General features: G+C 34.0%; 1 protein-coding gene and 1 non-coding gene across 2 annotated transcripts; one reads left to right on the top strand and one right to left on the bottom strand.

The window, feature by feature from the left end:
• Positions 1–22,089: 22,089 nt before the first annotated feature.
• On the bottom strand, positions 22,090–70,331 carry LOC117020635 (elongation factor 1-alpha 1-like). Its single transcript, XM_033103292.1, has 2 exons — positions 70,258–70,331; positions 22,090–22,837 (listed from the first exon to the last, which is right to left on the bottom strand). The coding sequence occupies exons 1-2, from the start codon at positions 70,329–70,331 to the stop codon at positions 22,090–22,092; spliced, it is 822 nt and encodes a 273-aa protein (XP_032959183.1).
• TRNAM-CAU (transfer RNA methionine (anticodon CAU)) lies at positions 65,457–65,530 on the top strand. Its single transcript has one exon. It is a non-coding gene; the product is annotated as a tRNA-Met (tRNA).
• Positions 70,332–72,089: the final 1,758 nt, after the last annotated feature.

The raw sequence follows: 72,089 nt of genomic DNA, 5'->3' as shown, positions 1-72,089 counted from the left end.
TGTTACTTAGCAAGACCTTGTAGAAAAGAAAAAGAAGAAAACAGACCCTAGAGCCCAATGGGACAACAACATTTAAGAAGCGAGTGATTGAACTTAAAACAGTGAAAGAAACAAGTAGTAAAAGATTGGAATAGGATGTCATGGAAACTAGCAGATAATTGAACTTTAAGGAAAGATTGATCGATTCCATCACATCTCAAAAAGAAGTCAGGATTTAAAAGAGTCTTGACTTTTGTAATCATTAGATTCAGTTATTTTATTAGAGCAAGTTAAACTAAGAATTACAGATGAAAGTTGTCATGGATCGAGGAATAAGTGGAAAGTTAAAAATGAAAGCAATGCGTACAAATTGCTTTAATGCTGACGGGAAACAGCATATAGGGTATTAGGTAGGGGAATGAGGTCATTCTCTTTAGAAATGAAAGACATGACTACCCGAGGTGCCAAAAAAATGTACACATTTTAAAAGATGTTATCCGTGTATTACTTTTCGAAGTTGAATTACAGTAGCAATGTGTAGTATGACTTTTGCTCAAAAGATGGCAGTAATCAAATGAATGCTAGTATCATTCATTGTATTACAATTTTAATAGTTTTTTTTTTTTTTCCTTTCTTAAAATGTGTATACATTTTTTTTGGCATCCTCTGTATATGCGATGTTAGTGAATGTTGAAAGATTGGTGGCCTAACTTTAAAAAATATTACCAGCATAGCCTCCTGTGAGCCCCAGGGACTGAAATCAAGGTGGGCACAAAGAAGACATCCACTGGAGTATAAAAGATTGATGACAGTTGGGTACATTAAAGCATGAAGATATTAAAGCGTACTTCCTATGTCAGTAAAATAATGATTCCCAAATTTGTTTTAAATTTTTATACACAGTTAATTAAAAGATCCATTAATTTAACATTTAAATATTATATGTGTGCTTTTAGAATAATAATAATTTTAAAATAGCTAAAAAGCTGAGAATGAAGATATTGTTACTGATCAGGTCTATTTCTTTGAGTCTAAATTTTATATAAATTCTGAAACCTAAAATACAGTCTAAAGGGAGAAGAAAGATCTTCTTTGAGTTAAGTAAAGTTAAATTTGATTTAGACTATAATAGCTTGAAATCCAATTTTGGATAAATCCCTGACACGAGGCACTTACTATAATTTAATTGTGTTTTGCTTTTACCATCTTTCTCTCACTCTTTCATTTTTTTCCTGTTTGTTCTTCCTTAACCCACAAAAGACTATTTTACTATTTTATTAAAAGCATATCCATGAATTTACTAATTAATATTTGAAAACTCAAAATGCAGTGCTTTACAAATGCCAGAATATTTCTAAATGGGGCATAATTTCAGGGGGAAAAAAGGTGTATCATTTATGAAAACCTTGTTTACATTATTTTATCACAAAAGGAGCATGTTTATACATTCTCAGCTATGTATATATACAAAGTTGAAAATTTTAATGTGTAATTTTTTAGACTCACAGACACATAAAGAATAGATATCGAGTATAGAAATAAATACAGGTATAGGTATTCACCTCACTTCATGTTATGGTACTCAGTTCTTTTTGCCAAAAATATTTTAGTTTTTTTCTCTTTGCCAGGCATATGGTATGATCTTACTTCTGTTTAGGTGAGCAGCATCAATATTTTTGGCTAATGAATTTGGCTGAAAATTATGTGTCCCTTTGGGGGAAGATATTAAATGCTCATGTAAAACTTTGCAGAGCTCACTTCTTTTGCTAATATGGTTATTGGCGATGCACCAACTTGGGACCAGAGTGAAGGCAGTGATGGAGGAGCACAGCCCTGATGGACCTCGCTTGACTTTTCTCATCAGCAAGAAATAAGCCTCCTGTGATGTAGATATTATTTCTTCAAGCATCATAATTTAGCCTGTCATGACTAATTCACTTATCAACCCTCTGAAAATTTATTAACTGACCAATTAATGGTGTTGCCACACGAAGTGATATTTAATCAAAGACTTCTTCACTTAGACTTTTCTGTGACTTAATGGGAATGAAAACTGAGAAATTCTTCTTTAGTAGTGATGGTATATTTCATAATTATGTAGATTTTTGTTTTGTTTTGTGTTACAAATATGTATAATTACTACTCAATTTTTAGTGCATTTTTAGCAAGATAACTTTAGTAATTTTAGGGAGGCTAGTTGTATTATTTCTTTGGAAAAAAATCATCAAATTTTTATGTTTTAATTGACTCTTTTAAAAATTAAAAAAAATCTCCTTCTGAGTAGAGCTATTTTTCTCACCTGCATGTCCACATTTGCCTAGTAGTGGTGTGTTTAGATGAAACATCTGCTCCTATCAGAAAATTTCTAGTACAGTTATTCTCAGAACATAAAAGGGATATAGAGTTTGTAATATGAGCCACAGACTCATTGAAATTATACTTTTAAAAAGTATAAGTAGTTTTCCAATTCAAAATACATGAATAAGTGTGAAATATTTTATTCAACTCATTAGTAAGAGAACCTGGAAGATGTTAGACTGGTTTATGGAGCATTTGAAGAGTGAGGTATTTGAGGGTGGCTTAACAAAGCGATGTAAGAACAATACTGTGGTACTCGATATAAATGTGGTCACTGTCCTACAGACCAATAAATGATAACCTTCAAAGTTATTTGTTTCCACTGAACAGAAATTATTTGTATCTCTACTGTATGAAAATCTCCAAACCAAATGAGTCTGTAAATTGTAATTAACAGTCTTAACTAATACAAGTAATTTTAGCTCACTGTACCCGACGCTGCCAGTGTCCCAATCACATCGCTATGGTTTTACCATTTCAACTTGCCGTAATCGTTTTCCAGCTGTGTAGATGTGTATCTGTGATCCTGAGGGCTTTCAAAACCTGCCTTTCTACCAGGCAGACCAGAAATTCTGGGGGATTAGCCCTCTTGCCCCTCATTAGCATATCCCCAAACCAGGATGCAGGTCATGAGAACTGATGGGAGTTGGGTGTCAATACCTTAGCTTTTTTACCTTAGTAGGTGACATCATTCTGAAGTGTGTTTTTCATGGTTGACCAGAGTTTCCCCAAAGGAATAAGCTCCATTCACCCACTTTAACAATTGACTTAATGCAAACTTCCTACATTCTCTCCCCTCCACCAATTGACTCAACTTAAAGATTTTTCTACATGTCCCCAAAAACCACTTCCACTGAAACTCTTTGCTCAGGGTCTGTTTCTGGAGAATCCTAACTGAAATACCCAAGTCCTGGAAATATTTTCAAAATCTAGCACATCTACTATAAACAAGTCAAATCTGTAGGGGTAGTTGACTAAATACCTTGGTGAACCTGAGTGAAGCCTGTTTTTCCAGGATAACTGTCTCTCTACTCTCAAAAGAATCCCCATCCCTATAGGGAAGGCTTTCTCCCCACCTCCCCACCACCCAACAAACAAGGTCTTATCTCCCATTAGACACCTTTGTAGAACATGGTAGCATTTATTGTTTTGTGTGGTTCTTGTTTTTCTCTTCCTATTTTACTATGATCTCTGCAAGTATCGTACCTGTTTTGCTCATCATTGTAGAGAACCTAGTACAGTGTCTCATATAATAAGCAATAGACAAATATTACTTGAATATTGTTCAGTAAATAAAAGAGAGGGGATAGAAACAAACAAATGTGGTGGTTTCAACTTGTCAAAGAGCTAAAGAAAACCATAGGCAACTTTTCATCACATATATTTCCTGACAAAATAAAAGTGAACATTCTGTTAATTATTATTATTTAAGTGTCAACATTCATAGAACAGTTAAGAAACAATGTTGTGCCCAATTTCACAATCCATTATTTATTTTCGTTTCCATGTATAAATTTATTATACTAATTATAAATGATATTATCATATACAGAGGGTGCCAAAAAATGTATACACATTTTAAGAAAGGGAAAAAAACTATTAAAATCATAATACTGAATATATACCAATAACAAAAGATGAATACAAGTCACATTTCACTTCTTCAATTACAAGAGGTGCTCACAGTGGTTACCATCAGTGTCCAAACACCTCTGATTATGGTGACCTTCTGCTTGAGCAACATTGACCAAAGTTTCCACTGGTATACATTTTTTTGGCATCCCTGTATATGTTTAAATAAAATAGCCAACTGACAGAGAACTGTAAAAAGCCAGTTAATTTAACCATTACTCTCTTTTTCCCTTTCTCTTTCTTTCTTTCCTTCCTTCCTTCCTTCCTTCCTTCCTTCCTTCCTTCCTTCCTTCCTTCCTTCCTTCCTTCCTTCTTTCCTTTCGTTTAAGTTGTGAAAAACACAACAGCTATTCACAGGATACTATGGGATGGTGAACTTATATTTCTAGATTCTGAGCACCTCTGTACAAAGGATGTCTCTTGATATCAGTTGCATTATCTAGATATTTTCAGGGTGTGGAGTCCTTAAATATTCATTTTTACTGTGTGGTTAAATTTTATACAGAGACAACAGTTATTTATATGTTATCTTCTAAACACAAAATGAAACATACAAGAAGCAAAGTAAAGTTTATATCTAAATGTATCTATGTCCTGATAAGTTGGAAATTGAAGAGCAAGTTACTTATTTCTAATAATTGCTTATCCACAGCTTGCTGTCCTATATACAGATGGTGCCAAAAATGTATACACATTTTATTGTATACACATTTTAAGAAAGGAAAAAAAACTGTATTAGTGGTAATCCTCAATATATAGTGATAACAAAAGATGAATACAAGTCACATTTGACTTCTATAATTACAGGAGGTGCTCACAGTGGTTGCCATCAGTGTCCAGACACTTCTGATTATGGCAAACTACTGCTCGAGCATAGATAACATCTCTTAAAATGTGTATTCATCTTTTTGGTACCCCCAGTACATAGTAAAATTATGAAAGATATGAGGCATATATGTTTTCTCACAAGTTATGCAATGCACTTTATTAACCCAAGTTATGTTTGACAGAATTTTGTTGGTGACCATTTTCTTTATTGATATGTCTGTTTTATATTTTTCTAATTATTACCAGTTTAAAGAATCATATGTTTTTATATTGTTGTCATGGCTGTTCCACAATATAAAATTAAAATGGTAGATTTTAATAAATTTAAATTCATAATGTCATGGACTAGATATTATAAATAAGATGTTATTAGTAAATTTAGATTTTTGGGGCACCATAGATTAATGTCCCAGTGATATTTTTAGAGCGTGAGCAGAAAAAGATTCAAATGTGTATTTTTTAAAGTATGAAACATACTTATTTTATCAACATAAAAAAATACCATAGGAATATCAATTATCTGTCTTAATGTGTTTGAGCAAGGTCATTTCTCGTAGGTATTAATGTAACATAAAGGCAGTTAGTTCAGAAAAATTCTGGCAGTTTTTAAAGATGCTTAAATTTTATAGCTACCCTTGCTCACATTTTAGAGGGAGGGGAAGAGGAGGAGAAAACTGCAGGTGAGCATTGATTAAATGAATGATAAGGTCTTTGATGGATTGTTTTTTTTTTTTTTTTTTCACGTTTTTAATTTAGAAGGTAGAACTTTCTATCACAGTTTAAGCTGAAAATTATGGCCAAGATAATTGAGGTCTGATTCTAGTGCAAGTTAAAGAGGAAAAAGTTGCTGTTCAAATGTCAAGACATCTTGTGGTCCAAGATGATTAAAACTAAACTGTTTGCTGTATGAATCCCAAGGTGCAGCTATATCTCAGCATTGGTGACATTTAGCCAGTGACTTTTTATAGCTTGTTAATAATGTATAGCTGTCCCTATATAAATTTGCAGTGACAGAAGTGGCCATTTGGAGTGGAGCAGTTAATGAGATTGATTCTTGACAGAAAATGCAGATTTGAAAAGTATTTCTAAAAAAAACAAGATTAATGTCAAAAGAAGTCATGTATTTAACAGACAATGGTGTCATAACCATTCTTTGGGTGTTTTAACGGAGATCCCAGTACTATGTCCAGTGATAAATGTTATATTTTTAATCAGCATTCTATACAGCCCAAACCCCAGCCTTCTCTGCACTAGTTTCTACTTATCCTGCATAAATCAGAAGACTTCACCTTACTAATCACTTCCTCCGGGGGCATTTTCTCACTTTTCACTTGGTTAGTTCCACATAATTCATGTAAATTTTCCATCATAAAACTACTCATATATTTTTATAATCACTTGTTTGATGCCTGTCTTTCCCAGTAGACACCACTATCATGTTTCATAGCAAAGTTTTAGCTTTCACTGAATCCTCAAATGATTATCAAATTTTTGAATCTACATTAGCAGATATGAATATTCTTTTCAACAGTGAGAGCTATCATTAATTTATTAGATAACGAAGTTTTATAAGAAAACTTCCATGCATATTCTGACTATTCAATATTAATTTCTCATTAATTATTTTCTCCAGAAGACTGCTGTTTTCAGTCATGTCTGTATCTAATATTTCAAGTTGAAACCTGACATACATGCAAATAATGCATAAACTGAAATGTCACAAGGTAGATATGAGAAGACCAAATGCAGGAAAAGGAATATAAGAAAAGAAATGACTTTACAAGTTGATTATTTTTATTTAACATCTATAAGAGTATAAATAACCCCCAAATTTTGCTAATTTGAAGGGGGTTATTAATTTTTACAATTATTATTAAATTTATTTAGCTATGAAAGTAATAGATCCTTAATATGAAAACTTCAGAAATTGAGTATACACAATATAAAACAAATTAAAAGGTGGAAGCATGCAAAATTGCCACATTAATAGATCAGATGTGATCAAACACTAACAACTTCATTTTCAGAACCCATCTACATAAATCCCCACCTACCAAGATAAACTTTTAAATTTTGTTGCAGTTCCATCAACATGAGCATGTAAGTGTGTGTATTAGTTTTCTTGCAATCAAACAAAATACCTCACACTGGGTGAGTTAAACAACAGACATTACAGAAGTTTGTTGTCTCATAGTTTGGGAGGCTAAAAGCCCAAAAGCAGGTATTTGTAAGGTTGGTTCCTGCTAAGAACTGTCAGAGTAAGTTTCCATTCCTCTCCATAGCTTTTTGTAGCCTCAGGCATTCCTTGGCTTGTAAACGGTGGTCTTCCTGTGTCTTCATATGATCTTCCCTCCTTGCATGTCTGTCTCAGAGTCCAAATTTTCCCATTTTATAAGGACACCAGTCATATTGGAATAGGGCCTGCTCTGATGACCTCGTTTTAGTTTGAATATCCCTGCCAAAGACCCTATTTCTAAATAAGGTTACATTTTGGGGTACTGAGGTTTCGGTCTTCAATATCTCTTTTGAGAGGCACAATTCAACCCATGACAATATACAATATGAAAATATATGATTATGTAAAAAATACACATGCACACACAGAATTTTATACACAGATCTCACATAGACTGTATATAGGCTTTGCACACATGAGAATTAAATACTGTATAGTGCTATGTCATATTTCGCTTATGCTCACCTGGTCTTTATTGCTAACATACCAGTTAGTTGGTGTTAAAATAATACTGGTCCTTTAGTTTTTGTCTGGGGGTTGGGGTCCTCTTCCAACCTCACTAGTTGTTGGAAGAATTCACTTCCTTGTGCTTGTAAGATTGAGGTCCCATTTTCCTTTCAGCCATGGAACACTTTTAGCTCCTAAATGCCACCCTTAGGTTCTTGCCTCATGGTCTCAGTGTTTACAACATGGATGTTTGCTTTCTCCTGGGCCACTCAGTGGGAGTCTCTCTGCCTCTTCTTTGACCAGAAAGAAACTCTGCTTTTAAAGAGCTCACTGGATTGGGTTAGGCTCCCTCCAGAAAATCTTCCTACTGTCATATAACTTACCATAATCACAGAGTAATAGTTCATCATAAACACAGGTTTCACCCACATTCAAGAGAAGACTATACATGATTGTGGGTCATCTTAGAATTTTGCCTACTACGAATATTCTCATTAGTTCATCTTTGGCTTTTTGATGATTACTTTCCTAGAATAAATTCCTGGCAGGAAAGTTGCTAACTCAGAATAAATGCAAATTTGTAAGCTTTTAAAACATACCACTAAAGTCTAATTTTCACTCCCACCAGTACACTCAGAGTACCTGTATATCAGTTCATCCCAGTAACAGAATATGTCTCAACATGAAAAACAAAACACAGAAACATGTACTTACACAGTTTTCCCTGAACCGTCTGAAGAAATTTGCAAACATGTAATGTTTTACACCTAAATACCTCTATATGCCAAAGATCAAGAATATTCAATTGTATAATCACAGTCAATTATTAAAATTGGATGTTAAACGCCATATAATACTTTTATCTAATATATATATACTGACTTTATTCAAATTTTATCAGTTATCTCAACAAAATCATTTTTAGCAATTAATTCAGTCCCCTGTCCTCTTCAGTATGTGTTCCTGGAAGATTTAGTTATGTGTTCTGGAATTGTTTATCAGCCTTTCTTTGTCTTTTATAACTTATTTTCTTTTTAAATACAAACCATTTACTTTGGACAATTTCCCTCAATTTTAGATTATCTGACACACGCATACACACACACACACACACACACACACACACACACATATGCACACACAATTTGATTTAGATTTTGCCCTCTTAGCAGTAATACTGTGTTGATTATGCTGTGTCCTCCAGGAGGTACATGAAGTTGGTTCATCCCATTACTGACATGAACTTTAATCACTTTGCATCAGATTTCTCCATTGAAAAGTATTATTACCTCCTTTTAACTAGTTAAATGGGAAATACTTTGAAACTACGTACATATCCTGTTGCTCATCAAATGTTTACGCCTAGTGTTAGCATTCTTTGAAGGATGCCCTGCAACTCTGTCCATTCACAAAACAAAGTAAATTCTCTCTGGGTATATACACATATATCCTCACGCCAGCACACATACTCATAAAATTATAAATTTGTTTGTAATTTTTAAATGTTTTGTACTAAAATAATTCTTAGACTACCTAGTTCTTCCTGTTTCTACAAACAAGTATCTTTTTAAATTGTTTTTAAACCACACTGTATATGAGTGTAATATCAGCAAAATATTTTCTTGAAGATCTTCAATTCCGTTTTACTTTTAAAACTATAAAAATATATCCTTATTCATGCCTTTTGTAATCAATAACTTGTAATTTTGTCCTACTCTTTTGATCCCCAAATTTTCATTACTTCATAGAATAGTTTTCAATATTACTGTGTAAATTATTTTAACTATAACACTAGATAGTATATTCTTGTGATGGTTAAAGAATGCCAAGAAGTTTCTTTTAGAGAATTTAAGCACATGGAGATAGAAATGTAACTTATTCATCTTAACATCATGCCTTTTTCAGATAATAATATAAGTAACAACAATCACAACAATAAGAAAGCACTAAAAAAAAAATCACTAGCACTTAAAAAGTATCCTGTTTATAATATTCTAATAAATACACACTTACAATTATTTTATTATTACATTTACTATTTAAATCCATCCTCAAAATGGACTAATGATTTTAGTTCTAATATAATCCTGAAATTATAGATGAAAAAAACTTATGAATATTTATAATTGTAAAACTTAAGGCTTTTAGCAAGATCACACAGCTGGTGATTGCCAGGGAGCTTACACTGAGCCATCTCTATGTCAAGAATTCCAAAGCCTTCGTTCTTACTATTGCATATCCTGAATATCACACACTCTGTTTCTGTTAAATTAAAAAATTGTCTTCTGGAGAGTTCCCCATGGAGTCAACATGATTACATATAAGACTGATGTTCTCAGAACGAACCCAATATTATAATTTGTCTAAAAAAGTTCTACTTTAAGTTGTTGAAACACATCATTGAAATTTTAACTATTCTGTTTTACTTGTTGATTCAAACATGTGAGTGCTCTGGTGTCTGGTTTTCCATGTTTTGTTGCTCAAATAATGATGTGTTCATTAAAATCTCTTAATCACTTAGTGTTCAGCCTGGGTTTTAGCTCTGAAATAGACCTAAAAGTTCTATTAAGCAGTGGAGAGAAATGATAAACAGTATTTATTCTCTAAAGATATTCAGCTATCTCATAAAGTCTTAGTTGATGTAAAATAATAATGTTCTGATGAATGGAGTCCTAAATGATTATTTCAAGTTATTTGCTCACTAAATATGATTAGGGATTTTTTTTTTTTTAAAAAAAGCATTACATAAAAAAGAATTACCACTAAGAGTTCAGGGAGCTAACATGCTGAAGCTACATTCTGTAGGCTTATATAGAGATTTCTCCAATCCACCCATCCAGTAAATATACATTCTTTTTACTTAGAGCTATTTAGCACAGGTAAATAATTATCCTAAACTTGAGAATATGCCATGAACTATAAGTAACAATTGCACAGAAGTAGAGCTCAGACCACCATATTTACCACATTCAAATATATACTTAGATCAATTCAGGTAGGCTGAAATCAGGAATTGTTTAGAAAATATGTTTCCCTAAGTATAATTTCCCTCCTCATCATGTTTTTATAATAACATGTTATAATATTCTAACACTTCTTTGGATATTAGTATTTAAAATGGTTAATGAAAAGTATAAATCTTGAGAATGTAGTAGCTTTGTAATAATTCTTATAAATATACTTTCTGTCTCCAAACTGTGCATTCCTAAAAGGCATTTTGAACATTAAAAAAAAAAAACCTATCATCTATCTATCTATTTACCTATCTACCTACCTATCATCTGTCATCTAGCTAGCTAGCTAGGCATATATATATATATATATATATATATATATTATATATATGTATATTTATATTTATATTTATATACACGTATATATATGTACACATATATATACATATATTTTTTTTCATATGATTCTGCCCTACAATAGATATAAAGATTTTTCTGTCTTGATTTATCTTATTCACTTGGTTCTCACCCACTCCTCTCCATCCTGATTCTTCTAAATCATAAGATGACAAAAATACTTTATAAGACTCAGTCAGCTTCAATTAAGAAAACACACACACACACACACACAAACAACTAAACCAACTCAATTAAAAGAAGATATAGAATTTTTATATCTAAAAGAAGATATGAGAATTTTTATAACTCATAAAACACGGAAGATAATTTATGAAGTTAATTTCAGATATAGCTGGATCTAGGGATGACTCAGTCCGGAAACTACGTCTCTGTCTTTTGACTCTACTCCCCAGTGTATTTTGGCTTTACTCAGTTTCCGAGCGTTGGGCCCCACAGCCATTCATCTAATTCATCTAATATAATCACTGAATGTGCTCAGGGATTACAAAGAACAAGAGGAAAGATTCAAGTGCTATATTTATTTTGTCTAATGTATGAATTATGATAACACCTATTTTTCTACCCCTTGCATGAGTTGAAAACTTCAGTGTAGGGACTTCCCATGTAATGTCTTTTCAGCAAATTCATGCATAGGGCTTTTTAATCTATGGTATATTCATTTTATAACAAACATCTATCCGACCTTTAAGGTTTATGTAATAAAAATAGGAAAAAAAATATTAGTATAGTCTTAATAATGAACCATAATTTTAAAAAGCCACAGTGTTTACCAAGAAAGAGATTTATATTTACATATAATATTAGTGTTTGAAAATGGAAACTTCTGTGAAGGTTCTGAAAATGTGTTTGGTCACTTTCTAAGACCTGTCTTAAAGTTTGGTTGACATACTTTAATATCTAGCTTTATTTCAAAACTCATGCCATGGCTTTTCTTTCATGTGAGTGTATCCCTAGCATTTTTCTTTTGGCTGTTGTCCAGAGATAGACCTCTTTTTGTTTATACATAAGAGGGGGTGCTTTGAATTGTGTCCTCCCCCAAAATTCATATGTTAAAGTCCTAACTCCCAGAGTGTGACAGCATTTGGAGACAGGGCATTTAAAGAATTACTTAAGGTAAAATGATGTTGTATCAGTGGGACTTAATCCAGTATGACTAATGTCTACCTAAGAAGGGGAGATGAGGACATAGGCAGAGGGAAGATCATAGGAAGACACCAGAAGCAGGCAAACTGCTACAAACCAGTGAGTGGCATTCAGAAGAAACCAACTCTGTTGCACCTTGATTTGGTCATCTAGCTTCCAGAAATGTGAGAAAATAAATGTCTGTTATTTAAGCCACCTAGTCTATGTTACTTTGTAATGTTATCCTAGCAAACTAACACAGGGGACAAGGAAATAAACAAGAAAGAAAATACCTGAAGCAACCAAGGCACTACTAAAAATATAAAATGGTTAAAAAAAAAATTGGTAGATTGAATATGTTGGTAAGACGGTGACATTAAAGTGGCATTTGATAGGGAACTAGGAACACCTGTATCATATTCTTAACACCCTAAAAAAATCCCTGATGGAAAGATATGGTTGGGGAAAATTGCTTGAAAATAAGCACACTTTGTTACTTCAAGGCTATGGCTTTAACCCTCCCAAGACAAAAAATTTTGTGATAAATGTGTCAGGAAGGATTCTTTTGACCCAAGTTGAAGATGGTCTAAAAAAAAATATGCTATCTAGATGGCCAGGAATCTCCCCAAACATGAAATAAATGTGAATATTAAAAATTCCAAAAACATGAAAAATGGAGAAAATTTGCCTGAGCCCAGACAGGAGCTTTTACTTGTAGAGGTAGAGTGACCAGTTGCGTGACATTTAACAGATCTTAATAATTATAATTAAAACAGTATAAATTTATTGATTTTAATAAATATTTGTTAATTTCTGTATTTAATTATAAACACAGTTGACAATCTATTTTGCATGTAATAGAGAATTTTGTCATAGCTCTTCAGGGAAGCAACATATAGCTATCTATAACTAAACACCATTTCAAAAAGAAGTAGTCTTTTAAAAGTTTATTCCTGTGTGTATCCATACATTAAAGTTTGAAAAGCACTTACACAGATCATGTACTATGAACAAAATGTACTTACATTATAAATCAAAAATGAAAATATTTTATAACATATTTATTTCAAAGCTCTGAGTTTCATAGAGTTCATGAAATATTTCTCACTACCCATATTTTGGATAAACGTGACTCTACTGTGTAAATCAATCTCTATAATTTGAGCTTGGATTTTACTGTCCTCCACTCGGTTTTCTAAAAACAAAATTGAAAATTAGAAAGGATGTTCCTTAGGAAACATACAGTTTGGTAAATAGGTAGAGGTCAGAATAGTTAATCAGCATTTTAATAAGCCCAATCGAAGCCATAGGTGTCTTGAGAGAAATAAATACCCAAGGCATTTCTTAAAGTTCGGTTTATGCAGTGACTTATTATTAATAATTATGAACTGATTTAGGCTGAGGAGTGGCCATTCTGATTTTTAAATAACTTCTATTATTTCCTGGAAAATTGTAGAAGGCATACATGTTTGATGTTGGAGAATTCCTCACCATGTTGACTATGTTAGCAAAATTGTTACCCCCAACTAAAAAGTATTTCTGAAATTTCTGACTCCATACTGAAATCAAATATATATTCCAGCTTTAGTTTAAAATTAAACTCCAGAAAGAGCAGAAATAGCAGTTACCTAAAAAGAAGTATACTTTATACATTTCCATTTCTCTTCTATGCCTTATGGTAAGATGGAAAAAGGTAACACCCTAATTCAGAATTTTTATTTTTGTATAGTCATATATCTAAAAAAAAAGGAAACTAGAGAAGTATAATAATTTTTAAAATACATGTTATATTGTTAAGGACAAGGGATCTGTTTTCTCCCTGAGTATTTGTTACTTAGTGCTAATTTTCTTAATCCTGTTGCTGTAGAATTGCATAGGTAATAAAATACTTGCATTTTTAATATTAATCCGAACTCAAACATGCCTCTTAAGTAGTACCTACTCATTGAAGAATCTGGCAATTGTCCTTTGATAACTACCAGAAAATGCAATGTAAATAAAAAGGAAATCAATTTAGGAATAAAATTTAAAATCTTGCAAAAGATACAGGATCTTCTGAAATTGAGAGAGGTTCTGTTGGAGAATTCCTTTAATCATACACCATGCTGGTGGAGATTGCAGTGTTGAAGTAGTTAAAACTGAAGGAGAGAAAATCAATAAAAATTATTACTTGAGAAGCCAAGATAATAATTTTTATGTTAAAGATCAAGAGAGACATTTTGGACATCTGAGGAAGGCTGAAAAAAATTTCATTAAAATGTCGTTAGTTAGCCATTCTGACTGATAGGACGTGGTGTCTCATTGTGGTTTTAATTTGCATTTCACTGATGATTAGTGATATTGAGTATTTTTTCACGTGTCTTGGACTTCTGTATGTCTTCTTTGAAGAAATGTCTTTTCATGCCCTATGCCCATTTTTCAATTGCATTGTTTTTTGTTTTTTTGTTTTTTGTTTTAAATTATTAAGTTGTATGAGTTTCCTATGTATTTTGGATATCAACCCCTTATTGGATATATCATTTGTGAATATATTTTTTTCATTCAGTAGGTTGCTTTTTTGTTTTGTTAAAGGTTTCCTTAATTATGCAGAACCCTTTTATTTTGATATCATTCCATTTGTTTATTTTTGCTTTGTTTCCCTTGTTCAGGGGGAACAGTTCCAAAAAGAGATTACCGTATTCTGCCGTGTATAATGCGCACCTTTTTGCCCAAATTTGTGAGGGAAAAATAAGGATGCACATCATACCTGGATAGTACTAATTATGGAAATATATAAATGTTTTTAATTCTTTTATTTATGCTTATGAGTTAAAAGTGTAACTCTAGAAATCAATATGATGCCCGCATGCAAAATAATACCCTGGAATATGATAATGGGTTTTGTTGAACTTACAGCAAACTTGCAGTGGTGACAAAGAATTCTTGGCCTTCTAACATGTGTAAATATTGTAAATTTGTTACCAGTACATAAGATTTCTTTGACCTCGTAGGTGTTTTTGTGTTTTATAATTATTTGTTACATCAAATTCCTTGTATGTTAAAAAAAATAAATGCTAAAGTTTCTTTTTAATAAAAAAAAACAAGTACCTAAATGTAAACAAATAAAAATATGAATTAAAAAATTAAAAGTTTTTTTTTCCCCCCCTAAAAGTTTGGGCCAAAAACGTGAGTGCACATTATACATGGCAAAATACAATAGTTAGACTGATGTTGAATAATTTACTTCTTATGTTTTCTTCTAGGAGTTTTATGGTTTCAGGCCTTACATTTAAGTCTTTACCCATTTTGAGTTTATTTTTTGTGTATGGTGTAAGAGAATGATCTAGTCTCATTGTTTTGCATGTCTCTGTCCAGTTTTCCCAACACCATTTGTTGAAAAGAATGTCATTACTCCAGTGTATATTCTTACCTTCTTTGTCATAGATCAATTGACCACATAAGCGAGGGTTTATTTCTGGGCTATCTATTCTGTTCTATGATCTATGTGTTTGTTTTTGTGTAAGTACCATAGTGTTTTGATTATTATAGCTCTGTAGTGTAGTTTGGGATCATGGAGCCTGATACCTCCAACTTTTTTCTTATTTCTCAGGACTGGTTTGGCCACTTGAGGTCTTTTCTGTCTGGCTCCATATACATTTTAGGATTATTTGTTCTAGTTCTGTGAAAAATGTCATTGGTATTTTGATAGAAATTGCATTGAATCTACAGATTTCTTTGGGATTGTGGACATTTTAACAATTTTAATCCTTTCAATCCATCAGCACAGTATATCCCTCAATTTATGTGTGTCTTCTTCAATTTCTTTCTTTAGTGTCTTATGGTTTTCAGAGTACAGGTCTTTTACCTCCTTGGTTAAATTTATTCTGGTATTTTATTCTTGTTGATATAGTTGTGAATGGGATTCTTTTCTTCATCATCAAAAAGTGAACAGATAACATATTGGCAAGAATGTGGAGAAAAGGGAACCCTTTTGAACTGTTGTTCGGACTACTGGTATACCCACATGGAAAACAGTATGGAGATTCCTCAGAAAACTAAAAATAGACATACCATATAACCCAGCAATTCCACCCTGGGTATTTATCCAATGAAAACCCTAATTTGAAAAGATATATACATCCCTATGTTAATTACAGCATTGCTTACAATACCCAAGATACGGAGGCAACCTAGGTGTTCGTTGATAGATGGATAAAGAAGGTGTGGTATATATATAGACAATGGAATATTATGCAGCAATAAAAAAGAATTAGATCTTGCCATTTGAGACATGTATCGATCTAGAGAGTAATCATAAATGAAATAGGTCAGGCAGAGAAACGCAAATACCATGTGATTTCACTTATATGTGGGAACTAAAAACAAAACAAACAAAACAAAAATAGATTCATAGAAACAGAGACCTAAGGAAGGGTTACCAGAAGGGAGGGTGTAGAGGGATAGGTGAAAAGGGGAAGGAGAATATAGTTAATAATATTGTGATAAGTTTATACAGTGAAATGTGACTATTAGAATTAGTGGGGTGATCACATTGTAAGGTATAAAAATTGTCAAATCCCTATATTGTACAACTGAAAGCTAGTATAACCGATATAAGATTGTATACCAACTATACTTAAACAAACAAAAAAAAAAGAATGAAAAAAAGTTAAAAAAAATTAAAGTAGAAGTAAAAGATTGTACTTTCATGAAACCTCAGATAAACTTTGAAAATGTATATATTTTAATGTTTTTTAAATTTAAAAATCAAACTTTTTTTTACCATTTAATGTGATATTCTTGTCCCCTTTTAAAGGTTTTTTGTTGTTCTTTTTTTTCCACCTTATGATCCCATGATAGCCTCCAACATTACTCACATGATTACTGTAAATTCACACACACACTCACACACACACACACACACACACACACACACATGAAAGGTATTAAACCTATTTCTCTATGAAAAGAACCTTAATGTCTCTAGCAACAAACTTGTATGTATCCACATACATAGATAAATACCCACAAAGAATACAATACGTATTAAATGAAATACTGGGGTGGAAGATAGAAGGGAAATCTGTTTGTTGGAAGAAACCTTAATTTTAAAGATGTGTATTCATGGTAGAGATCTAAAAACTATGCTTTATAAGGAATGGATTGAGAAAGTTTGGGAATTTCCCATGGAAATAGGAAGAATGCTTATGGATTCCTGCAGTTAATAGAATGTGACCCAGTGGGTGGAAGAATAAGAAAAGGATATTTAATATCATTGTCATAATAGTATAGCAAAATGCTGGACACGTCACAAGTTTAAAAACAAAAATAATGGTGATTCAACTTCATTTATTTCAATAGAGCTGTTAAAAAATCAAATGTGAAAATCAGGCTTGTGAAATCAAATGTGAAATTTCAGCCTTGTGAAATCAGGTGATCTTAAACATTAGAAGGTCCTGAAGAGTCTAACTACTTTTTAAAATATGTTATTTAGGCAATTCCAGCACTACAGATTTTGGACTTTTAAATAAAACAAAATTAAAAAAAAATATTTTATTAGATACCTTTTCCGTTCCTGGTACATGAGTGGGTCAGGATTTGGGCTGACTTTTGCCATGGGGAACACTGTTTCCAATGAAATCTTCTAAAATTGTGCTTGCCAAGTGGATTCTTTTTAATTTAAATGCAGGACATATAAAGGGCTCCAATTACTGGTACCCTGAAAATATTATCTGTCTTAGATTGTGTTTTGTGGAGTGACAAATGTATGTAGATGACCTTGCAAAGTGTCTAGTACAAAGGTAGAAAATTTAGCTGCTGTTAACTAATATTAGTTTGCTAAGTGGAAAATAGCATACACTGTAAATGTCCAATCTTTCTTAATAATCGAGCATTTTGTCATGAGAAAATTCATTCTGATCACAATAATGTAGACATAGTGATAAAAGTTATAATAGATTGAAGTACATTTCATTGTCCAGGTTGGTTCTGGTTATTTTCTTATTACCTCTTATAAATCCCCCAAAATAAGAGTCTACTTTCTTTTATGTTAAGTGAATTATTGTTAAAAAAAAGAATGTTAAAGAAAAAAAATTCCTCTTAATATAGCATTTCAGTGTAGTTTAAGTGTGTTAAATTCCTTTCTTTATTTTTATTCTTGAGAAGTTATTTAATGTACAAAGTAGTTTGAAGCTCTCCGTGTGTTGTATTAGTTTGGTGCAAGTGTAATTGTGGTTTTTGCAATTTTCAACCTGTTAAAGAGCATTTACTTTTGCACCAACCTAACATATAGCTGTTGTTCACCCCTTCCCAGCTATGTTGGACGGGTCCTAATCACACTGACTAAATCCCATTTTAACAACCTCTACTGTTATATCCTCATCTTTTTGGGAAGCTGAGGGATCTTTCTTACTGAGTTTGCACCCAGGCCACTTGTAAATCAGCCCAGAAGTGTGGATATGTTAATGACCTGGGGGGCAACCCATGATTAATGGGCACAAGAGTCAGTAGACAGTTGCTCCATTTTTCAATCATTCTAGGGAAAACTCCTGATGTGCCTTCTCCACAGATCTTCAGAAGGTTCTCATTGAATGCATAGTTATCTATTTCTGTATAACAAATTACCTTCAAAATCTAACGGCTGAAAACAACATGCATTCACAGATGCTCCTCGGCTTACAATGGGGTTACGTCCTGATAAACCCATTAAGTTAAAAATATGTCAAAAATGCATTCAATATCCTATTGAACATCACCATAGCTTAGCCTTGCCTACCTTAAGTGTGCTCAGAGCACTTACATGAACCTACGTTTGGGCATTTACGTACCTGATTTCATCTAACTGCCTTCCTCCTCGTCTCACCAGAAGCAGGAGACACAGGCCTTTTGTAGACATGATGGGATGAGAAAATAGAACACAATATCCAAAAAATGCTGGCAACACTGTGTACTATAGAGCATTGATTGTTTATCCTCGGGATAGTGTGGCTTATCTGGGTGATTCTGGCTCAGAATCTTTCATCAGGTTTCAGTCAAGACGTCAGCTGGGGTACAATCATGTGAAGACTTGCACAGGGCAAAAAGATCCTCTCCCAAGCTCACTCATGTGGCTGTTGGCCAGAGGCTTCAATTTTCCACACAGCCCTCTCCATAGGTTACTTGAATGTCATCATGACAAAGCAGCTGGCTTGTCAGAGAAAACAAGCAAGTCACACTTTGAGCATATTCTACACATTAGCAATGAATCACTAGGAATAGTCTATACTCGATGAGAGAACAATTAGGCTCTATGTTTTTAAAGAAAAGTATGAAAGAATTTTAAAACCGCTACAGTGGGACTGAACCCCCTTTGCAATAGTGGCAAATGGCTAAATAATGCATTCCTAATTGACTTATTTTTTGTCCCTGTCTCATTCTCCTCACTCCTTCACCTTTGCTTATTTGTATGACATCCCAAATAACCTGCATTCAAGTCTTTGTCTCAATTTCTGCATATGGAACATTCCAAGCCAAAACAACTAGGCACTGTTAAATTTAAATAAATACTCTCAAAATCAAAATTTAAATTATTTTTTATTGAAAACATAAAGTATCATAAAATAATATCTATAAAAATAAATTCATTTCGCAATCACTGAGTCAGTTATCATCGCTTATTATCTAAACTATTTTTCTTGTCCATAAATATTCTCCACAGCTATTTAGACAGCATTCTGATTTGTAAAGTAGCCTCAAGAAACTTAGATTTCTGTTACAGTAATTGCCTTCTGAGAATATTCCTCTCTTAATTCATATGCAAAATTAAAGTAATAGAATTAGGATAAAAGTAAAAATGTTAAAAATGTCCTTTAAGATTCCTAATTTAGGCAATACTAATAAAAGTACTTATTTTACATATTAATGAGGATTCTACTTTATGCAATTTACTTAAGGGTGTAATAAAATTTAATTACACATTTGAAAATACCTATAATAATTTAGATTCCAATCTGTCACCATTTCTTCAACAAATCAAACAAATGGGTTTAAAATACCTGCATTTTTAAAGATTTAGAAGATATAATGAGCTCAATTGAATAGCACAGAAAATAGTGAGACGAGTAACATAATGTGATATCTTTAGAACAAATAATCAAGACCATCCTGGTCAGATCATTGGTTCTGCCTACCTACTAGGATGTCTCTGACTACAACCTGGTGTTCCTGTTGTGTTTCCTGGGGAACTGGTAGTTTACAATATCAAAGTATCTACAGAAACAAAAGAAAAAAGTCAATGTTGTGAATCCATGGTCATTCACATGAATATAAATTAAGCAAAAATGTTTGGATTCCATGACCTAGATCAAGTATATGGCCGTGTCAGTTCCAGTTTGATTATGTGATGTATCATCCACAACAAGGAAGAGATCAGAGCACAGTGATAAGAGAGGTATACAATAATTTTATTTTGTTTTGCTTATGGCTATTCTCCAGAACTGTGGTCACTTACATGAAAATAAGCCAAAATTCCAGAAGGTGCAAATTTTTCGACTAAAATATAAGCAACTAAAATTAAGCAGAAGTTATGTTTAGGATATGTGGATTCCTAATTGGGAACTCCCTATTCAGAACTAACTGGGATCAGGTATCAGTAAACGGTACGTCTGTTATTCACAGGGATAAACACTTCCCATTTTGGTATATTCTAGAGCAAATGAATTTATGTATAGTTGTAGTCACTAATTATTAAAAAGAAAGAAGATAAATCACAAAAAAGATCTGTGAGGATTCTGAAACTGTATGAAGTGACTTACTTATTTGATACTTTTTAGTTATTAATATCATAATTTGAGAATTATTGGCTTCAGCAAAGATCCTAATAAAGAATGAACACTTCAACTTCTCAGCATTTAAAGTTGATATTTTTAATGTTGATGTTTTGCAGTTGAGAAACAATAAGTTGTAATGTGGTTCCTTCCTTAATTATTAAATTATATCCCATTAATCCTGCTATCAAATTTGAGCAAATGGATTATTACAGATTGCAACTAAATTTCTTTTTAAACTGGAAAGTAAATGTTTCAAAGTCAAATAAAAGTTTGGTGAATGTGTATATATTGACTTAGGGCTCATTTAAATTCACTGTAACACATCAACTAAAAAGAAAAAGATTTATGAATAGAATTGATTGTGTGGGATGGAAATCCAGTTTTTAAAATGATTATTCTTTCTCACCACAATTGTATTATACCAGGCACTATTTTATCTGTTTAATAAGCTCTCTGTAGGCTTTCTTTGTTATGTGCCTCATAATTTAACATGATAAATATCCCACATAGTGGTTTTGGTGCAGTGGAATCCATAGAGCTTCTCATGGACAAGACCAGTAAGTGACATAGATTATACTTTACTACCTTTAAGCAAGATGAACAATTAAAGAAGATAATGGAAAAGAAATAGCATAATGTTGATCTTAGTAAATTTAAATAAAAGTGACCATATCAAAGGAATAACAATAGCAACAACAGAGGAGATCTACAGGAGTACTTACAGGAAGAGCTAGTGGAAGAGTGGTGACCAGCAGGGTGGTTACAGAAAAGCATGCAAGCAAGGTTGTTACCATAATAATTACAAACTCTACGAAGTGATTCTATTTGCAACTTATCCCCAACAGATGATAAAGCAGTATTTTCCAATTTGAATAATCATTTGAGGGTGGCTCCTACCACCTGCTAACAGTAGTTCAAACTAACTTTTTGGTATCAAGTACTCAAATGGAGGTATTATACTGGGGCTCTCAGAAGTTCTATTGAGTTGCAATGAAAAGAGATTTGCTTTGCTTTAAATGTTTCATTTTTAATTGTTTTACATCAGATTCAATCTGTGTTTCATGTCTTCCCTCCAGTATTGTAGATCAAATCCTTTGTTAAAAGTTCAATCTGAGAGTTTCATGATTTAGTAGTATCTTATTTTTATTTAAGACATATGTATATATATAATGAGAAAAAAAAGTTATCAAGTTATGAAAATAGGTGGAGAAAAGTTAAATGCACATTAACTTTTCCCAGAATGGTGATCAATCTTCTTCAGCTCATCAAATTTGCAAGAAATATGAGCTGTGTGACAGTCAAGCACAGATGTGTATCTGGCACTGATTTAGCCTGGATGGTTCAGGGTAGTCACCTGAGCTGTGAAGCCAGCTACTTCCATTGGTGGCTCATTTTTGCTGTCACCAGCCACATTGCCAAGATGAACATCTTTGACAGACACGTTTGACATTGAAGCCCACACGACCCCAAGAAGAGCTTCACTCATAGCTTCCTGGTGCATTTCAACAGGCTTTACTTCAGTTGTAATGTTGACTGAAGCAAAAGTGACCATCATGCCGGGTCTGAGAGCAGCAGTCTCCCCTCGGCCCACAGGGACAGGACCAATACCACCAATTTTGTAGACATCCTGGAGGGGCAGACGCAGAGGCTTGTCAGTTGGATGAGTTGGTGGAAGTATGCAATCCAGAGCTTCAAGCAGTGTGGTTCCGCTGGCACTACCATCTTTGCCAATGACTTTCCATCCCTTGAACCAAGGCATGTTAGCACTTGGCTCCCGCATGTTGTCACCATTCCAACCAGAAGTTGTCGGAAATGCTACTGTGTCAGGGTTGTAGCCAATTTCCTTAATGTAGGTGCTGCCTTCCTTAACAATTTCCTCGTATCTCTTCTGGCTGTAAGGCGGCTCAGTGGATTCCATTTTGTTAACACCCACAATTAGTTGTTTCGCACACAGTGAGTAAGCCAGCAGGGCATGCTCACGGGTCTGCCCATTCTTGGAGACACCTGCTTCGAATTCACCAACACCAGCAGCAATGATCAGGACAGCACAGTCAGCCTGAGATATATCTGTAATCCTGTTTTTAATAAAGTCTCAGTGTTCTGGTGCATCAATGATGGTCACATAATACTTGCCGGTCTCGAATTTCCACAGAGAGATACATATAGTGATCCCACGCTCAGGTTCAGCCTTTAGTTTATCTAAGACCCAGGCAGACTTGAAGAAGTCCTTTCCCATCTCAGCAGCCTCCTCAGATTTTTTAATGGCTCCTTTGTCAGTCCACCACATTTGTAATCAGGTGACCAAAAGTAGTAGACTTGCCAGAATCTATGTGTCTAATGATGATGATGTCGATATGACTTTTTTCCTTGTGCATTTTGGGTTAAATTTAGCAGTGGTTTTCCCTACACTTGTGTTCTAGGGGGAAACCCATTGCGGAAAAGCAATAACTCATTTATTTTCAGCATGGAATAATACATTATTGTTGTAAGTAGGCCGTTAGTAATGTGGTAATAAAAAGTAGGAGAGAAAATAAGGACAGGAAGGAATCTCTTGCGCAGATGCACACATTAATGTCATTTCTTGTGTTAGTTTCCTAGAGTTAACATAAAAAATCCCCACAAACTCGGTGGCTTAATGTGGCCACATAGCAGCCTACCCGTCTGTCTCCTTGTACCTGCCCTCAGAAAAAGGAGAGTCTGTGAGACGGATCCTTTCAGGGACTTTGCTTCACCTTTGTGTTTGCACCTTATGTCTCCCTGTTTGGTCCCAAAAAGATGGCTGGTCAGCCAATGACGAGTAAGATTCCCCACGGGACGGGGGTGTGGGGGACAACTCAAACCAGGTGCAGTTGAGTGGGGACCAACACGATAATCCACGGGATTCATAGAAGTGGGCACAGCCCATCATCTTCCCCAGGCTAAGGAAAGCCTCTGCCTCTGTGGCTGCATTCCTTCCCAAAACCTGCAAGGGAAGAGATTCAATGATGTGCTCTCCATCTATTCATATGCATATAGGTTGTGTCTCTTGAGGAAGTACATACATCCTGAGACTTGGGGTTCTGCTGTCTACAGGCAAGGGTGATTGGCTTGGATTAGTTTCCTATTATGATGTATGGGATTCACAGATCTTGAGATTGATAAGCTTTATCTTCTTTGCTTCCCCACCTAACTAATAAAAGCTAATGCGTAGGCCCAATTAGGCACCCCAGCCCAGTCCTTGAGGCTGCCGGTCCCTTGGCCCCACTTAAACTCTATATTCATGGCTACTGTCTTTTCTTAACCTTGCACCGCCCTCCTTGCTCCCTACAACCCTCACCGTGTGGTATGCGACAGCTTAACACAACAATTTTTTTTGATCACAGAGAACAGAAATCTAAAATCAAGGTGTCAGCAAAGCCACACTCTTTCTGAAGATGCTGAGGGAGAATCCCCCTTTCCTCTTCCAGCTTCTAGAAACTTCAGGTGTTCCTTGACTTAGGGCTGCATGACACCAGTTTCTGCCTTCTTTACGTGGCTTTCTCCCCTATGTGTCTCCTCTTCTTATAAGGACACTTGTCCTTGGATTTAGGGTCCATACAGTTAATTCAGGGTGATATCATCTCAAGATCCTTAATCACACCAGCAAGGACCTTTTCTCCAAACAAGGTCACCCTCACTGGTACTGAGTGTTAGGACTTGACTTACTGTTTTAGGCCCACAGTTCAACCTTTTGTAAAATCTCAAAGCAAGTTCTCAGCTACATCAATATGTTGGGTCTCTCAAAACACATTTGAATGAGAGAATTCCAAGGTGAAAGGTGACACTACTATTAAACCAAGAATAAACAGAACCAATATTTTAAATGTCATATCACCTTCTGTATTGGTTTCAATTATATGATAAATTTAAAATTACATTATAAATTTAAATGTGGTCAGGACTTGGGCTAAACGAGGTTACTAAGGAATCAATTTATAATTAAATATATGTGAGACATTTTATATAATTATCAAACTTGTCACTATTTTAAGTTTGCTGACTATCTTGTAATCAGCTTTAGTCAATGGCATAGATGCTTTAATAATAATACCTGTACGCATGCATGCATTTATACCGAGCTACATAGGTTTAACATAACATGAAGGAGCAAAATCTATAATGAGTGATCTTTATAATGTCTGGGTCTTTTCCCTCTTCCTTTTGGTTGTGATTGCTTTTAGATCAGGGGGTCTTAATTTCATTTAAAAACTGGTGAATATCAACTCAATTATCTCTCAAGTACTTCATGTGCTTAATTTTAATCTTAATTTGGCAAAGACAGACTCTACAATATAGATTTATATGTATTATATATACAGTTATATCTTTCACGTTTCTCTCTTAGATGTCTGCTTGAATTTTCTGGTCAATTTTGTGAAATTAACATAAATGAATGCTTTTCATCACCATGTCTATATGGTACAAGCTGTGAAGATCACATCTATGGATATATTTGCAAATGTCAACAAGGTAGTTGTTGAAAAAATAATCATTCATACTGTATATGTATACTTATAAAATGTATATGTTTATATGTGTATGTGTATGTATAATACAATTTTGATGGTCAACTACACCTGTAATGTTGTTGACTATCAATCAAGTTCTAAGCACTGACTACACTTGATAAACTTGAAATAGATATTCTGTGAACGGGTAAGCAATCGTTTAGACTATCAGCATGAAATCCTAGTATTTAGCGTGTAATATCTCACTGGGTATTTTCTAAATTTATGTAAACTTCAGATTCCTGATTTTTATTAATAACAATTGTGCTTGGAACATAACAGTCTTTTATAAAGGTTAGCTCTTATTAATATTGACAGTATTATTACATCCAATGATTGTTAATACAGGTATCGACAGGGTGAATAAGCTGATTTTATTCAAGACATAATTTTTCATTAATAACTTGTCTTTTGGGCCATTTCTGCCTTTGGTCATATTCTCTTTAACTACATATTGATATAAAGAAGTTGTGTTTATGCATCTTTTTTTTCCTCTAGTATTCTTAACTTTTCAGCTTTGTTTCTTTCTTCCTCTCTCTTCTGTCACTCATCTTCAACATTCAGTTGTATCCACTCAAAAGGAATCTTGAATGCCTGTATTTCCTTGAGCAGAATACTCTCTGAGGAATATATGTAGAGGGTATTATTGGTCACTAAGAAAGAATTCTCACTATTGACAGACCCCACAGACGACTTGAGGCAGCTTCTGGATACCCCAGGGTTCTATGCTTCTAGTTATTTGGATCCCCTGAGGAAATAACAGCTAGGCAGGGTGGCAGTGCAAAAAACAAAACTTTCCTTCCATCTTTTATCTTCTTTTGGCTGGGCAATAATCAAATTAGCAGAGACAGATTAACAGGAAAAATGTCTGAGATTTATAATTATGGAAATACATGCTGGGGGTGTCATAAGATATGAGACCTGCAATGCATTGGACATTTGAGGCATATATACCTTCTGAACAAAGGAGAAGAGCGGCAGGGGCCTGGGATTCCCAAGTGGGGATATGTAATTCACAAGTATGAGCAAGAGCAGGCAAATGGTAAACAAATTCCTGCTGGGCTATCCAGAAACAATGGGACAGAGAGAAACAGACTTTGCTAGATTTCTTCCAGTCTGCCACATGTGTACTATTTCTTATGTGCTAAGATGCTTATTATGAGGTTCCCTTCCTGAAGTAGGTTTTTCCCATCTGAATTATTTTAGGCAGGGAAGGGGGAGGTTCTTTTTGACTTTTTTTTGTTGTTGTTTCTTAATAACCAGTTTAAAATCTACCCCAAAAGGCACATTTTGGGGTGGCAAATTGTCATGCCCTTCAGCAGCCGTGTGAGTATTAGGGCTCCTATTGTTTATGTGATGTCGTGCTAATTATCAGTTGCGTACAGCAATATACTGCTTACAAGCTCAACACTCAGTGTTTTTCTCTGTTTTGGCACACTCAGTATTGATGTTAGGTTTTACTTGGTCAGACAGAATATCTAGACACATTTGCACCTGCATTTTGAAATAGGTATCTATAAATAAGACCGTAACTCTTGAAGGTAAAAAAAAGTAGAATAAAGATCACAGTTCTCTGATATAATAAATGCCATTTCAAAACTTTTACCTTTTTCAAACAAAAATGTCTTTATTGAAGTCTGAACATTTAAAACATTATGAAAGCTACCATAAGTAATGAATGTAGTTTTACAAAAACAATTAAGAAAACAGGTACGTAAAAAATTTTTACCATATCAATACATATAAGTGCTGGCTTAACTTTTTGTCCATATATTTAGCACTGCTGGATTAGTTTTGATACTCTAGGTTAAGATTTCACTTATTTTACATTCACTGGGAAGCATGGAACCATTTTGAGGCAATTGCAGCTTTCAAATGAAGTCCCATTCTGAATGAATCCCGCTCATTGGTCCATAGCAAAATAGAAAGGTTCAAAAATGATACCCATCTGTGTTGTTAAGTGTTAGAACTTGCTGGTACTTTTGACTTAACACTTAGATTCTTCACGACTTAGTCAAAGAGCAAAACCAAGTAAGCAACAGACCAAACAAATTTTTGGCAAATGCTGTGGACACCCTTCCAGACTCCTGCTCTCAAGGGCTCTCTGCAGCCATGTCTCATAATCATACCAATCCATCCTCCCTCTGAAGTTATTTAAGTAATAATCTTGCTCTTCATCCTCATTCTCTTTATTAGCATAGTTAGCTGTAATTCTTTTCAGGGTTTAAAAAAATGCTGTAAAGTTCACTCTGGCATAAAGTTCTATAGTTTCTACAAATGCATAAAAAGTTGCGTAGCTATCACCACCGCTAGTCGTGTAACCCCTATCCCCAAATTGTACTCAGGCTACCCCTTTGTAGTCAGTCCTTTCCTTGTCCCCAATATAAATTGATTTGAATATAATTCTGACTTTTTTCTTTATCATTTTTGTCTTTGAGAATTCTACCTGTTGTCAAGTTCTTTTTTCTTTTGTATTCTGAATTGCAGAATTTTAAAGCTAAATATAGGAGGAGTCCAGCATATATGTGTTTGGAAAATAATAATTATAATAAAAATAACAATACTAGTGTGTGTGGAAACCATACCATGTTTGTTACATGTATTGATTCATTTAAGTTTTCATTATAACCTAGTAAAGAGGTTACTATTATCTCATTTAATCAATGAGGAAATTGAGTCGCAGAGACTTTAGGGAATCTCCCACAGCACATTAGTGGCAAAGCTGAGATTCATAGCCAGGGATTCTGGGCCTGGTGCTGTAAGAAGTCATCATTTGTTATGTTTTCCAAAGAAGGGCCTTCACTGAATAGCGATTTCCCATGATGATACAGTTTTGCTAGATAAGTTCCAGAAATGTGCTATACAATGCTGTGCTTATAATTAATAGCATTGGACTGCACATGTAAAATTTGTTAGGACAGATATGTTATATTAAATGTTCTTACAAACAAAAAAGGTCAAATTGACAACCATTTAAAAAAAAACAACAAATCTTCACCAACATGATCTGTCAGTGTGTTGCAGCTTAGTCTAGATGTTAGTAATTCTAATCACTTTGAGGTTTCTCCAGGGAGGTTGTCCCAGATCTGTCTAATTATTGATTTAAAAGCTTCCCTAGCAATAACTAAACTAGTCACCACTTTTCTGAATAGTTCATAGCAATTCACCTTGTCCCAGATATCACAGAAAGATTCATTTGGTTTATACAGTTCCACTCTTTTCTCTCAGCCATGGAGGAAACAAACCTTAAATAATGTTGGTAACTTTTCCTTAGGCTCTGGTCTAAATCATGCCTATTCTTACTACACAGTTCTGTGTGGAAACCTACTTTCACTCGGTATTTACTTCTGTCTTTCAGTTAGTTGAGAATTAAAATTATAGTCATTTTCTATTTTAATCCATTGTGGGAATATTCCTTAAGTTCACATCATACTGCCAATCATGAGAATTCTCTTGTCTTCCTGTAATAACTACTCTTCCTCCATCTTGGGTGGCTCCGCCACTGTACCTCCAGTTCTGTAATTTTATCTTTAGTTTCCCTTTCCTCTTCTTTTTAGTCCAAACAGCTTCATGACTCCTGCAATATTCTGAACAGAACACAATTTGAAAAATTAAATGTCAGTTTCTTCATGAAATATATCTGCAAAACTCAACTTAAATATAAACTGGATATAAGTGGGACAGAAGATACTCTAAATGTTATTTAGTTTTGTATCATGAAATCCTATCTGAGGGGATGTATTCCAATGGGTCCTCATGAAGTGTTCAACACGTATTGAAAAAGTACAATCCATTAATGATGCTGGCCATTGTTGCATAATCATAGATAGGGCCGTGGTTGGCATAAAGCCTCCCTCCTCTCGGTGAGCCGACCAATTAGACAGTTCTCCCCTTTCCGCCAAACTAACAAGGTACCGTGCTGGACAAGTGGAGCACATGTTGGATCTCAGAACTCAGTCATCCTCTCTGCATGAGCGCTCTGTGCAGAGTGCAGCAGCGTGAGCAGCCTGACCAGGATAGTCCTAATCTCAGAGCTCATCGTCTCCCACTCCAGTGCCTTCAATGGCTTGTGAGCTCATTTCCATGGAAGCATAAATACAAGCATTCACATTATTTTGCAAAATAAAACACACTATTTTAGCCCAAAGAATCCCATTTAGAGGGTTATATAAAAATGTTTAACACTCAGTAAGTAAAACCACAGTCTATCCCATTATGAGCAAATTAAAAGTGAAGGGAACAATCTCTGTACTGCCAATGTGAATGCTTCACCCAGAGATGTTCCGAATCCCTGGGGCAGTTACCATGCTCACTCTTTATATTGTTGATAATATAAACTACAGATACACATTTTGCTCTTAAAATAGCATTATTCATTTTGAAGTGGAAATGCTGCATTGTACTTACGGCAAGGAAGCAGAGGAGCAAACATTATATCTGCTATGAGTTCTCACAATTATTAAGTCATGGATAGGACTTTTGTATTTGAACATAACAAATACAGAATGATTTTTCTTTTAATCAAGAGCCATGAAAAATGAAATAATCTTTAATATAAAATAGACTGCATACTCTTGTATTTTCATGAAGATTTAAGTGTAAAAATCAACCCTTCTACATATCTAGAGTTAGACTAAGAAAAACAAATTTGATTCATATTATTCAATTACTAGATACCATATTAACTAGTAAGACAGAATTATTTTAGATTTAGGTTTAATTTTATTTTATCTTCCTCAGATTAGATGCAAATTAGCTGATGCTTAGAGGGAAAATGAAGTGAAAGTAAAATATATAAACCTTTGAAATAGTGATTTTTATTTTCATTAATAAACTATTATAACTGCTATGTTATAGTAGAGATTGGTAGTATTAAAACTGGTCAGTATTTCTAGTTGTATGTATTCATGTATTTAAAGATTTGTTCATCAACTTAAAAATAAGTCTAATTTGTTATTTTTACTACAATTTGACATCTAAAGTCTTTATTTTACACCCACGTTAGTTGACATCATTTATTCTGTAAGCATTGATTTTCTATTGTGTGTCAGATATTAGATTAGTACTATGAGTTTAACACCATAATGATTTGATCATTTTATTCTGGATTGCAAATGAAAACTTTCGGATTATTTATTTTTAATCACCTAACAGTATTCTGTGAATATCTGGTTACTTTATTACAAATGGACATCACATCTACATGGACTCAAAGGACATTTTCTTCAGTTCTGCTTCCATTTCTGAAGCTTTTTTTTAAATCTCAGCCAGTTGATTTTCATTTTATATTCTCTTATTCTCTTCCCATTACTTAGCATCACCTTGCCCATACCAGTCCAAGGACGTCTATCTTATTTATTTTTGATGAGTATGATTGGCACTCAGCATCTCTTCCTGTCTATTGTGGTTTCTGACTTCAGAGGCAAGAAAATTAAAAACTACAATATCTAGAGTCCTTCAACGCTGAGGTTGTAAATATAAATTGAGTTCCACCAATGGATGTCTTAGCAGTTTCAGCTGGTAAAGAGGGTCATGGACGTGGGATTATCTGCACCAGATTTCACTATCACGTCACTGACCGTGTGTATAGTAAAATGCAGTATGGCAGAAACATCAGTCAGACTCTGCAGTCCAGTGTTCAGCCACTAGTTTCATGATAGGAAGAGGCAGCTGGAGAGGTTGAAGTGGTAGCTTCCTGATAATCCAGCTTCCCTCAATTAGTCAATGGAACTCAATAATAATAATGGTGGTTTTTATGTTTCTCACCTGTCTGATGATGGCTGAGGTGGCATCTCTCAGCGAGTCATATCTTTGTTTTTTGGAATTATTCCTACTGCCTTTCCATCTACTAATTTTGTGAGCATCTTATTTCCTGTTGCTAAGGACCATTTTGCTCAAATACCTAGGGTGGTTTCTGTTTCCTGTGCTGAGCTCTTATTTTCTATCCTACTTTGTTATTTTTGACCAAGACGGCCTTAATGTTCCCTTCAGCTTAACTAAACTGTAGACAGGCTTCTTCAAGACTCTAGGCTCCTGACCTTCCTTTCCTTAGAGCATTTACTTTAGAAATCTTGTAATTTCTTTCCCTGTGCCTTTGAGATGTAAACCTTCTTGCAGCCTCTTGTCAGTATTACAACCCAGAAATGTCTTTCTCAAGGAACTGGGAGCCATGCCTTTGAAATAAAATCACAGAAGGAGGTAGTGCCCCTCTCTCACAGAGACTTCCACAGAGTGGAAGCCTAATGTCAGTAGTGATAATTAGCAAACACAGATGGCCTAAGCACATTGACCAACTTCCCCCAGCCCAATATCCTCCAATACTTTTCCATTAGCTCGCCCCAGCACTTAAATATCCTCCCACCTACCTTTGGTTCAGTGCAGTTGAGTTCAATCTCTCTCTCCCCCCCATTTCAATAGCCCTTCTCCCTCTTATTGCAACACTCTTGAATAACACCTTCCGTGTCTTTTTAACTGGTCTGGTGAATTGTTTTTTCTTTCAAATTTCACATTATAAGGTTTAATTCTTTGTAATATTCTTTATATTAAAAGCAAGAGGAAAACTACATTATTATTTTAAATTGTTTAAAATATATTGTGAAATGTTTTATTCAAACAAAAGAATGGACCATTAATGTAAATTTATTATATAAAATGATACGATTAACCTTTGTGTATCTGTCATTTGCTTCAAGGAGTAAAATATTGGCAATAATCCCGAGATCCTCTGTATCTCTCCCTGAGCTCATTAATACACCACCCCACCCCCCACCCCAATCCTGTACTATTGTGAATTTCATATTCAACTTTCCCTTAATATCCCTCAGAGGTTTATTATGTATGTATATATCTCTAAGCAGTGTTATTAAGTTTGTATGTATTGACTCTTATAAGAATGGTTATCAGAATATCTTTTTATGGAATGTGCTTTTATGTTCATCAATACTTTTTTGAGATTCAACCACATTAATGACGCGTCATAGTGACTTTTTATAAGCCCTGCAAGGATGTTTCTTCTGTAATACATTTTCTAGTCTCCGTAGTAGTAATGGATGCAGACTCAGCTCAGCATATGTAAGAGCATAACAAAGTAGAAAGAGTCTTGGACAAGGATTTGGTAAATTTAGTCTTTTGGCAGCTGCTTCTAAATTTGATCTGGACTCTGCCAAATCTTTTAAACGTGTATATTTTTCTTCCTATAATGCAATATTGTATTAAATCATTTCTAAGCACTCCAGAATACTTATTTAATCGTTCTATTTGAATTTATAATGGAAGAACGGTGAGAGTATATTGCTAAGTAGGAACAAGACTAAGTCTGCATTTCCTGACGGCCAGATTAAATGCTGCTGGATAATACATAGAAAAATAAAGAAAAACTTTAAATTTGCAATTATAGTAGTCACTGAGTAGGGAGAGCTGCCTCCAAGGGTACTGATTGTCCCTATGTAGGATGGTATATTTAGAAATATTCAGGTTCAAATGTTCTTAAACATGTTAAGATTCATTGTAAATAGTTGCCACATAGGAAGGAATCAATGTTTTAAACATATGTTCCTAATATACATCTAGTAAGCCATACATAGCTCTGATAGTATTTTGTGAAGAGCTTAACAATGTTGGTTGCTAGGTTGATGAGAAATGCTGGCAAAAGCCAAACAAAAGATATACTCACAGTGTTTTAGTATGGAAAATTAGATCATGACGTTTAAAGAAAATTCTTACAGCCAATGGTGATCTGAATAGATACTTAATATTTATCTTCTATCAAATCACAGCTTAACAAATACTAACTGTAAAACACTACAAGGATTTCAAGAAAATACTTCATATCTAGAAATCTGTAGTAGTTGCTTTTCTTTGAATTTATGAAACATATTATTAAGTGGAAGTTTGGAATGTTTATTCCATTGCCTTCTATGTATTTATTCCAAGGGAAAATACGTGAAGACATCTGAAAATGTAACATAGAATGGCACAATATGTATAAGCCGAGACTTCATTTCACATGTATTTACTTCCATTTCTACATAACTGTGTGATTTCAGGGCAAGGTATCTTCTCTAAGCTGAATTTTCTCATCTATTAAATAGAAAGTAAGAATAACAACCAGATAGAATGATTATGAAGATAAACTGCAATAATTTATATAAAACACCTAGCACAGTTATAAGAAACAGTAAGAGTGTATGTATACTATAATTCTATTATTATTAAAAAAGTAAATATCTGCTTTGTGATTATGTTTAACAGGATGGTCAGGACATCACTGTGAGAAAGAGCTGGATGAGTGCATTTCTAACTCATGTGCTCATGGAATATGCAGAGAAATTGAACCTGGCTTTAAGTCAACATGTTTATGCAAACCCGGATTTGTGGTAAAGATTATTAGTGGTTTTTGTTTTGATACTTTTTTTGTTGTCTTTGAAATACAGTAAATAATAGGGTATTGTATGGTGAAAAACAAGGTTGGAATAGTTCATCTTAGTGCTTCTCTTCTTCTCTGTCTGTACATACTACACTTTTCTGGGCATCCCCATTCCCTACTTACGCATCCATCACACGCACTCTCAGCCTTTATTTTTTTTTTTCCCCAAGAGAAAAATGTTCTGATAAATTGATCCAAACTATGGTGCAAGTGACTTAATGTATTGTCCTTTAATGTTTTAATTCATTTGGAAGGAGGATGCCAGTAGAGGAATTACTTAATATTGTCAGGATCTTGGCAGAATCCCTGTTTTGCCCAAGAACGTAGCACTACTTCCAGGGTTGGGACTCAGAGTACTGTATGTCCAAGGAGAATGAATCTGATTCCTTGGCAGATTTGGATGGGTCTGAACTCCGTTAACACTAGAATAGACTTGACCTGGGTAGAAATATCACTAATAAAAAGTAGCTTTTGACTACAATTCTTATTAAAGCTCACCATAATACATGAATATAGTAAGGGAACAATGACTGGTGAGACTGTGTTGTCAGGAATTTTAAATGTTTATTTATAAATATCGTTAATAGATAGTCCGGTATTAACTGAGATTAAATCTAAATATGAATTAACACTTGTACAATCTCTTTTAATAAAAATATCAAATCTGAAGGAAAAATGTGTGTTAAAAAATGTACAAATCCTGAAAAGTATAGCTTTATAAAAAGACAAGCCTACTAAATAGAGGAAAATATTATGTTACAGATATAATATATCTATATTTTAGGAAAGCATTTAATAAATACATTAAATTAAAAATAGATATTCTTATAGCCACTCTCAAGTACTGAAAAGCAAAAATAAAACTTAAAAACTTAACTATCATAGGAGATAGTGTCTGGGTATAAAGCTACTAAGAGATAAGGAGAATTCTGTTTTTCTTAATACATTAGTTATGCTCTAAAAATGAGTAAAGATACAGAAAATTTAGTTTACTAAGAATAATTTAAAATTTAAATGTCATATCAATGTTATAGCAGTTACAGAGACATTTTAAATTAGATATAGCTAAAGATATACTCTTGAAAATAGTACATATATTATTAATTGGAATAAGAAGAAAAATGTTCTGCTGAAATATAAAAAAACCAAAGAAGTTTTCTTTGAATGATAGAAATATTAATATCAAGTTAGAGTCATAAATGCTGAAATAAAAGAATACAATGACAAACTATTTTGAAAACAGGTATGACAACTACATAAGAGCACTGAAAAAATTACTTTTTAGATTTATTTGTCCCCCAACTAATCCTGTGAGTAAATGGAGAAGTAAAATCATAAAAATCATAATTATGGTAAAATAATCAAATTTATGTTCTTTAAAAATAATGTCATTCACAGAAAGATATAGAATTTGAGAAAAGCTTAAGAAACAAAGCAGTTAGAAGAATTAAAAACAAGTAAATTGATTTGCTTTAGGATTAAGGATTAAGTGTACAGGTAGAATGTAGGTGACCGTGAAAACAGTGGGCATATAGAATAATTGACAACTCACTTCAGGGGTGAGTTATGTCATTCTAATAGCAGAATAGATGGGAAGAGATTAAACATTGTATCAGTTAGCATATTCCAGTATAATATTTGCTTATTTGCTTATTGCTCTGTGTGTTTTGATAGACTGAGCTCCTGAAGAGCAGGGAGGAGAACACACAATATAGAGGGTGCCAAAAAAATGAATACAGATTTTAAGAAAGGAAAAAGTATATTAAAATTGTAATACAATGAATGACACTAGCATTCATTTGATTAGTGCCATCTTTTGAGCAAACGTCATACTATATACACATTGCTAAGTGATTCAATTCAACTTCTAAAGTAATACATAGATAACATCTCTTAAAATGTGTGTACATTTTTTGGCACCTCTGTTATAATTCATGTGTTTTGATTTTGGTCATCACTGTTGAGGTTTTTTTGTTTTTTTGTTTTTTTGTTTTTTTTTTACTGACGTTCTTAGCATATTAATCATAGTTTTTGTTTTGTTTTATTTCGTTTGTTTTTTAATTCCTAGTCTGATAATTGCAAAATCTCTGCCATATCTAAGTCAGATAGGGGTATTTTCTGTCTTTTTAAACTGTGTTTTTTGTCCTTTAGTATGCCTTGTGATTTTTTAATATTTATAGCCAGATATCATGTGCTGGATAAAAGTAACTGAAATAAATAGGCCGTTAGTGTGAGATTTTATTTTTATCTGACTCGGAGTCAGCCATGTTTATTGTTTGCTCGAACTATAGGTGTCAGAGGCTAAAATTTCTTCTGATAATCCGTGCTTTTTTCTCCCTATGATCACTGGGTCTCCTTAGAAACTTCTTAAACAGATCTGAAAGGTGGAGTTATTTCCGATGTAATCCCCTGTGATTATAAAGAATCACTATTGATGTGTGTGGGGAGAGATAGCTTTCAAATGTCCTATGTGTTGGCCTCAGTCTTAGTGAGGCTACACTTCACATCTGGGCTGTGACCTTCAGTGTGCTTCTCAGCCCCATCCCCCCTTAGGTGCAAAAAGAAAGATTCAGGGGCTAGATTTGGGTATTTTCTTTCTCGCAGATCAATTGGGCTCTGGTAAAATTATTCACCTTGACGTCAGGCCTTGTTAAGAACAGAATGCTCTAGCAGTATTTTAAATGGCTCTTCTCTCCTGTGTTGGAAGCAAAAGGGATTTTCACCTGTCTTCACCGTAAGAACATGGTAGAATTCCTGGAGGTAAAATTTATGAAAGTAGGAGAGATCCCCTAAGGCTGAGCACCCCCTGGTGCTTTTAACTATCAAGTGTATCGGCACAGGTCCTCCATCTTTTTGTCAACTACAGTTTGTTTTTCTACTGTAGTTTTTCTACCGGCTCCAGCAGTGGTTTCTACTCCTGAGTTTCTATTCTGATGAGCTATGATTCTCTGCAAAATAAGTTTCTTTGCCAAAATATGATTCAGGCAAATATATCTGCCTGACTGTCTGATTTTGAGCGGAAGAGTTTGCCCTGTGACCTCAATTCTCTGACAGATCTAAAAAGTGTTGATTTTCAGTTTGTTCAGCTTTTTATGTTTATGATTAAAGGAGTGGTGGCTTCTAAGCTTCTTACATGCTGGACTAGAAACCAGAGGCTTGTGATTGTTTTAAGAATGAAAAGACATATGAATATATTTAATAAGAAAAATAAATGAATTTTCTTTCAATTGTGAAATTCAATGTGTGTTTTAAAAAACTGGAATCGTATTCTAATTAGGCTTCTCTTGTATCTTACCTCAAATGAGTGTTCTATTTGCCAGAGTTGCTAGAGGTCCTCATGGAATTGCTTGAAAAATACAATTTAGCTGGCAATCAGATTCTCAACCAGCAGGAAGAAAATAATATATATAAATAAATTATATATAAATTATATAAATAATTTATATATAATAAATTATCTTGCACATATTAGTATACCAGCGGATACAATATCACAAGCAATCTATGTTAAAGGACATTAAAATATACCAATTTATTGGGAATATGCAGACATTAGATTTCTAATTATAACTTGAAACAGCAAAACTTAATACAAACCATTAAAACCATTAAGCTTTTTACCAAAATAATCTGCAGCAATTCTCTTCACATTAAGTCTATTTAAGTTAACTTGCACTTCGAGCGAAATCATTCTTCTTCTAATAGATCTTCAGAAAGATGCCACATTCTCTCTATATTTCTTCTATTTTGTATATTTTTAAAACACTAATTACATTGTTCTAAAAATGGTAATTCAGCTGCATGTTTATGATATTAAAATAAATTTATATTACTACAATTATTCGTTGTTTGATAATAAAAAAGTAACTTGAGAAATGAACAGCCCTGTTGGATAGGAGGATGGAAATTTATTTTTCTCTTTATTTCTGAGAATTAACTTTTGGTAGATAATATTAAAGACCTGAACTCTCAGGTTTTTCTTCATGTTTAGAGCTGTGATAATCTGTGACAAGCTAATAATTAGTGTGGATTATTGGTTTTAGCACATCCGATTACAAAAGTGAATCAAAACATCGCAGTACTTAGATTATTCTGAAATCCAAATGCTCTGTAAAAGAATTCAAGTGACAGAACACAAGTTATTGAATGTTCTAGATTTGCTAAAATATTCAAGGTAAATTATCTCCCTCCTTGTAACTTTATCAGCACTGCTCATTTTTTCTTCAGTAAAGGGATTTTTACCAAATGAGATTGATCCTTACATTGGGTGATGATTGTCAATGGGTCGTGCATATTGCATTTTGCAAATGATAGCACTCAATAAAAGTGTTCTTTGCATTCTTTAAAATAAAACATTTCTTCATGTAGTGTAGAATCTGTATTTTTATTAAACAAAGTGGGGAAAAAAGAGGACAAACTATAAATGAGAAAGAAATATTTTGAGTTCTGCAGCTATCCTGTCTATTTGCAATATCTGGTTTTTAAATGTCATTTTCAAAATAGAACTAAAAAGCAAGACATAGGATAACAAGGTAGACCATTTGATTTGATGTTTGTCTATAGTTCTAGTATTTATTTTCTCATATAAAGTCATCAGTAGTTAATAAATATTTACAAACATTTACTGTGTTCAAAATGCCATGACTTATCCTAGTAGATAATTAAAGCTTATTGTCTCTATATAGGAAGTAAAGAAGCAAATGTATAATTCTTAGATAAACTCATAATAATTTCTTTTTTTAAAAAAAAGAAATTTTATTGCTTTTGACATTCACATTTGAGCTCAAGTTATTGATATTTTAGATGAGTGAAAACACATCTTTTGGATACACACCATAGCAAAATAATTGGAAATCATATAAAGAAATACACGAACATGCACTGTCTCACATTCAAATTAGGGAAAAGAGGATGGATCCATATTCAAACACTTGAAAGCCCACACACACAAAAGCACCAATGCTCCTTTTAAGGCAAAATTCGATGCTTTGCTTCAACATATTTTGAGCGTACATTTTGTTCAGAGCGCTATGCTAGATCCTCAAAATAATGTAAAAATTCATTAGTTTCAATTTCTCACCCAAAGAGAGCTTTCAGCTCAGTGGAGGAGATGAATACGTATAGGATAATAAAGAAGTCAGCAATGGGTTCAAAATTCAGGAAACTGTATATTGAGGGAAATGAAGATGTCAACTGGGACACTGTTTGTAGTACTAATATTAGAAACTAGGCAATTGGAAAACCCTGAATCAAGTGGTCATTAGAAGAGCTCTCTCAGGGGACAAAGATCATGGCTCCCTCCCAAAGGTTAGACATGCTTAAATCTTCATCTGCGCCTCATATTGGAAGCCTCCCCTGAGGAATTGCTCAGTACTGCTAACAGGGATGTTAAATATGCATTAGCCAGTTAGAAAAAAGGCTCAATCTGCTTCTCAGGACAAATTTCACCATAAACAACAGGGATTGTACTCTAGACCTTCTAAGCAACACAGTAACTTAATATTTTGTAACCCAAGGGATATGATAGTTTTGAAGGAGAAAGAAAAGTGAAAATTTGAATGAAAACACACATTTTAATAATGTGAAAAGGTAGTTATCTGTATTAAATAAATATAATTTACAATGGGGAGGTGTAGCTTAATATTTTCAGCAGTAGTATGTTGAAAAGAACTGTCTCGCATTTCGTATAACAGATATTAGGTACCAGCTACATGTCTTAGAACAGTGTTTTCCTTGGTAAATGAGTTATGATAGAGTGATTATTACCTTCTGGAGCTTTTTAGATATCATGGGTAATGGCTGTCCACCTCTCAGCTTTATGTACATGTTGCTTAAATATAACTGATGGAGTAATGTTTGTATCTGGCAGAACCTTAGAATATTCTTGGTGTTGAATATTGCCTCCGAGGAGAATAACCTTAACATGTTCTATCTCAGTTAGATGGAAAGTCTCTGAGCCTCAATTTCCAAATCTATAGAATAAGGGTGTAGGTGATTTGACTGCTAAGTCATACCTAAGGTGATGCTCGTATTCCTTTGGAGAGTTGGAAATAAAATTTTAAATGCCTGCACTTATAGACTGGCATTCTTTTCTCTACACCGTATCTTTTATTCATTTAAGATAAATATCTCTATGTAGTATTGGTAGGGGTATGGGTAAAATATATTATTGAACTATTTTTCAAAATAAAAGCGTGGACTGAATTTTAAAATGTATTCCATAGTCGTCCCCACTGTTCCCATCCCCCACCAGTAGTTGATGACCAGCATTAATACCCAAAGTTTGTAGTTTGCTTTAGGGTTCGCTATTGGTGCTGTATGTTCTATGAATTTTGACAAATGAATAATGACATATACCCACAATTATATTTTCATACATATAATTTTCACTGCCTAAAAATCCTCTATAATCCACCTATTTATCCTTACCTCCCTTCTAACCTCTGGCAATCGTTGATTTTTATTTTTTAGTTTTACTTTCTCCTCAGTTTTGCTTTTTCCAGAATACCATGTCATCTAGTTGGAATCATACAGTATGTAGCCTTTTTAGATTAGCTTCTTTCACTTAGTAATATGCATTTAAGTTTATTCCCTGTCTTTTCATGGCTTGATAGCTCATCCTTTTAGTGCTGAATAACATTCCATTGTATTCATGCTCCACAGTTTATTCATTCACCTGCTGAAGGGCATTTTGGTTGCTTCCAAGTTATGGCAATTATGAATAAAGCTGCTGTAAACATCCATATGCAGGTTTTAATGCATTTATATGTTTTCTGTTCAGTTAGGTAAACACCAAGGAATGGGCAATTGCTGGTTTATATGGTAAAAGTAGTTTTCGTTATGTTAAGAAACTGCCCAGTTCTCTTCAAACGTGCTGTACCATTTTGAATTTTCACAAGCAGTTAAGGTAACATTTTATAATTTGTTTTCATAGCAATTGTCAAAACTGTAATCCATCAATTATTTGTGTGCTACATGAGTGGGACCAAACTCCCCCTTTTCCTTCTTTCCCCATCCCACCTCTCATCTCCCATAAGCTCCATGAGAACAGGAACTATGCCTCTATTCTCCAGATTGATACCACTAGTAGATTCTAAATAAATCTTTATTTATCAAATGAACAAGAACATGGATGAAACTATAAATATTTTGGTGTTGATTATATAACAAAGTTGCAATATAGGGGCTATGGAATTCAATACCATAATCCATTAAAGTTATAATGAATTCCTTTCTACAATAATAGTTAGACTTATTTAAAATATCACTTGAGCCATAAAATCAGTTCTCATTTGTGAAGCATTAGACATTTGTCAGGCTAAGTGTTTGGATGCATTACTTCATTTAATGTTTAAAACAAACTGTGAAATAAGAATCATTATTATCCCTATTGTACATATAAGGAAACAGATTCAGAGAGGTTGGAACCCTTATCAATAGCTGATAAATGTTAGAATTATGTTTGTCTAGTGAATCCAAATTGTAGACGCATAAGCATTAGGTCAAAGAGGTTTTATCCTGCATTCAAGTACAATTCTGATCTTCTCATTCTGAGCTATACTCATATTTCTTTTGAAAAATTCATTCCGCACTATAAAGGATTTAACTCATATAATTCCTACAAAATTACATTTTTAAACCAAAATTTCTTATTTCACATGGTTCTTAAATGATAACAAATGGACCTGTGCATTTTACATCTGTCACTTTATTCTATAAATAATTAAATGTAGGCTAGGGAACAAGAGGAAATATAATAACCCACATCTACTCTATTTTTTTGCTGATTAAAACCAATCTCTGTGTCCCTGCTTTTTCTGGCATTGCCACTGAGAAACAGCAGGATGTGAGTGCTTCCCTTGTGGCCTACGAGTCTTTTTTTATTCATACTCAATGCACCTGGCTTAGCATTTTTTTTATTTTTTTTTGTCTTAATTAAAAATAAATGAAACCAAGAAAAGAGTCAACCTATAGGGAAGAATAAGACCTGTTGCTTGTCCCTCATGTAGCTCAGGGGCACTGATGTTCTGCACAGCATATTTTTCTTGCTGCATTTGATTTATTTTAGGTGTTGGATGGTGTTCTTGTACCATAGTGCTCGATTTGTTTTTGTGCTTTTCTGTGTGTAACTGTTTTCATGTCATTTGCACCTGCATTTCCCAAGTAAGAGGAGGATTGTGTGCATAGTCTCAGAATTTGAAGATTGGCTTTAAAGCATTCTTACTGTAAACCTAACACACTTTAATCTGAAGGGAAAAAGACTGTCAAAGTACCTTATAGAAAACAGATAAGAATGGCAGTGTTCAGAAGCCATCCTGTTTAATGTTTTGAAATGAAGATTCCTGTTTAATATTTTAAACAGTGTGTAAGGTAAAGAAAAGTGTAAAGTGATCAGTGTTTTGATGAATTATTGGTGTGTGCTGTGCACACAACTGTGACTGTTTTGGTTGGTATAGAATCGCAACCCAGTGAGAGAGATAAACAAATAAATGATATTTATTAGCTAATGAGTTTTGATAGAAATATATATATATATATATATATATATATATATATATATATATATATATACACACCAATAGATGTTAAAACAAAGGAAGTACAGAGCCCAACTCAATTTGATTAAATTGACTCAAGAAACTTCCAATAAGAGAGCAAGCTTCATTGACAAGTATGGCAAGTATAATTGGGCATAGGTTGAAGTTTCCCCACAGAGAACAGGTGTGGAAGATTGCATTTTATTTACAAGGAATGCACATGGAAGATGTGAAGATATATTACTTAAAAAGAAACCGTTATGATGCATTTTTTAGCATTTAGCATGTGTATATCATTAGATTTGGATTAACACTTATTTAAGGAGTTGAAAGACAGGAGGAGATAAAACATGAATAGAAACAACTAAAATACAGATTAAAAAGAGGTAAGTGACATAAGGTATAAACAAATAAGGATGGTAAGGATCCAGACCCCCCGAACACATTATTATTTCCATTATTTCCGAACACATTATTTCCATTGCAGGAATTAGGAAATGAATCATGAAATAAATGTGTTTACCCGTGAACAACAGTTGAACATTCTGTGACTGAGGAAGGACACCCTAGATGATTCAGGTATACTGTAGTAAGAAAGTTTTAACTTTCTACTTGCCAGCTTTTAAATGACAGTGGGGGATCCTGTGTATTCACATTGGTAAACCTATAGCATCTGCTACTTTTATGCATTCTTCCTCAAACAGAAGATTAGCCCAGGGTGTTTGACTTCTGAGGTGTTTTAGTGGCTTTTACTTGTTCATACTCAGGGCTCTGAATCAGGTATCAGGTGCTAGGACTGGTGATTCTTAGAAAGCAGTTTCAGGGAAATCTTTAACATACGTGATTTCACTGCGGGGGGGAAATTGGATACCACAATTTAGACAATGTTGTTGGTGTTGGAACTTCAGAGATTTAGTTGCATTGGTTATGCTGATAATATGTACCTGTAGTAATAATGATAGTAAATGATTTTGATGTGATGGCTGACGTAGAGTAGACTGTTAATATCATTGTGTTAAATCAAATACAAATTATTTAAATTTAAATTTAATACAATATTTCCAACATGAACTGGGCCACCGTCAAGCCTATAACTTTAAAATTTATACTCTGCTTTCAATCCCAATATCTGTAAGTACAGTTAATGAATAAGATCACTAGCACCTCTTTAATTAGAATCAGAGATAAAAATAATTGACATATAATTGAATTCATTCTCTGTGGAAAGTTGATAAAAAAACCATCCACTTAAAATTCATTTGTAACTTCTATCAAAATATAATGCTTATTACTATACAGATTATTTTGTTTCTAAAAATCAGTATGGCCTTTTAGGTTCTTGTTTTGTTTTAATGTAAAAACAGTAGAAAAGTATTCAGAGCAAATTTATTACAAGGGAGTATAATTCAACCCATCTATAAGTCAAAAAAATGTAATTTGTGTTTCTCATGTACATGTGCATTTACTCGTACAGAAAAAAAGTTTAAATATCTTTATTATAAATGTATTAGAAATATATTATTTTTATATATTGTCCGGAATAACTTGTATATATAATTCAAATGCATAACTTTTCAAATGCATAACTTATTTATCAAATTTTACCTTTCATTTAGTAATTAAAATTTGGTTCTCAAATTATGAACCCATTATACTCCGCAGGCTTTTTAATTAATAAGCTATAATCTTCAGTGGAAACGAAGTTATACAAAGATCTTGTCCCAAGACTCAAGTTTAACATTCCTAATCAATTAAAATTCCTAAGTCAAAGGTCCTTAGGTCTTCAACTCATTAGAACTATTACTCTCTTCTTTCAATCCAACGTGAAGCAGCGTGAGACCTAAAGCTCCCCAAGAGTATACTTTACTACCGTGTTTCCCCGAAAATAAGACCTAACCGGAAAATAAGCCTTAGCATGATTTTTCAGGATGACATCCCCTGAACATAAGCCCTTATGCATCTCTTGGAGCAAAAATTAATGTAAGACCTGGTCTTATTTTTCGGGGAAGCACAGTAGTAACATATTGTGCCACACACTGAGCTAGATATGTAAGGACTATTTTTTCTCTTAAAAAGCTATAGACTACTGGGAGTGTAAAAATATGTCAAACAATCATTACAATATGACAGATAATGGCCACAGACAGTTCAGGTTGCAGAATATTTCATGAGAGCAAAGTAGTTATGTATTAAAAAATAATAATATTAAGGAATATAGACAGTTTCTAAGAGAATGGTTAGCTGAATCAAAAAAGTTGAGTAATAAGGGTACCCAGGTTCAGGGTGGGAATATATGGCAGTAGTAGAATTCATGAAGGAAAAGAACATAATGTGAAGTGGGAATTAGCATAGCATGTGTGAAAAAGTGGTAAGAAATAGTTAAGTTTTCAGAAATGCCCAGTGGCTTTGTGTGCTAAGCTAAATCATTTTTACTTTCTCCTAGAAAGAATGGTAACCCACTGATGATTTTTTCAGCTGAGGAATGACCTGGCCAGACTTTTATTTTTAAAGATAACTCTGGCACATATTCTGTACTTAGTAAATATACTTTTGAGGACTTGACTGTAAAACAATGTCTCTTGACCTCCTGCCTCATCAACTTTCTGCAGTTATATCTGTTGCCTGAACATTTGTCTCTAATATTAACCTTGGATTCTCCCCTGAGCTGTGCTTTCCAGCCTTTCATATTGCATCTTCCTCTGTCCAGGTTAGGAAAATAAGTCTGATTCAGCCCGGTACTCAATATCTTTACCCCTGCATTCATTTGTCCCATAGAAGTTGTCCCTAACCATTAAAACTGTATAGAAAAGCAATGAACCTGTACTTGCAGAGACATCTCCAGTGAAGCAAATCTCTTGAAAATCTATCTGGTAGCCATATTCAATGAGGGGAAAGTTGTCTTCTAAGCTATTAGAGCCTTCACTTCCTGGAAATAGAGGACTCTTTGACAGACACCAGAGAAGAACTCAGGTCACAGGTACATAGGCCTCCCGCCAGAAAACGGAGATGAGGCCACTGCGCTTCTTCTTAAAGGAAAATAACACAGGTTCTCAGTGTTTTTCAGACTTTACATGGCTTCATGGAATTATGGACCAATAGCTTTTGTTCATGGTTTAGGATTTTATTTCTTGTTTTTCATCTTATTTGAAAGAGAGAAAAATAACTGATTTAGATCAAGTAATCATACACAAAAGGATTTTGAAAGACTTTTAGTATATACTATCATTGTTCCTAGATAGAAATTGTCATTCTAATCTTCCACTAGGAAGGAGCATTTAAAATTTTCCTGGCAGTATATTATGGAGATAACCTAGGATTTACTATAAAACAGGACAACACTGAAGAGTTTAATGTAAAACCGGACCACAGGATTCTCAGGAATCCTTCTAGATGAATTAGTTTTAACTAGAGAGAAAAATATGCATCAACTTCAAGGAATAGGTAGTCAAATGTGTAGCCAATCCAGCCCCATCTCCTGTCTAAAAGAAGGAAGAAGAGAAACAAGTGCACATCAGGGGAATGAGAATTCCTGTTATTTGCTGTCAAGTCATCATGCAGGAATATCACTAGCGTTATATGACTCGTAAGAGGTTGGCCACTTTTTTGGTAGTGGCTTGAGGTAGAAAATAAATACAAGTAGTCACTTAGCTTTAGTGCCACACACAGCCTAGGCAGATGGATAGTTCATGTCATCTTTAGAGCTATCTACATCCATCCATTAAAGTGGACTCTTGTACAGAAGACATGCATAGATCAGATTTATTGTCCAGGTCTGTCCACTGACAGCCTCCACAGGACAGTTTACACTATTACCATCTGCTCCTGTCACATATACAGTATTATGTGAGGAGGCCTTTATTTTTGGATGTTGAATGCTTAGATTACATCTTTTTCGAATCATAAGCTTCATCTGCAGCTGTTTAAGATTTTGACCATAAACTATCAACAGCCTACAGAGTTTAGAAATCCAAGGGATTTCCCCAGACTCCTGTTCCAAAACCCTGACTGCCCTCTGATGGAGTTTTTCAAAAAGGATGGAGTCTTATATTGACTTGGGCTTCAGCAGAGGTCTTTCAGGTCCTCTGAGGTCTCTTGATCTCTAATCTTGCCCTTTCAAATTTAACTCACAATGTATCATTGAGAAATTTCTGTGGAGTTATGCAGAAGAAAAGAGAAGGAAGAAAAGAGGAAAGGACGGGAAGGGAAGTAGATGAAAAGGAGAAGACAAGGTAGAGGAGGGGGAGGGGAGGGAGAAGAGGAAGAAGGAAGGAAACAGAATGTGGAAAGAGCCAAACAATTTTGTCCTGTGAGCGTTTTTTCCCATAAGCCTTCTCTGGCTGAGAAGAGTTATCCTGAAAAGGGTCAGTGCTACCATGCAGAGCAGCATTTGAGGCCTGGAGACACACATTTGGGAGACTAGCATCCATGATAGTACATATTGCAAAGCCCTAGTCATTGTTACCGAGAGGTCCACCCAACAGAGGTGGCAATGGGTCCTGTTCTTCTACCAGTTTGCATCTCGCCTCTAGTGATGTGATGAGCAACCAGAAAAACTCATACAGTCCTCCGTTTTTATCAGTACCCAAAGCCCAAGAATCACCTCACACACACGTTTAAATGCAATGAATAGGATGTTGCTAAATGACCTTGAGCTTACTTTACTGCCCTATTCTTAAACATTCAAAGATTTTACCCATTCTTCCTAGCCCATCTTTGTTCAATAGCTTTAAGCATTCCTTAGCAAGAGATCCTGGAAAAGTAGAAATTATCTTTTCAAGTGTAGAGGATACAAAGGAAAAGTGTAATAGTACCACTGTGTTTCTTTTTAATCTCTCACCTGTGGTCTCAAGACAGATTATTCACATGATTCGGGCCCTTATTTCTTAAACTTAATCATCCTTGTATGTCAAGACTAGCATTTATTAAACTCTCATATTTAGTTGCTTGCTTTTCTTATGAAAACATGTGGAAGGTCGTTTTGTGTTTCAAACATCAATAAAACAAGAAGTGGGTGGAAATACTTATTATTTGCAAGCTCAACCACTTAATGTATAGAGACAATTTTGTAAATATGATTTATATATTCATTCAATAAACTAATTGGCAAGAAACATAGCAATAGTGTTCTAAATAGAATGCGGAATGGAATGGACATAGGCTTTTGCCTAGCGGTGCTTGTAGTATACCAGGAAAGATATCTAAGTCAAGGTAATAGATGAATAAAAACATAATTCAGACTGAAGTTAGTATTCTGAAGGAAAAGGAAAACTTACAGTGAGAGAAAAATAATGTAAACGGCAGAGACAGTCTCTTTAAGAAGAGGGCATTTAAGTTGAGACCCGAGAAATGAGAAGAAATAATCCAAGGGAAGAGTGAGATGATGGATGTGCTATCTGGAGTATCATTATATGCGAAGGTCATGAGGAGGAGAAGACCTTGCCCCATAGGGATAATAAAGGATAGACAATGCGAGTTGGACACAGTAAGTATGGTAGGAGCGAGGGAGAGGATAAGGCTGCAGAGTCAGTTTATATAGGGAGTAATAAACAGCAGCAAATAGTTTGGATTATATTTAAACATAATGGAAATACATTAAGATGTTTTTAAATAGGAAGTGATGTTATCTTTATTCAGGTGTTTAAATATCATGCCTGTTCTTCTGTGAAGGGTCTAGAAGGGGGTTACAAGTAAGAGTAAAGAAACAGACTAGGATATTACAACTATTGTATGAAAGATAGTAATGGCTCCATCTGTGGTGTGGCAAGCAAATTGAGAGAAAAGACTAGATTTAAAATGTACTATGAAAGAATTAGCAAAAGCTGGTATTGAGTAGGTGTTAGGAGAGTGCAAGAAATGAAAGACAACTTGAGCAATAGAGTGATGGTAATACATTTCCTGAGAGGCATGGATAATTAGAGGAACATGTTAGAATGGAAGGGCTGAATCAGCAGTTCAATACTGCAATACTTGTCAATGTTGAATTTAAGGTCCCCATGATATACTTAATGATGCTAAATAAGGTATTGGTTATATAAGAATTTACTGTGGAGAGATATGAAGTAGAGATATAATTTTTGGACTCATCAATATGTAAATATCTTTGTGGTCTTTCAAATAGATGACAACATATTCTGGGGAATATGTTGACAGAAAAAAGACTGAACATGAAATACAAATAAATTCTAAGTTGCAGGCCAGAAAGAAGAAAAGAAGCCAAGAAAAGAGACTAAGAAGGAGTAAGGAGAAAGGAAGTATGAAAGAAACCAAATAATTCAGAAAATTGTGGCTGATTCTCTTGAATATTGTTGAGAATTTGAATAAAATGAAGACCAAAAACTGTGCTTTAAATTTAACACTATGGTTGTATTTCTGAAAATTCACAAGAATATTTTTCGTGACATGAGGACATGGAGGCTGGATTAGAATGACTTGAAGAAACAATGATGTCTGTGGGAAATTTGGGGATTATTTCTTTCAAAGATTTGTCGAGAAAGGGGGAAAATGTGGAAGTAGATATATAAAAATGTGTTTTCAAAGGAATATTATCTTTTAGTTTAGTTTTTAAAAATTTTTTGGCCATGTTTACTGACCACCAAATATGTAACTATATACCAAACATCACACTAGCCCTGACTATTCTGTGGAAAGTGGAAGATAGTTTGCTGCCTAGAGGGAGTTTTAGTGTGCTGATAGACATATAAGTCAAGTTGCCATGCAAACAATCATACAATGAACAATTCTAATTATTGGTATCATGTTTATATTTTGATTTCATGTCAAAAATTCTAGAAAAACTAAAAATATGTATATAGCCCAATTGTGTAATACAAAAGTTGTGTATTACAATATTACATATTTTATACCAAAGTATCCTTAGAATTTAATCTCTGCTCATTCATATAGATTTTTTTTTCTTACTATGGGTGAAAGATAATCGATCTTGAGAATATTATTCCCACTTTCAGGTTGACACCTGCTTTACCTTTCCTCTCCCAATCAAGTTAGATTACAGAGATCTTCCAAGTAGCCTTCATAGGACAACAACACTGAGTCAGTTAGTGTCTTAAACAGGAAGACACAAACCATTTCTAGCATTTATAATAGAGGGAATTGGTTCAGAGGTGCAAGAAGAGCAGAGATCCAACCGAAAGATAATGAGGTAAGCAGAGATTAACACCAGCATGAATCCATTCCAGGTAACCTAGGAAGGTGAAGGGAAGAGGAAATGTCCATGGGTACATGTCACCTAAAAGATGCAGGAATTGGAGCAGAGGGACACAGAGGCTAGGGTATCACCTGTGCATAGAGAGAAGTAAGGATGTCTTGCTTTCTCCCTCCGTGCCACTTTCCACTGAGATACTAGTGCCTCCACTGGTGGAAACCAGCTAATGTGGAAACCCAGAAAAATGCAGCCTGCAGGGGCAATCAGGTCTCCTCCAACATGAGGCAAAGCAGGGGAGGGGCATGGAGAAGAATGGATCTGAGGGTACAGTGGTCCAGGAAAGACTCTAAAAACATTACAGGCCCCACCAGCTCTTGGTGAAAGGATTCTCAGTATACTGCCTTTCATGATTAGCATTGTCTCTGGTACTGGATAGGACCCAGTTTTATGGTATTTACAACTGTTGAGATTGATGGGCTAGTGTATTAGTTTTCTATCACTACAAATTTAGCAACTTAAAACAAAACTCATGTAATTAGCTAATAGTTCTGTAAGTCAGAAGTCTGGCATGACATGGCTGGCTTGTCTGCTCAGCTGAGATCCAGGTGTCAGCTAGATTAAATTCTCCTCCTGAGACCGGAGGAGGGGGTCTACTTCCAAGCCCATTTCTGTCATTGGCAGAATTCATTTGAGTGGTTAGCTTTGGTTGGTTGTAGGTCTGAATTCCTTGGTGACTTACTGGTTATTCCTGGGACTGCTCTCAACTACTAGAGGACACCTGAATTTCTTGTCATGTAGCTCCTATTTAAAACAGCAACAGGACTCAAATCCTTTCTATATTTCAAATCTCTGGCTTCCTCCTCTGTAAACAGCCAGACAAAATTCTACCTTTAAAGGGCTTATGTAATCTCCTTTAGGGTCAATTTTACCAAATAGCATTACCTAACCTAATCATTGGGTAAAATTCATCATGTATTATGCAGGGCCTCTACATTGGTAGGTAGGAGGGTGGGGTGTGGAGGGTTGGAGTAGGCAGGAAACCTGGAGGGTCATCTTAGAATTTATTTATTCATTCATTCATTCATTCATTCATTCATTCATTCATTTGTATTGGGGAACAGTGTGTTTTTCCAGGACCCATCAGCTCCAAGTCAAGTTGTTGTTTTCAATCTGGTTGTGGAGGGCGCAGCTCAGCTCCATGTCAAGTTGTATTTTTTTTCAATCTAGTTGTGGAGGGTGCAGCTCACTGGCCGATGTGGGAATCAAACCGTTGACCTTGGTGTTAATGAGCACTGCGCTCTAACCAACTGAGCCAACGGGCCACCCCATCTTAGAATTTATGATCTTGCCTACTGCAGACATGATGGGAATACAGTTACAATTTGTAATTGTTTTCCCATTACCTCACCAGCAAGTTATGGGAAAGGTATACTAACTAGAAGTAAACTATTGGGTTATTGGTCTTGTGATTAGATGGTGATTTGTAACTTGTGACCTGAGAATTTTATTTAATAAAATTTATGCAGTGAAATTTTTATAGAATTAGAAATTATGTAAATGATGCAAGAGTTTGCCAAAAAGCAGAACTTATTTAAACAGAACTTTAGTTTGGTGAACCTTTCCTAATGAAACATAATAATTCCAATTAGCATAAATTAAAAGCTTTACTGTCTAGGAAACTGGGAAGAGTTTATTGCTTCTTAGAACTATAATTGATGGGGTAACTAAGCCGATGCTGCTTTGCTTGGTTTCTTTTTCTTGGTTTCTCTGCCTGATGTTTCCTTTATAATTCTACAAGGAGCACCATGCTGTGAATTTAGTATACCAGTCATCTGAACTGTTTTTTCTAATTGGCAGGATGATACTGTGTTTCCCTGAAAATAAGATGTAGCCAGACCATCAGCTCTACTGCGTCTTTTGGAGCAAAAATTAATATGAGACCTGGTCTTATTTTAATATAAGAATGATCTAATATAATCTAATATAATATAATATAAATATAATATAATATAATATAATATAATATTTGTATACTGATAATATAATATAATACAATATAACATAATATAATGTAATATAATATAATACCGGGTCTTATATTAATTTTTGCTCCAAAAGACCCATTAGACTTGATGATCCAGTTTGGTCTTATTTTCGGGGAAACATGGTATTTCATTTTAAGAAGGCAACTATCACCCTGAGCAAATTGACAAAGAACATCAAGCTAGAAGTGGGTAAATCAGGTGTAATATAATCTGGCAAGAGTAGTATGTGTAAGCAGGCTGACAACATGGCTGTGTGACCTATGAGTTGCATGGACCCTGCCATGGAACCCTGCCATGGAACACACACACACACGGTGTAATATTCTGCTGTGGCCAACTTAAATATTTAACCATTTTTCAACAAAGGGCTCCATAGTTTCGTTTGCAATGGTCTCTAAAAATTATGTAAAAAGATTTCTATATAAACAACAAAAAATTATTAATTCATATTTTGATAGTGTGGAAAAATTCAAGTTGTCCATGATTTAAGTAAACTTTAACAAATAAATATGGCCCACCAGTTCTGAGGAAAGTAGATTAAACCATAGAATTAAATTGGTATTCGTATAACTGATTGGGCCCACTAGGATTTTCTTTTGCTATATTCCACACTCATCATTTCAAGTAGAAAATAAGGATAAAGTACATTACATCCTCAAATATTACTGTTAATAGAATGAAAAATAATAATCCACTGTGTTGTAAACTCATTTCAGTAATACATGCTGTTTTGCCTAAATCTTAACACATTGTTGGTGATCGTTAAATTTAATTGATAGTGATGTTTGTTAAACAGGCTGCTAAAATAGAAGAATGTTTTAATTTTAATATCTAAAATAATCAGCTGTAGTGTAGAACTGTTTATAGCAAACGTTGAAGATGTAACAAGAAGCATAAATATAGCATAGTGATTTTATGTGTGGGTTCTAGAGCCTACCTATGAATCAGGGCTCTGCTATTTTCTAGCTCTGTGACTACGGAATTTGAAAGGCTACAGGATAACACTGGTTTCATTTACATCATTCTTTCTTCCTTAATTGAAATGATTTAAGGGTAATTCTGCCACTGGAGAGAATCCCATTCTGTATCCATATCTGGATGACTAAAAAGCTTTTCAAATTTAAAGTATTTAAACAGCAACCTTGATTTACTGCTAATCTCTAACTGGTCTCCCCCAGGGTTCTTGACATTAGTAAGGGGCACCACTACTCAGTGATAGAAATCAAACCTAAGAATCATTAAACTTTTATTTTTTTCATTCCAAACATCTAGTATATGAGCATATATTATAGACTCTGCCTTCCAACTATATCCCCAAAGTAACCTTTACTCACTATATCCATCATTTTTACTCCAGGCTAATCTATATTTTATCTCTTGCCTAGACCACTGCTAGCTTCCAGCTTCCATTCTTTCTCTCACTCCAAACATCTTTAAGAGTCTATTATATACATAGCATTAACATAATATTTTCATAATATAAATGAAACCATGTCATTTTTCTATTTGAAGTATTAAATATTCAAGAGCTTCCCATCACTCTCAGAATTGATTCCAAATTCAACAACGAACAAATGAAAAAACAAATCATCCTATGTGATCTTGTTCTCGGCCATGTCTGTGACCTCACTTCTATCCCCTCATGGCCTTCCCTTGTTCTCTTCATCCACACTGCCCATCTTGCTGTGGCTGAAACCTACAAAGCATGTTTTTTGTCTAGGTGCTTTTGCACGATCCTTCTGTTGGCCTTGAATGCTCTTTCCTCAGATAATCACGTCAATTCATATCCTGATCAGAGAAGACTTCCTTAACTATTTCCTCCAAAACAGCCCTCCTTGTTTTTCCTTATTATTTATCCTGCACTATTATGTCTTAAGCCACTTATTACTAACTGGTATTAGTTAATAAATTCTGAATTCTTTACTAAAATACAAGCTATGTAATGGTTGAAACTTTGCCTCTCTTGTTGACTAGTTCATTCCAACACTTAATATAGTCACTGACACTTAGAAATCAATGCATAACTGTTTGTTGAGCAAAGCATAAAGGGCTACACAATGTCCAAGAAAAAGTGGACGACCACATGCTCATATAGCTCTGATTTGAAATACTTTATTTGCAAGTTCTCAAGGATTTTGTTTGTTTGTTTTTGACGTCTTGGAGTTTTGTAGAAACAACTATCATCATCTTGGCACATATTATGTTTCAGGAAATACCAGTGAGTGCAGCATTATGCTATTCATGGTTGGCAGGTATTTGACAGATGAATGAGTGAATGAGAGATATACTGGCAAAATAAGTATACTAGGGTAACCATAAAGTGAAGAGGAAATATACAAAATTAAAGGTTTACTGAATTAAAGCAAAGCTAAGTGTTTGAAATGCCAATATCCTTCAGTGTAATCAAGCAGTTATGGAAAAGAAATGTCCAACCATTTATGTGGTGTTTGGTTTTGGTTTAATTTTCTTATAGCTAACAAAGAATATGATCAGAAAGACCAGGTGAGGCAAAGGTTGACATATTAGGGCAATGCTGGTTGCTATATCAATAACCTCCAAAATTTTAGTAGATTAATATAAAATAAATTTATTTTTCATTTATTTGAAATCTAAGTGAGTGTTTCTGATTTTAGATGTTCCCCTTCAAATAGAGATTTAGGGAACTGGGCTGCTTCCTTCTTATGGCTTTATCATTTTTTAAAAAAATTAGATCTGCCAAGATATTTTACTTTTTATTTTAGTTATTATTTATTTATTAATTATTTTTTATTTTTGTATTTTTTTTGAAATTTTTTAATTAAAATTTATTGGGGTAAAAATGGTCAGCAAAGCTATATAGGTTTCAAGTGTACAGTTCTATAATACATCATCTATATATTGCATTATATGTTCAACACTCAGAGTCAGTTCTCCTTCCATCACCATATATTTGACCCCCTTTACCTTCTCCTACCATCACCCATCACCCCCTTACCCTGTGGTAACCACTAAACTATTGAATGCATCTGAGTTTTTGTTTCTTTATTTGCTTGTCTTGTTCCTTTGTTGCCTTTAGTTTTATATCCCACACATGAGTGAAGTCATGTGGTTCTTGACTTTTTCTGACTTATTTCACTTAGCATAATAATCTCAAGATCCATCCATGTTGTCACAAATGGCAGTATTTCATCTTTTCTTGTGGCAGAGTAGTATTCCTTTGTGTGTGTGTGTGTATATATATATCACATCTTCTTTATCCAACCATCTATCAAAGGACACTGGTTGTTTCCATGTCTTGACCACCATAAATAATGCTGTAATGAACATTGGAGCAGATATCATTACAGATAAATGTTTTCAGATTTTTGGAGTAAATATCATGGAGGGGCATTGCTGGGTAATATGGTAATTCTATTCTTAATTTTTTGAGGAATCTTCATACTGTTTTCCATAACAATTGTACCAATTTACATTCCCACCAACAGTGCATGAGGGTTTCTTTTTCTCCACAATCTCTCCAGCACTTGTTATTATTTTCCTTGTTGATAATAGCCATTCTAACTGGTGTTAGGTGATATGTCACTGTGGTTTTGATTTGCATTTCCCTAATAGCTATTGAAGTTGAACATTTTTTCATATATCTGTTGGCCGTTTCTATGTCTTATTGGGAGAAGTTTCTGTTTTTTTCCTCTTCCCATTTTTTACATCAGATTGTTGTCTTTTTGTTGTTGAGTTGTAAGAGTTTCTTAAATATGTTGGATATTAGCCCCTTACCAAAGATGTTGTTTGCACTATCTTTACATGTATTTTTTGCAGTCACCACATAGGGGTAAAGGCTGGAGGTTCACACATAGCTGAATTCTTTTGGATTATTGGAAAGTAGCATACTTCATGAGCATTCACATTTCCTTGCTTAGAATTAAGTCACATGGTCACACATAAACAGAAAAAGTGACTGAGACATATAGTCCAAGAAGAATAGGAAATAGGGTTATGGAACATTAGTAAGCGTTGCCAGGCAGTTCAAGATTTAACTAAGGGAAATATAGAAGTTTGTCTATAATAAATTGTGTATATCATATATAAGATATACACAATTTATTATAGACAAACTTCTATATATATATATACTTCTCTCTCTCTCTCTCTCTCTCTCTCTCTCTCTATATATATATATATATATATATATATAAAACAAACAAACAAAAAACACCTTATTATATTTCCAGGTACTAGCAATTCAAGCAACTCAATTCATGACCTTCTTTTTTAAATAAAGTGTTCCTCCAAATAGATTTTGCTTAAACTTTCTCTCTCTCTCTCTGTCTCTCATTTTATATACATAAAATTGTTTATATATAAAATTTAAAAAAGAAGATCATGATTTGAGTTGCTAGTACCTGGGAATATTTTTTGTTTGTTTGTTTGTTTTTTATCCAGCTAAAGATTGGAAAAAAATCTCCTTTGAAAGTTAAACTTTAAGAAAAGCACATGATGGATGTGAGCCTAGGCAAGCAACATAGGAAAGAAAAATGTATGGCTTCCTGGCTGCTAGACTTAAATGTCACCTGGAAGGATGAATGTATTAACATATCAAACAATATAATAGTGGACATTATTAGAGAACATATCAGAGTCATGGAGACAAATGTTGGCAGTGCCAATGTAAAGTTGTGTAAGGATAGATAGCTTTAATGAAGGTACATCAAGTATTCCATTCTTATGGCAATATCTTAGTGTGATGTCATTAAGGATTAAAATTACCTAGTTTTATATGTTCTGGTCTAATGAGTATCAATGAAACCTGTGATTCTTGTGCAGCCATGCTGAATGGAGAGAACTTGTTGATATGGGGCCTTTGAGGATCCCTTAACCCTCTGCTGATGAGTTCTCCAGGTAGATAATACGCTTCTGATTGTGATTCAATTGGAAAATGCTGACCATGACATGCAAATGTGTATGAGCTGTACACAGCTATCTTTTCACTATAAACTAGTATATTGGCATTCTGGTCTCTGTCCTAGTTTTCTGTGTATTTTCATTAATCTGTGAAGTCTTCTCAGAGCTTGCTACTTACCCTTGAGTGGAGAAAAGGATAAATCTCTTAGTCTTTAAAGTTCGGAATCATAATACATATTTTTTTCTTGCTACTTTTTCTATTACTTCTAGTTTCACTTTTTACTATTTTTCTACATGTTAGAATTTTAAAGCAGTTGTGTAACATCAAGAATCCTCTGACTTTTATAAATACATGCAGGTGTGAGTTGAAAGTGAATAGAGAATAAACTGTGAAACAAAACACAAAGAATATCTTAAGCAAAATTTACATTTTGTGCAAATTAGATACAATCTTGGACAAATATCAGATCAGTGAAGCCTATTGAATATGTCTTCAGTGTTAGAAAATGCATATATTAGTAATTTAAAATAATATTTGAATTGCATTTCCTTAAAGTTCAAAATGCTTCAAATAGTATAACTTATTTTTAATTCTACATTTAAAAAAGAATCCCTTGATTCATTTGCACTTATTTATGCTTGCATCACAATTCTCTTTCCTATGAGCTAAGAACAATTTCTTTAAGTGGAAATTATTTTATAAGTATATCGTAGAAATAGATTATTCATGTCAAAGTAAAACATATAAGGAACACTGCTCTGTAAACCAATACAAATTGAAATGATTTGAACATCACAAGAAAATGTTTTCAAATTATCTTTTGTAGATACTGCCTTTTATATTAGCTTCCAAATAAATAAGAAAAGTTTATACTTTTAGTAGAGCTTTTAGATCCATATTGACTACCATACAGTAGAAATTCTTCACTGGAAAAAAAAATATTTGGAAAGCAAATGTAAAGTACTACTATTTTGACTTAAAATTAAAGGAATTAGGACTAAATTTAGGCATTTAATTGAGCATTTCCAAATTTGAAAGATTTAATTAATTTTGAAATACAGATAAATTTTACTATAGTGATTTTATTTTCAAAGGAAATAAGGCGATGATTTGAGCCATTTAATATGACTATGAAAATGCAAATGAGCCTCAAAACTAACTTAAAAAGTTCTCTTTCGGAGACAAAGAAACTGTGAGCTTAATTATGGTGATTATTGTTTGCAGACATGCTCCATTGGGCTTCTTTGTGGTGATGAAATAAGGAGAATTAGCTGTTTACCTCCCATCTCTCAAAGAACAGATGCCATTTCTACACAAACATATACAATGCCTGCTTCTGAGACTTCAGTCAGTAGCTTTCCATCTGCAAGAGCTACAGGACTGTGGACCATAATGAATACTTATTCAATTGATCAAGGTAAGTACTTGAGATGAAGAAGATATGGAGAAGTTTGATTTTGAAAAAGCTGTGTATTGAAAGATGTTTTTTGACATTTCAATCTTTATTTTTCTAAGATATGTGATATATCAGGGGTGTAAAATTGTCTTAGAATTCTTGTTGGTTATGTGTTATGTCTTAAGTTCGGTTTTAAGAATGTTGATGTACTTTGCTAATAAATACTTTCTCTGGAACAGTTCAAAAAAGTTTATTAATATTCTTTATTCTGAAATGTAAGTTTTGATAGATAACTAGATCCCCAATCCCAGCTCAGTTTGTTTTAAGTATCAGTAAAACTTATTTAAGAGGGTTTTATATGAGTTGCTTCATTATGTCTTTATTTACTATCTCTAAATCGTTATATGTACATTTATATTCCCGTCAGTTTATTGAAAAAACACTCCTATACTTAAAATATCTGTTTTTTTCTTATTGTGATGTATTTTGAACACTTGAGAATGTTTTTGTTTGTCTTATTTAATTAACTAAATCAATAGATGCCATATATATATATATTTATATATATATATATATTCTTTTTTTAACAAAGATGACATATTTTAAATAGCACATCATATGTTAAATTCCAGATTCACTCTTGCTATAGTCATTGTCACTCAGAATAATCAGAGTGAGAATTACAGCTCTTAAAAAGGTATTCATTGTTTAAGAAAAATATTTTTGAAGGTTATTGGATATTATAAGCAGAAAGGTAGACTGCTCTGTTTTTTGTCTATGTAATTTGTTCTTTCAAAGAATTAAGTTGAAATATAATGTTATCTAATATAAAGAATCATTTGCCTATTTAGAAAGTAAAATGATATTTCTAATATTTTTAAGTCAATAAGTCAAATATTCATTTATTCTATCAGTGACAAAGAGTTGTAAATGTTCATGTTTTACAATTCAAAGAAGTCATTTAGTTTGTACTCTGTCCATTCTTCCTAATAGCATTTGTTCTGACTTGGGCACTCCGAGGGAGTGTGAATAATAGCAGTCGTAATTATGCAGTTTGTGTGGTCACTGAACTTTCTTATATACTTTTATATGAAATATGATTTACAGAGCCATATTTAGCTGCTCTGTAATGGGTGTGAAGTGGAAATGTAACTTACAGAAGAGTCAACCCAGGGCCAAATTTGCTCACTTTTAGTTCTTTTATTTGTTTGTTTGTTTTTTCGCTTTTTCTTCTCTGAAGGTCCAAAACAGACAGACATTTTCAAGCATGATGTTCTACCAACTGCTGGTTTGTCAGCATTAAATATTGGCACATCCTTTGGAAGCTATTTACTTGAAGAACTAATTTCAACTCGTGAGCTTTCAGCAAAAGACAGTCTTACTTCTTCCACAGATGTTTCCTCTTCTCAATTTCTGAATTTTGGTGTTCATGGCCCAACACAAATTGTCTGCGGCAAAACATCTGGATCACATATGCCTATCCAAACGTCTGTGGTCACACAAGGCTTCTTTTTCCTCAGTAGGGGAGAGAGGACCTCATTTATCATCTCTTCCTTAAAGACAGATTTTATTTTTCCTACATAGTCTTTATTATCTGACAATGATCATTCTGTTGCCTTATCTGCTACCACAATGAGTTCAGCAATTAGTCACATTCCAGGGGCTGATACTGAAGTAAACAGGCACTCGTTCCTCTCCCGTGGATTCCTGCTCACAACAGCTTCCACAAGTGCACCTCCAGTTGTCTCTAGGGGGGCTCAAGAGGATACTGAAGAATATTCAGCTGTTTCTTTAATGCCAAGAAGAAAGTACTGGAGATTGCCGAGCTCAACGTCTCCCATTTCTCCTGCTAAGATAATTATATCTAAACAGGTAGCCATCTTAAACTCATCAACTCTGCACAGATTCGCTACACAAGCCCCCGTTTCCAGTGAATATCAGGTTATTACTGAAGCATCTAGCAACCAGAGACTCACAAACATCAAATCACAAACTGCTGATTCTTTTAGTGAATTAAGCCAAACATGTGCAACATGTTCTGTAACTGAAATAAAATCCTCTCATAAATTCTCAGATCAAGTTTTGCGTAGCAAACAGTCCCACTTTTATGAGACTTTCTGGATGAACCCAGCAATATTAGCCAGCTGGTATGCACTAATGGGAACTCAGATGATCACTTCTGGGCGGTCGTTTTCTCCTCCTACTGAAATAATGCCATCAGTGGCATTCACAGAACTGTTATTTTTATTTGCTTCTAAAAAGGGTATGAAAAGAAAAATTTTATCCTCATCCTTGGAAGAATCCATTACCCTATCAAGTAATTTGGATGTTAATTTATGTTTGGATAAGACTTCTTTATCCATTGTCCCTTTACAATCTGTCTTTTTCGACCTGATGAATTATGATTTGACTTCAGAACTGGCTACTGATGATCTGTCAGTATCAGAAAACATTTTTAAAATATTGGATATAAGACAATATGGTATAACAATGGGTCCTATTGAGGTACCGAATCAAGATAATTTATTGGTCGTGCAACAGAGTAAGGGATCTCATAAACAGTTCAAACTTCACATAAGTGATAGTTCTTTGGATTTTGAATTAGAGGCATCCTGAAACTATACATGCAAGTGATCTTGAAAACAACTTGCTACTGTACATACACTCAATGTCTGATTTTTCGGAAATAATCTCTAATGTTGCATTTTATACCATTTCAGCGACTCAATTACTTCCAGTACAGACCTCTTTCCCCACATCTGTACTTATGCCCGATTAGACATACTATACAGATTATCCAACTTTAACATCTGATTTAAAAGAAGAGTTCAGAACTTCTTCAGAGTGGTCCAAATGGGAACTTCAGCCTAGTCTGCATGATTGGGAATCTTCTGCTGTAGGCCAGAGGCTTCCTGTCACCGCACCTCTTACTTTGTCTTCACTGGAGTTCATTCTGGCACCTCGTCAGCTGATGATTTCCGGTGAGTTTCTCAGTTTCAATTCAGTAAACTTTTAGAAATGACTTTCTTTTTTACAGAGAAAAAAGAGCCTGTTGTGGTCACCAGGTGCTCTAAACAGCCTCTTTGTAATCAGGGCAGCCGCCAGTCAATGGAGATGGCACCTGCTGTTGTACCTGACACAGATGGTTATTCTTTATGCGGTGCCACAAAGACTACCAGATCAATAGGAGTATGTGTGAGACAGCTACACTGCTGGCAGGCAATCAGAAACTGAGCTCGTTCAGTTCATTACAATGGATCTTTCAAAGTTTAGGAATAACTTTTATTATTCTCATTTCTTGAAATAGCTTCTTTGTCAGGTTGAACACAATATAACATTTTCTAACATTTTCTTCAGTGCTGGTATTTTCTTTTTCTTTTTCTTTTTCTTTTTTAACTGGAAAAATGAAGAAATCAAGGGAACTTTATTGGGTTTTCCCATTCCACATAATGTAATTTATCATTTCTTATTGCAAAGCTGTGATGATGTTTCCATCGTATGTCATTCAGAATATAAATTAAATTTGTGTCCTTTATTTCACAAAAATACTACATAAATATTGAGACAAGATAATAGCCCATGTGTGAATTTGAATTCAGAGTCTTGAAATAATTAAAGAAAAACTACTTTTCTTGGATAACTGTTTCTACTTCAGTGCACTGTAGAAATAACTAATCTCCTCTACCCTTTCAATTACTATCAAATTGGGAAACATACAAAAAAAAAGGAAAAAAAGAAAACTTTAGTGAATTGTATTTAGCAGAAAGAGAGTTTTTTTGTTTTGTTTTGTTTTCATTATTTGAAGAAGTTCTAGCTTATGGAATTTCAAGTGTAATTATAGCAGTGAAGTTAATTTTCATTCAATGAGATATTAGTTTTGCATGTGTACATGTGTGTTTGTATGTTTATGCTTCAGAAGAAGCACATATAATATCAGTCTTATAAGTTTTTAGGTGTGTATGTAATTCAGTATGATATGATTTTCTTTACAAAGTTTCTAAAAAATACTTGATAAGTTTAATAACAAATTTAAATGAAGTATTGTCCTTGTACTTTTCCTAGATAGCATTTTATATAATCATATGACAGTACATCACTCGTCACATACAAGGTTCTTAGTAAATGCAGCTGAGTACACCTTCTGCTCTTATACAGTTAGCACCACAGTGAGCCCTTGGAAATAATCAGGACACAAATCCTACATTTCTAAGAAATTAAATCTTGGGTTTGCCCCTTATGAACAAAACTTTGTCACATTCCATTTTCCCCATCCCCTCACTCCAACTATAAACACTAATGATTTTGACCTCCTCCAGTTCTTCCAGTCTCCTCCCAGTTTCACTTCCCTTCCTAATCATTTAAGATATGTCAATTAATCATTTATAAGGCACTTCTTGTCGTTTCCCAATATGTTCACCTACTGTGTTGGTCACTAAAGTGGGTAGGGCAGATGCATCTAATTCTGCTAATTTGGGGAATGACTTGCCTATGCACAGGGATAGTTTCTCTCAATTCTATTTATTATCATCAGTCACTTGTACGTAAGAAGTGAATAAGAAAATATTTCTATCCCTTCCAAATCTATTTATACTTGCAGCATTTCGTTCAGTGTGATGAGTTGTCGCTTTTATGAATATCAATCAGTAAATTTTGAGATGCTATTTAATGTCAATAATTAAGATATTACTGAAACCACTCCACAGTGTTATCATCTAAGTGTAACAGATTAGCATAACATATGTTCTTTCTTAGTAACCATGTTTCACTTAGCAACACATTGATTGAGGCTACACCATGTCCCGGTCTCTATTTATGGTGTCTGATATACTACTAAACAAAACACTTCCTACCCTCTTAGAGCTTAAGTGCTAGTAGAGAGAGACAGGTAGTAAAAACTAAGTATAATAAACCTGTATTTCCACATAACCTGTTATATATAATAAAGTATACAGTATAGTTCACATATATATGTATATATATATATATATATATAAAGTGTGTATGTATATGTGTATATGTGGGGGATGTCATAGGTTCCTGGTTGATGGGTGAGAGACAACAGTGTAATCAGGTTTGATCTCTGAGGAAGCCAATTAATAGGGTCAAAGAAACAAAGTCTCAGTTCAAGAATGTTAGGCCATTTTAAGGGCGTGGCTTGTATTCTGAAAGAAACAAATCGATTCCAGGGCTTGGGGCAGAGAAGTGACACAGTCTGTGTGATCAGTCTGGCTGCTCTGTTGAGAATTGATTAGTGGTGGTAGAGAGGGAACATGCAGGCAGGGAGTACATTAGGCTCTAATGACCTAGTCAAGGTCAGAAATGGCCATGGCTCACTCAGTCCAGGTGTCAGCGGTAAAGGCTTGAGAAATGGTCAGATTCTGGATATAGTTTAAGGGTCGAGCCAACAGGACTTGATGATACATTGGATTATTTTATTTATTTTGGCAACTGATTTTGTGAAGCAGAGACAAGTATCTTAAGCCCCCCCCCCCCGAAGACAAATAAGTGAAAATTATGCAAAACACTTTTTCTAGACATGCTACAAGTGGGTTTATCTGTCATTTTATCAATTATAAAACAGTGCCTAACAAGAGGTCTATTACCATCCAAATGTCTAATAAGTTCAAAATAACATTCCTGATTATGTCCCTGAGGCACAGAAGGACCCTCAAACTTGTGCCACAAATTAACTAGTCATGTTCAGCATGAAATAGATGTTTAGTGTTGTGTACTTACACTTATTCTGGAAATTTATGTGTAACTTTGTATAGTTGAATGGAGGAACTCTATACTAAGCGCAGTATTTAGAATTCGCTGTCTGTGCCCTGCTCACGTGATAGTATAACTGGAATTCTATATTCATGTGCATGTGTTTGTATTTGTGTAGACTTAGGCTTGTGGTTGTGTGTTTGTATATAACAGGCAGTCAATATGGAGTGGAGAGACCTACCAATATTGCAATATGAACTGTAGAGAGAGCAGGTGCTAGAATTAGAAAATATAAAAAGAGAAGACAGATGCTGAAGACATGAGATTTGATAACAATGACTCTGAGATTTTGTAACTGTGACACAAATGCTGAAATTATGAATACATTTTGATGTACAATGTATTAGTTTCCTAGGGATGCCATACTTTCTAGCAAAGTAGGGATATACTACTTTCTAGCAAAGTACTATAAACCAAGTGGCTTAAAACTACAGAAATTCATTGTCTTACATTTCTGGAACCTAGAAGTCTGAAAACACGGTGTTAGTGGAACCATACGCTCTCTATAAAATCTGTGGGGGTGAATTTATCCTTGCTTATTCCTACCTTCTGGTGGTAGCTGTCAATCTTTGGTGTTCCTTGGCTTGCAGTTACATCACTCTGATTGCTGCCTTCTGTTGTCACATGATGTTCTCCCTGTTTGTCTCACCATCTTCCTGTAAGGACATGCTAAAGGCAAAAATCTGCTTCAAAATCTTGATGCATTTCTAAGGCTATTTACCCGTTTTTAAAAACCCTGAGTTATGCAATTTCATTGACTGGTAAATACGGCAGGAGCTTGGAACATGGACAAATCCTAGAATTCTTATTCTGTGACCTACTGGCTCTTTGGCTTTACAAAATTTATCTGAATAGCCTCTGTTATTCATCTGAAATGGGGCAACCACTAATTTTGTGGAGTTGTTTTTGTGGATTATATGAATAAATATATATAAATTGTGTCACAGTGCCACCAAAATGTTAGCCTCTCCCTAAACTTTTAGTTTTTCTTTTCTTTTTTTAATCTAACTCTACATACTCACTTCTGTTTCTGAACTGCAGCCCCAACCACATTTAATACCTGTCTAATCCTTAAGCTTTGAGTATGTGACATCTAAGCTTCATGTTTGTCCTGGATTTTAGTGCTATATATTCTACCTTTGACTTGTGCACTTATGTTGACTCATTTGTTTCATTTATTGTTGACTATTCTGATATTTGATTTCTGGACATAGCCACACTCTTACATCTCTCATGGTTCTAAACCCCTGGTTATACTTTGGCCAGAATTTTCTAACCTTCTCTACGTCTCTTTCTCTCACAGTAATGCTGTTTAATCTGTATCATTTCCAGATAATTAAATAGCTGATTCTCTGAGGCAGTCCTTACCACTTTCCCTAGGCTCCCAGAATTCCATATGAAACTCTCTCCCCCTTCCTGGAGCCTGACTCCTCATTCTGAATTTACAGCTTGGTAGTAGATAATGCCTAAGCTCTAGTGTCTCAACTTTGAATTAAAGGACCTTTCATATGCAGAAACCACATTAATTCCTACATTCTTATCATATTTCTCTGCTCTTTCCCTCTGAATTTTCCATAGTTTACCCTCTAAAGAGTTTTATTTGTTTTTTTCCACTCTTGAAGGACATTACGGCCGATTCCAGTTTTGGGCTATTATGAGGAAAGCTACTGTGAACATTTATGTACAAGTTTTTGTGTGAACATAAGTTTTCATTTCTCCGGGAGAGATGTCCAAGAGTGCATGTTCAGTTTAACGGGAAACTGCCAAACTCTTTCCAGAGTGGCTATACAACTTTACATTCCCACAGCAACGCCTGAGTGACTCCATTTCTATGCTTCCTCAACAGTATTTGGTGTTTTCAGTATTTTTTATTTAGCCACTCTGATTGTTATCTACAGAGCGTGCCAAAAGAAAAAAAAATGTATATACATTTTAAGAGAGGGAAAAACTAGGGTGGCCGGTTAGCTTAGTTGGTTAGAGCATGGTGCTCATAACACCAAGGTTGCCGGTTCAATCCCCGCATGGACCACAGTAAGCTGCTCCCTTCACAACTAGATTGAAAGAACTACTTGACTTGGAGCTGATGGGTCCTGGAAAAACACACTTAATGAACCAATAGGAAAAAAAAAGAAAAAAGAAAAAATTTTATTTTTAAAAAAAAGGATAAAACTGTATTAAAATTATAATACTCAATATATACTGATAACACAAGATGAATACAAGTTGTGTGTATACATTTTTTTGGCACCCCCATATATGTTGAGTTTTAAACTGAAAGTTTGAGATTTTTAGTATTTTTTTAATTTTTCCCATATTGGAGCATATCTCATGAGCTTGTCAATGTAACAAATGCCCAAACCTGTAGAGAATTTTAATTATAAAAATTCATTTGAACCAAAACTGATGACAGTTGCTGGGAAGCAAGATCTAAAATGCTTCCTCTATAGTGATTAGTGCTTAAAAACAGGATATAAAGATTCAATCTATAATTGCAAATGGATATATTTCTAGATACAATTTGGACACTTCAAATGATAAACACAACTCTGGATTTGTTTTTATTTTTTATTAAAATTATCGAGGTGACATTGGTTAGTAAACTTATATGTATAAGTTTCAAGTGTACAAATCTATATCATCTATATTTTACACTGTGTGTCTACCACCCAGAGTCAGTTCTCCTTCCATCTCCATATATATTTGACTCCTTTTACCCTCTTCTACCAACCACTCCCCTACCCCTTACCGTAAGTCTGGTAACCATGAAACTGTTATTTGTGTCTATGAGTTTTTGTTTGTTTGTTTGTCTTGTTTGTTTATTGCTTTCAGTTTTATATCCCATATATGAGTGAAATATAGTTCTCAACTTTTTCTCTCTGACGTATTTCACTTGGTATGATAATCTCAAGATCCATCCATGTTGTCACAAATGGCACTAGTTCATCTTGTGGCAGAATAGTATTCCATTTTATATGTATACCACATCTTCTTTATCTAGTCATCTATCACAGGACACTTTGGTTGTTTCCGCAGTGTTTTGGACACTGTGGATAATGCTGCAATGCATATATGGGTACATAAGATTATAACCATGTACTTAAATTTTTCTATTTGATATTCAATCTGTGCTCTTATTTTGGGTAAAGTTTCACTAAGTAGTTTACTACTTTGCTTAGCCTATGGAATTTTATTTTCTCTGGTGGTTTATTTCTGTCTTTTCTTTTAATACCAGTGTCTCTGTCATCCTTTACAGCACTCTAACAAGCTTTTTATAATGGAAGGAAATAAAATAAAGTCGCATTTATCATTTTGACAGGTTAAAACAATAAAGAGTAAATTTTTGCTCTTGTATATAATTTAGTATTTATATCTGAAGGTGTACAAATATCATTGTTTACACTTCAAAATTTTTCTTTTTCTTAGACTTAATAGGGCCCATAAAAAAAATTACACATTTTATACAAAACTGGTTGAAGAATTATACTTATTTTTTATTAACCCCACAGTAATTATCTCCCATTTTATACTTATTTAACTTTCTAAAGCACAAAAGATAAATAATGTCACTTTTAATTCTACAGAAATAAAGCAGTAACTGAAATATGCTATAAAGGACTTGTACTTATTGTTAATACCCCATAGAAATTACTGTACTGCAGACATTAGTTTAGTGGTTACCAGAGGGTAAGGGGGGTGGGGGGTGGGAGATAAGGATAACGGGGATCAAATATATGGTGATGGAAGGAGAACTGGCTCCGGGTGGTGAACACACAATGGGATTTATAGATGATGTAATACAGAATTGTACACCTGAAATCTATGTAATTTTACTAACAATTGTCACTCCAATAAATTAAAAAAAAAAAAAGAAAAGAAATTAGTGTACTGTTTTCTATAGTGTCCTTACCACAGTACGGGAGTTTTAGAATTTAGGCTCTAGAGTCCAACTATCTGGGTCCAAATCTACCTGGTAATTGTGTGATCTTGGAAATACTTAACTACTCCTCGCCTAACCTTTGTCCCTTTAAAATGGGAATAATAATCATAATCACTGTAAACAACTCTTTTGAGGATTAAAATAGACAAGGCCTGTGCTATAATTAATGGAGTGTCCAGAGTTAGTAAGCCTTGATAAATTGATAAATTGTAACCATCATTATTCTTAAAAGTATAATCAATAAAAGTGTAAAACCTATGACAAAATATTCAAATTAAGAGAAAAACATACATGGTAAAGAAAACGTGTCCATAGTTGGCATGGTAATGAAAGAGAATGTATGGGTATCTCCTGATGTCTCATGAAGTTGCTATGTTTCTTGACCCTGGTGGTATGATATGGTCATAGCAAAGGGGACTTCGTATCTAACACAAACACACAAGTGGACAAGTAGACAAACTGAATCCATCTGATATGGAGATTGAAATGTTTCTTTTTGAATCAACTATATTTCAAGACAGAGACTTGATAGATATTACTAATGGTTAAAACAAATAAAATTAATAGTTTTAAGGAAGTATATGACCCAAGGATAAACTTCTTCACAAAAATAATCTTAGAAGCATCAGAAAGTACTTTTCAAATGAAAATGATACAGGAAATGCAAGTTTCTAGCATAAAGGAGAAAAGACATTATTAGAAGTACCAGCTGTGAAATAAGGGAGCAATTACCACTTTTGGAATAACAATGAATTTATCAGCCAGACTTATCCCTTCCTTCCATGAGAAAAGAGAAGCATGAGAAAAATTACTTCAAAATCATTCCCATAATTATTTCATCACCAAAAATTTGTTGCAGATTTTTAAATGTATAGATCCAGTACTATAAGAGATATGGATTTTTCTTTAAATTATAATTTATATATAAAACTTGAATAATTTTATTTGTATTTTATTAATTTGACTCTAATTATCTTTATTTCCTGTGATAGTAATCGTTAACCAATTTTCTCTTTAGTTCATTTCATAAAGACATTTTATTGAGATATTTTATATTAATTGACTAAATCACAAGCAAAAAATTAAACTCATATTAGTACTATTTTATTCATTTTACCATACAGACAATATCAGGACTTCAACTTTTAAGTTATAACTATTTGTGTGCCCAGATTTTTGACAGGTACATTTAAATATTTGAAGATAAAATATATAAGATTACACTTTAATATACATAACAACTCTGAGACAGAATTAATGTTCCAAAGATAGTACAAGTTTTTAGGGAATAGTTGCTTTTCTAAGTTATAGGTGATTAGGGATGTGGGTGAGTGTGACTTCTCAATGTGCTGTATATGTCCAATTTTAATAAGAATGATTCACTTTTAATAAATTTGTTAATAAAAACACATTTACTTCTTTATAAGATTGTTTGGAAGGCTATTCTTCATGTTTTTTTAATCCAAATCTTTCTCATAAAGAGAAAGCATTTGAATCCTTTATTAGTTCATACATTTTTATTTAAAGCTTTCCACTTAGTTCTGTCAATTTTTTTCAAAGAATGCTTAACTACTAATAACATATCAACCAAGCTAATATCCATGAATTAATGATGTTTTTAAATATTTTGTTTGCATGAAAGTATCTATTACCGTTCAAAGCTAACTTCTCATTATTTCTTGGAGGAATTTGTATCTTAGCACTTACAGAATTTCCAGAAAGTTGGATCTAGACTTAAATGATAAACTTAAGTCGCCAGTCTCCTCACTTTGAAACTTGCTCTTGTCCTATGTAATTAATTTTAATTCAACTCAAAGCAAATTTTCTCTAAGATGTTTTGCTGCTGATTTTTTTTTAAATTTTGCATTTGAAATTGATTTAAGCCCCTTAGCATTTTTAATATCTGCTCTTCTCAGTATTAAACAAATTGACATAAGGAGATTGAAGAAGCACAAGGGTCCTAGTTTCCATAACAGAGATAAATATTCTGGTGTACCCACCCTACCCTCAGCAATGGCAAATTAAGCCAAATTTTTAATACTTCTCCCATCTTTTGTATTTACTATTAAAATGTTATTATACTTCTAAAGAAGAATTTTATACTTTTTAAAATATTCTTATTTCACATATACTTGTTCAGAAAAAATGGGAATATGATTCTAAAAATAAGAAAAAAAGGAAAATCTGAAAGAATTATATTCAGGTTCTGCTAATCTTCACAAGTATCATACTTTCTTTAGACCTGGTCAAGATTAATTTAAGGCAATTATATGGAAATTGGCATACATTATAAATTCAGTTCAGATTCAAAAATTAAAAGAAAATACATTAGCATTAACTTTATTGATCCTGACAATGTGATTTGGAGACCAAATTAGGTCCATGATCAAATAATGTAACTGCCTCTAAAATATTGGAAATATCACTTCTCATGTTTTTAAAATCTTACTTTTTTTATGAAGAGATAATTCCATTTTTGTATTTTCCTCATTAAAAAAAAATTAAAATATCAACTTTACAATATATGTCAACTTCAAATTCTAAAGCCTACCTAGGTGGCTAGCTGAAATATGACAGGCCAAGAGAGGCTGACATAAATAAAGAGATTGCAAGTGGGAGATCAGGGTCAGTGTTATCAGAAGCCACAGAAAAGGGCTTATGAAAAAAGCAGGATGTCTTAATTTTTTTTAATTGTTGTATAAAAAGTTACTGCAGTCTTAGTGGCTTAAAACAACACAAATGTATTATCTTACAGATTCTATATATCAGAAGTCCAGACATGGTGTAAATAGATTCTCTGCTATGGCTGCAATTCTTACCTGGGTTTAGGGTCTTCTTCCAACTCAGTATTTGTGGAAAAATTCATTTCTTTACTGTTTTCGGACTGGTGCATGTTTTCTCACTGGCTGTCAGATGGAACAGCTTTCAGCTCATGGAGGCCATTCCCAGGGTCATGCCCCATAACTCCCTAGACCTCAGCAAGGGAGAACATCCCTAGTGTCTAATCTCTCTCACCCTCTGAATCTCTTTGACGTCCTCTTTTGCCACCAGTGGGGTAAAAAAACCAAAAAACAAAAAAATCCTCTGCTTCAAAAAGGGCTCAGTTTATTAGATGAGGCCCAACCACACAGTCTCTTTTTTCATCATACATAGTAACACAGTCACCAGAATGATTTATCGTCATAGTAACAGGATCCACTCACAGTCAAAGGGAAAAGATTATTCCAGGATTACCATCATTAAAAGGGTCATTTTACTATTCTGCCTACAATATATAGGAATCCAGAAAATTAGTACTGATGTCACAGTACTAAAGGATAGACAGACAGAAACCAGAAGACCCCAGTAACCGGTAGATTCCTAGTTGATAAACCATGGTTAGTGCCCCACTTCCCTGGATCTAACCTGAGTTAATGAATGCAGGCAAAAGTGGATTCTCAGTGTTCAGACTGAGATCAGCAAGAGAGAGACCAGTGGCGGTGTTTGTGACTCTAACTCAGGCTAGAGGTTCCCAGAAAATGGCAAATTGTGTCTAATGATTAGAAGGCCATGGTTATATGCTATTGATAAAACACTTTCAACCACTTTCCTGCAAAGCTAATAGCTAAATATGTTAAGAATTTTCTTTGTGGTAGGAGTGAGATAAACACAATTAATTCAACTTCTCTCTTTGTACTCACAGCTATCCTCAAGGTTCTGTAGTGACCTAGGACAAGCAAATGTAATAGTTGCTCTGTGAGGTGAGACCCTTTGTAGAATATCTCTGTAATTACCCTTTTTCTATTGCAATTCTATGCTTGTAATTGTCTATTTGCCTTCAGCACACACTAGGAAATGAATTGTTTTAAAAGCAAAACTTGTGTCTCACTCATTTTTGTGTCCTCAGTGTTCAGTGCAGAGGTAGATGTTCAGTATAAATTTAATTCATTTTACTGTTCCTGGAAACATTTTTGAGATTAACTGTACTGTATGGTGCAAGAAATTGGATTTAGGTTTGGGAACTTGAATTCTAATTCAGTTCCTCTTAAATTAGTCTCAGATTATGTGCAAGTCACCTTCTTATGTGCAAGTCACCTGCATGCAAGTTGCTGACCTCAACTTCTTGTAACAAAGTGAACAACTGAGTAAGATTTTCTCTGACAATAAGCTTTTGTGAATGCTTTCCTACTCGCATGTTATAAAATACTGATCTTTTAACCTGTTTCCAACTGGAGTTTGCAACCCAAGTTTGGAGATGTAACAAATGAAAATCAAATGATCATTTCCCCCCCCCCCCCCCGAAACATCTGCACATATGGTTAGCTAGTCATTGTTAGTATGTGTAATTAGATAAAATGTAATATTAAAAAATAATTTCCCTTGTTTATACAAATAATTTCTAGCATGAAACTGGTAGTATTTATTCTTCAGTTCATTTTTTTAATTGATAAGCACCTACATGCAAGAGAAGTATTACTATTTGTTTACTATTCATTGTTTTCAGGCACACAGCCAGCAACAGAAACACCCATACTTCTTTCTCCTGTTTCCTTAGAAATGGTTTCTATAGCAACTGAGTATATTGAGCTGGAAACCCAAGGAATGCCACATGACTGTGTGCCTTTATACTGAAAAACAGTCTTTATATGATCTTTTATTTTTCAGCTTAAAA

Source organism: Rhinolophus ferrumequinum, chromosome 3 (genome assembly GCF_004115265.2).
Source record: "Rhinolophus ferrumequinum isolate MPI-CBG mRhiFer1 chromosome 3, mRhiFer1_v1.p, whole genome shotgun sequence".
In the NCBI taxonomy this organism is placed as follows: domain Eukaryota; kingdom Metazoa; phylum Chordata; class Mammalia; order Chiroptera; family Rhinolophidae; genus Rhinolophus; species Rhinolophus ferrumequinum.
This window is presented reverse-complemented; position numbering and strand designations above follow the sequence as displayed.

Excerpts from the sequence above, each read along its gene's own strand:
- LOC117020635 (XM_033103292.1), bottom strand. The coding sequence starts at position 70,331 with ATGCACCAGTCCGAAAACAGTAAAGAAATGAATTTTTCCACAAATACT. Across the intron at positions 22,838-70,257 it reads GAAGAAGACCCTAAACCCAG|GATTACAGATATATCTCAGG; the intron begins GTAAGAATTGCA and ends TATTAAAAACAG.